The sequence below is a fragment of the Lepisma saccharinum genome, chromosome 8 (assembly GCF_977018435.1).
Source record: "Lepisma saccharinum chromosome 8, izLepSacc3.1, whole genome shotgun sequence".
NCBI lineage: Eukaryota > Metazoa > Arthropoda > Insecta > Zygentoma > Lepismatidae > Lepisma > Lepisma saccharinum.
The window spans coordinates 46,490,057-46,562,145 of record NC_139236.1 but is presented as its reverse complement, the minus strand read 5'-3'; the positions used below and the strand labels follow the sequence as shown (position 1 = coordinate 46,562,145).

Sequence of the window (72,089 nt, the reverse complement as noted above, 5' to 3'; positions counted from 1 at the left end):
AATGATCTAATTGGAAAAAAAAAGTTGTGAAAGAGAGAGAATACCATGGGGAAATTATTGGCAACCTATTAAATCAATATTGTTTTCAATTACAAAAGTTGGATCTAAATATTTTCTTGCTTGCTTCGCTCGCAATGTTATTGTTTTCTCTGATGTATTTAAATAATATATGTTGTGTATATGAATTGAATTTACTTAGAATATGTATATAATGCATGTGTTTTCTAATTTTATGTCGCTCCATGTTGCATGTGTGCAAAGCATATGTTGGGCATGAAAGTTATACATGTTATATGTACAAAAAGAATTATTTTCGGAATGCACTTAGGGTAAATTATGCGAATATGGGCACCTTAACGGAAAAACCGGAATTGCATGCAAAACGTTTATTGAAAATGCAAATTTCGCACTAATGTATCAACTACAAGATCTCACAAGTGTACCACAGTAACCATTATGAAACAAATTGTTATTGTTGTTATGAAAAACTATTATTGAACTAACCATCACAAATGCTCATATTCACCAAACACTATGTGGAAAATGGGCAATGAATATGTGTAAAATGGGCAACACGTACATTTGCTTTGAATGCAAATTATCACCTGCACCGACATTGTGGGCAGTAAAACTGATCACCTGACTTCAAATTGACACACAGCTCGTGGTAACAGGTACTCACCGGTGACACGCAATCCACTCTTCTCCGTGATTTTCAGCATAATAGTTACCTTTGCATGCAAGTGAAGGGGCGGGTGTTTTCTTCGACATAGCCCTAGCTGGAACCTTGTGTCGATGGAGTTTGTAGTCCTTTAGCAACGTCCTTAGATGATCTCGTATTAATTTGAAGTCCGGATTCGTCTGCATTAAAAATGCGGTCTGGTTTTTGAAGCAGTTATATTGTAGATTTGTTATTTTATTTTGCAACAGATGAAAAAGTCATGCACATCTGTTCGATTTATTCCCAAAAGTCTATTGATAGAGAGATTTTCTTCTTTACGAATGGTCAAACCATGATGTCTTTTGAAGAACCCGTTCAACCATTCCCACTCTGCCATCCTTTCTTGTTTGTTAAAAAAGGGAGAAGAGTCTTTCACAAATTCATCTCTGGGAAGGAAACCCGAAATGGATAAGGAGGCAGAAGATGAGTTGGCAGAACATGTTAGTATTCTGCAAGAACATGGATTCGGTGTAACCAGGCAGCGTCCATTTGAATTTATGGAAAAGCTGAGAGTCAACCACAACTTTAAATAGCGCTGCAAGGTTTGGCGAGGCACTGCTGTAGCTTGTGACCGTTTACTTGTAAACAGTCACATTCCTGATTGCATTTATTGCCAATTCCATGTGATTTGTATTCAATGCTTGACCATTTGACGTACGGTTGTACGTACGTGTGAGCCATCTGTGAAACACGAAAACGCAAATTAAAACAGACTATAGCAGTAAATAAAATAGTGCTAAATATTGCAAACTCGACTGGAAAACCAATATGAAATATGTAGTTTCAGACCTAAACTGTATGTTTCATTGTATCCTTGTCCAATAATATGGATAAATAGTCTCGTACGCTTACTGTTTGACTTTACAACTATAAATCGTAACATAGTTTATAGCATAAAATATACAACAGTAGCTTCTACAAATTTATAAGAGCGCAAACAGATTTCCTCATTTTATCCGAAACACCACTGCTCATTTTCCGCATAACGTGAACATTTTATAGTTGGCACCACTGGGCAAACTAAGGACGAGATAGGGGCTGGATAACTGTTTCGTTCTCTCACAACATGTTCAAACTACGATTACAACACTTGACTTACTCTGTGTAATTGTTTGTATGTGCTTTAAATGCTATTATTGTAGAACAAGAATTGACACAGCTGCAATAATATAGTGAAACAAACAGTAGGTTTACCTTTTATTCAACAATTTCACAGCTGATTTTGGACGAGCTCTTTCGACACTCCCAACACCTTTCCGCCATGAAAGAACTAGTCGTATCAACGTTTGGGTGTCACCACATCCGCATTACGTTTTGTGTAATACGGGCAAAAGCTTAATTCTGCCCATATTATCTGACTGCCCATATTTCCCTAATTTACCCTATCATTCATTTTCTGCCATTCAAAAACACAGTTTGTTTGCCTGTTTTCCATTATTAGTTAATGTGAAATTGAACGTGTTGAAAAAATATTTTAAATCGTTTGTCCCAAACAAACGCTTTAGCACCAACTTCTATCCCCTTTTTGCGTAATTTAAAAGGATAATAACGTCTTTGATACTACTACTACCACTACTAGTAGTAGAAATAATAATAATAATGAAATTTATGTTTTTGTTTTGTTATTATTATTTTATAATATTATAACATTATAATACGTATATAAAATGCCATTATTAATGTTTTTGTTATTATTATTTTTATTGGTACGTTTCCTTTACTTGCCTCCCCCCCCCCCCCGACAAAAATTCGTGGTTGCGCCTCTGCATATGGTCCTCCACTCCAGAGGCAAGGGTCTGTACTAAACGCGACGCTCAGTAAGTAAGATCATTTCCTTTCGCGTGCATCCTGCTAAATTAGACAGACTCAGCTCAGTCCAACAGACATACACATTTGGTCCACATTGCCGAACACATTTTGGTACAACAGGGCCGCATACAAAAACAATATAATAGCTGATATGTTTGTTATTGTGTGTCATAGTTGCAGATATGAAGTGAATTTTGTTATTCAAAAAGCTCACATCTCGAAGAAAAATATTGTCATGCACCTCCGTGCTGTGTTTAAAACAAAGATATGTCTACATTTTTTAGCTCTTTCTTGTGAAGTCAGATTTCGCTGATTTCAATACCTGACAAGGTTAATTCTCGCTTCCAACGGTAAAGAGCAATGCGCCATTCAAAAAATATGTATGTATCACTGTGCAAATTTGATTAGGCCACAAGTCAGAAACCTCGTTTTGTATCCTCGCTCGAGATACAAACACAGGAGACCTCTGAACGTTGTTTGGGACAACGATATACCAAGATAATAATACACAAAATAAAATCGACTTGTGGGACCGACAGGAGGCGACCGCCGTCGGGAGTGTTCCTGAACTATGTCCTGTTCCTGGATGGTGCACTTCCGCACATAATGGGAGGGGGGTAGAGCCCCCACAATTCCCAGATTCTAGTGAGATCAGGGTCCCGGCAGTCCCACCTCCCTAGACCCCGCAATTAATTAATCAACTGATTATTTTAATTTAATTCAAATTCAACTCATTAAATTAAACTAAACGCCGATTTATGGATCGAAAGTTGAGGGAGCTTCGGGTGCGAGACATAGCCTGGTATTGACGCGAGCTCTGGATGGTGCACTCTCGCACATGCTGGGAGAAAGGTGACCCCCCCCCCCCCATCTCCAGGTGACCTGGAGCACCCGGTGACCCGATAGCTGAAAGCCAATTGATCCACGTCACATTCCCCATTCGGGCACAGGCCCTACGCATACTCTTCGTTCCACAGTGTTTAACCATTTTTGTGGTCCTTAGAAGGGCCGTTTTGCCTCTTTTTCAGATCCACAAGAAGGAACTAGGTATGCATGAGTAGGTCCTACAGTAGTGGGGTTTGTGGTATTATAAACCCAAGAAAGGAAGAGCCCCCCCAAGCAGATTTGCTTACACTTAAAACTAGCTCAACATGCCCATATGAGCTTTTTGCTCAAGTGTAGAACCTTGCCTAATCCAAGATTTTTGTAAAAAAGCCCTCATGGATTCCATGAGAAAGGAAGAGCCCCCTCAGATTGATGTGCCTATACTTACAAAAGGCACTTCTGTGAGATTGTTGTCCATAAACTTGTCAAAAATATGCCCCTCTTGATATTTTTTTTGACCACACTTAAAACTATGCCAAGACACACCCACACCCACCCACACACACACATATTTACTTCTGGTTTAAGTTCAATTGGACCCCAGCCTCAACTTGCTTATCTAATATTAAAATATTATATGCAGAGCTTCTCTAGAATTGCTCCGTGACTCTCTCATTTCTTACATCATAAACATATGATTTTTCACCTATGAGAATAACACTACATATAGTGTCATCAGGTAATGCCTCATGGAATTCACAGATAATTTTAATATTTGTTCTGTCATTCACCACAACTTGTTTTCTTTTTGAAGTGTTGATTACAAACATGGGTCTCTGTGTTTTGAATTCATCTGGTGTGTAATACATTTCAGTATTGCCTGTAGTGACTCTTTTGAAAGCCGAAAAAGCCTCATATAATTTCAGGAAATCATCCTTGGACATGTCTAAATTGTAATTTTCTCTAGGAAATACCTCATTTCTGCCATTTTTAAGATATATGTTCTTGATGTTGCAGTTATCAAATTTACTTGAATTTTTTTCCTGATTGTTGTGTCTTCCAGTCTGAAACAATACCACTACAAAATCGGGCATGTCATATTGTATGCTGGAGAATGAATTTGTAGCATCAAACTCATAATATGTACCAGATGCGGGCTTCTGTACACATTGATATGTATAAAATTGCAGAGGAATCTGTGAATTTTTTATTATATCAGCTTTGTATTTAAGAGCATAACTGGCCTCGTATTCAACAACAGGGATTCTTAATTCCATAGTCTGAATAATGCATTTGCCTGCATCTGGTAGGGTATTGGGCAGAACTTCTCCTGTAGGGTTTATTGCACTGTACCTCATCAAGGCATTGTTATCATTGGCGGCTCTTCTAAATGTGATTCTTAACCCACCCTTCCTCATAATATCTTTGAAATCTGAGAAGAATCCTGGCAAAAGGCGCATCGGGAACAGCACAGTGTGGTTCTTAGATAATATCTTATCACCAGCCTCAAATCCCCCGATTTTGTAGTATGAAGCCTCGGTTTTGGATAATTTTAATGTGGCCAAAGCTGTGGAGGTAATGCCGGGATAATCCACTCTGTTTATAACAACGCCACGCTTTCTGATCTCAATTTCAGAGAATAGATGTGGCACAAAATTATCAACCAATCTTATATTTGAATTTGCCGGATAATCTGTTCCATCGAGCTTTACAACATCAAATTTGATGTATAAATCTGCTCTGTGGGGGTGTATAAATCCATCCCCTACATCAAGATCAACCTCAATCTCTGTGTTGGGTTGATTTAAATTTGCAAATGTCCTCCTGTTTGGGGGGAATGATTGTAGCTCATAACTCTCAATATTTTCCATTTTCTTCTTGTATGTATTTTTATTTAAACGTTAATCTCTATGATAGCAGTTGTTGTGGCTCCAGCAAAATCAACTAATTCTTCTTTTTCATTAGTGACCATCAATTCAATATAATCTATTCTATTATGGCACACAGGAAAATATAATGTTGGGGATGGATTGTAGATGATGGGCTCCATGAATTCAGAATTAGGTTTGAATGTTGCAATGATCCCAGTTTGTTTGTGAGAGCCTATGCCATTTGATTTGGTGATCATACCCTCAGCCACATTACAGTGAATATTCAGAGTCTCTATGGCCAAGAATTTAGGTATATTCATAGCAGTGTGTTTGATGCCTGGTTCAAGTTTTGTGTTGTTCTCAAATCCCAACAGCTCTCCTATAGTACCCAGATCCACTGTTTCTGTAGCAGATACAATCTCTACTCTGTGAGTGACAGAATTTTGACTTAACACTACACCTCTGGGTAATTGAGCATTTAGAGTGGAGAGATTATATTGCCCTGGAGTGATGACAATTTTTTCATCCCCTACTGCAATTGTGTTGTTGTGGTGTGTAATATTAGGGATCAGGTACATGCCATAAAATGCCCTGAGAGCTATTGTTTTGGGATACACTATGTCCTCATGTAATTTGAGTTTCAATATTGAATTTTGGCTGGTGAGATGGAATACCCCCATGATGTTTTAAATACCACAAGGCTTTTTGAAAATTTTCAATTGATGGTTTATTTATTTGAGACATATATCTAAGAACAGATAAACACAAATGTCCGCAATTAACATCTTTGAAGTTTTGGACACGGGCATTATTGTAATAAAGATTAGGTGATTTTAGATATTTTATTAAATTTTCAGGTGGAACACCTCCAAATGAATCAAACACAAATGCCTCATCTTTTAAATAATTAAGATAACAGATCCAGTGAGTGCCTTGATTTTTGTACTTATCCAAATTAACAATGCCACACTCTTTGTTGAGTGGTTGTTCTGGTAAAGAATCAGACATGTACACACCTCTAAAATGTTTGATGCCCAGTGGCTTGATTAAAGCTTCAATATCTTGGTTTGTAAGCGGCTCTTGTTTTTTTTAAACTTATTCATGGCTCTCTTAACACCTTTGCCTTGTTTCTCCATTGCCAGGTTATGGCGCTTCTGCTCATCTAATTCTGCCCTATTTTTCTTGGCATCTATTACTGTTTTTGCTATGGCAGCTGAACCCACAGCCAAGCTCCCCACAGCCCCGAGAGCAGCTAAGATGGCAGGGATGGTAAATATAAATCCCCCCACATGTGATTTTTTTCTTGATTGCTGTAATTTTTTTAATTGGGGGGTACTAAGCAACAATTTCATACCATGCCCCTTTGCAATACAAGAATTTTTTTAATTGCGCTGCTTTTTGGTCAAAAGACTGTCAATAGTTTTAAGAGATTTGAGACCTGCATAAGGTATTTGATACATAACACCCTTGGCCTTCATTGTAGGTTTATTATATATATATTCACAACCCCCACCCCAGTTTTTGTTTGGTGCTCATAGCTATGGTGGTTCCCAATGCTGCTATTTTTTCACTTAAAGAAGCATCTTTGCTTACAAATCTGCCAAATGCAGCCTCTTCTAATTTCTTATCTGCAACATGTCTCTTGTCAAGATCAGAATGTGTGTTATATGCAATGTCATGGTCTCTACAAGCAGCATCTAAAGGATTAACACCAGGATCACCTCTGTTTAATCTATGATCCAATTTTGTGCCTGGACCACAATATTGATAGCCTGGAATATGTAATTCAAATGGCAGCTTGTTTATAATGTCATTAACAAGGCCCCGACCCTCAGAAATATTCCAAAATTTGGGAGGTAGAGTATTAATAATTTTTATAAGATATCCAATCCCCTTAGTGTCATTCACTATAAAATTTGACAATTTTGTGCTTATCATGTCCATAATTCCAACCTTTTCATTGTAAAAATTGTGGTTGCCAGCATTTTCCTCCCCAGCTATCACCAATAACCTATCTACAAGTTTCCTGACATCATCAACCCACACAAATTCTTTGGGCAGGGTGTTGTATTGTTTGATTCCACTGCCAGTCTTGATTTGAGACCATATGGGCTTGATTAAATTGTTATATTTTGCCCCACTGCTAGACTTGACTCTTTTTTGTGTGGGATCATTGTTCTGGTATAGAGCATCTGATTTTATTAATATTTCTTTGTAATCCTCATAATCCTGATCTGTATAGCTGCCAGGTCTCTTCCTGGTCATGAGTTCCCACAATCCAGGTGTGCCGGTGTACTTAACAAAAGCACCTTTTTCTCCAAGTCGAGATTCTGAATATATAATTATATCATCTCCCATAAATGTTACTCTGAAATTGCCAATTCTATGTATGATGCTACCATCACGCTCTGTGTCAGCATATAAGCCAAAAACCTCATCTTTATTGTCTTTAGGTGTGGTTAAATATTTTTGAGCAAGAAGACCCAATTCAATAGGATCCTGACTAGCCTCAATTCTTCTAGGAGCAATAGGACTAGGTGTATGAATACTTGAAAGTGGGGTGAATGGATAATCTAATATGTTCCTTGCAGCTACAGGTACAAGCTCTGTGAGCAAATTTTGATTTTGCTCTGTAACAGTTTTGATATTCTTACCTAAATTATTAATAGCATCAATTACAGGCTGTTCTGTTTGTTTGTGTTTTTCATAAATTCCTCGGTTCTCTGATTTCCATCCCTTAAATCTTTTTACAAGATAATCTCTTAACTTAAGATCATCAATAATTGGCCTTTTCATGGTTATTTATATATGTTTCAATGTCTAAAAAATTGTTGATTTTATTTCTGTATTTGCCACTATTGGGTGTTCTTGTCATATCAATTGTGACAAACCCATAACTGTCCTGGTTCCAGCACTTGCTGCAAAACTTGGAAAAATCATTGTAGCTCAGGTCCCCACCTACATATTCATCATGTATGTGTTTGAGGTTGGTATGGTCTTGATGAAATACACATATAAAATTGCTATTGTCCCGGATCAGCTGCTTGGGTATTTTTGAAAAAGTCTGTGTCAGGTAGAAGCAATCAATGTTTTTGTGCCGGCCCTGTGTAAAGAAATTTCTAACCTTGTTTTGATTATCCAATATAATATCATCAAACACAACAACAGAATTATCGAGACATTCATGAAGTGGCTTAACATCTGGTTCAAAAGTGGCAATATCCAATCCATCATATAGCTTCATCAGCTGCTGATATTTTAATTGTTCCAAGCTCTTAGAGAAGATATACAAGTGCCTGTTTTTCCAGTCTAACCAGTTGGGAGCCAATAAAAAATTATCAACCATTAGTGTAGTTTTACCACAAGCAGATGGCCCAACAATAAGACACCTAATATTATCAGGTAGCAATTTGCCATTTCTCTTATTCTGTTGTTCAGGTTCTGGCAGCCTTTTTATAACATCCCAGGTGTTCATATTATTATTTTGTTTGCATCGATCCAGCTGTGTTCTGGAAGTCCTAGCCATTTGACAAATAACTTGTTGCCTTTTCTGCGGATGATTTTTTCTATGAGATAAGTGTCAGGCTGTTTAGTTTTGCTGAGCTCTTGTTCATAGAACCTGCCTTTGAGAATTTCTCCTCGGTGATCCTTTATTATATATGTGTTAAGAGTCCCGGGTTTAACCTGAACCACTGTAAATAATTCAGTGCTCCAGTTTCTTGTAAAGCCTCTCTTGAATAAGTGCTTATATTTGCTTATTCTTACTTGATCACCTACCCTGTATTTGGCCTTTCTTGTTGTTGGCTGATATCTAGGATAATAAACAGTGCTGATCAATTTTTGCTCATCAGATGAAGTTACTTCAGAGGGTTTCATGTTGATTGTGGAATGGACAGAATTGTTATATTTATGTAGAAGTTCTGGAAGAATATTAATCCATTTATAATTACCTTGGAGGGTAAATTGTTTATACATAAGATTTTTTAAGGTTCTGTTGAATCTCTCTACAATTGAGGCTTTGAGGTCACTGTAACTCGAGTAATGTTTTATTGCCTGGCTTTTAATAAATTGTTGAAACACTGAATTATAAAATTCTTTGCCATTATCTGTTTGCAAATAGCGCGGGGATCTTCCACTCTGATTGATAATTGTTCTAAAAGCTTCTGTAACACATGCCCCAGTCTTGGATTTGAGTGGCACAGCCCAGGCAAATTTTGAAAATGTGTCTATAACAGTGAGTAGATACTTGTAGCCCTTGTTGATTTTGTCTAAGTTTTTCAACTGTCCACTTGCCATTTCAATCAAGTCGCTCTGCCATAAATCATCTATGCCCTTTGTGACTACTGGGAGTCTCTTAAAATTATGTCTGGCCTGTCTGTGTAATTCATCAACAATAATTTTTCTAGACATAATATGTAAACAAGAATATTGCAACTATGGGGTGTTCAGCAGCTGATACTGCAGGATTTTCTAAATATAATTTGTCCCCTATTTGTATTTTAAATTCCAAAGAGCCATCATCTTCAGCATAGGATGTTTCTAATGTATTGGGGTCTGTAAAATCCTCTAATTCTACACTGGTGATTTTCACTTTGTTATCAGCATTTGTTATTGATAAGGTGGGGTAGTGGTGTGCCTGTGGTTGAAGCCAATATTTGATCTTGATTGGTCTCAATGTGCCCCCAACAAAAAATTGGTAATAAAATTGTGCAGGGGACAGCATATATATTTTGCCACCTGGTGTAAATGGAGAATCATATTCTTTGTTGGGGATGCTGTACAATTCAAGAATTACTGAATGTTTTGGATTTTCAATTATGCCTGTTATTTCCTTTTCTGCTGTGAGCAATCTGCTTGTTACAGATTCAAGGTGCTCATTGATGGTCCTAACAACATCATCATGGCCTGGCTTTATTTTTATGTCCACAGCAAGTTTTTTGTATTGTTGCACAATTTCTTGTAGCTGGGTGGCAAAAACAGACAGGGCATTTGCTTGATTGGATTCCATGGTCCCTAGCTGTTGCTTGATATTAGCTACAATTTGTTGCAAATTTTCAACAATTGCCAATTTTGAATTTTGAGCTGTAAGATCATGGACCTGTCTTCTGATATCCTCAAACAGGGCATGCAGTTCATTAATATGTTGATTGGTTGGTAGAGTGGCCACTGTCTGAGTGAGATGTTTGATCTCTGCCTGGATATTCTTGATATCTTCTGATTTCAATATCCTATTCACTGCTCTCTTAATATTTTTAAGTTCCTGTGATGTGGGCAGATTTGATACTGTATTTTGCAAAGATTCAAGTGCCAATTTTACAGTGTTTAATTCAGATGCATCGGCCACATTTTGCATAGCATTTTGGAGCAGGGCTATATCTGCCTGAGAGGGTGTGGATTGTTGTAAAATTTCAAGTTTTGTTTGGATATCATCAATCAAGTGATGAAAATGAGACAGTTCAGATTCAGTGTTGAGGTTTTCAAGCTTTGTGATTTGTTGCTGGACACTGACAAGTGTATCTACAATCCCAGGCAATCTGGATTCTAGTACATTTGCCAAATCACTTTGCACTGCTGCTATTGTACCTTCAAGATGGGTTATGGAACTTTGAATTTTTCCAAAATCTTCATATGTTTCAAGTTGCAGCTTAATATTTGCTACACTCCGAGTTATTGCATTCAAAGCATCAGAAGATGGCAAATTGTTCATAAAATTTTCAACTGTCTCAATTTTTTCTTTAACCTCGGCTATGGCATTGTTCAGAGGATCCAGATTAGGTATTTGGAGTGACTGAATCTGTTCCTTTAGAGTGGAAATCACTAGATCAAAATCTTCTTGTGATTTTATGCTTTTGACAATTGTTTGGAGCTGTGCCTGGACATTATTTATTTGCTCTTCCAATTGTTGTTTCAATTGCTCAGAGTTGTTAGCTTGGGTCTTAAATTTGGCTTGAAGAGCTGCTACAGCTTCTTCTAAACTTTGAAAATTATCCAATGTGGCCAAATCAGTATATTTCTGAAGCAACAATTTGAGTTCAGAATCAATTTTAAGAAGAGGGTCCATGCATTGTGATTGTAAATTTCTAATTTCTAATTGAAGACTGGCATTGAGTGTAGTTTGTAAAGCTTGTAAATCACTTCTTAATTTCTTGACTCTGACATCAAGCATCAGAATCTCATCACTGTGATCTTCATGTCTTGTGTGGCCAAAAATATCATTAGGCATTTTGTTTAGTAGTTATTTATTATAGAGTATCTGATTCTTAATTCTATAAAAAAGGGTATAAGCTTATCATAAGATCCAGGGACTTCAATATATAAGCAGTCACCAGCAGAAACAGTATAAACAGTGCCAGAAACCATGTTTGAGTTCTTAATTCTGTAAATATTTCTCCCTACTGAAATTTTAACATCACCCTCACGGGTTGTAATAAATTGTAATTGCCCACCTACAGGTAATTGGTAATGATTTAAATTATTGTTAAATATGTACAATATTTTGCCTGTTTTATCATCAACATCTGTAAGTATGCTGTTCAGATGAATAATTAAGAAACCACTTAGTTTAGACAGCATATCAGAAGAGGGTTGTGGTGTTGGCAGCTCCATAATAGCCTGTTTTTTGAACCCAAATAAGTTCATAGGCATGTTTATTTATTTCAAATCATGCTCTGTGCTTGTGCATTGATTGCCATTTTTCAAATCACAATGACCCCATGGTAAAGTATGTATGCCACATGATAAAATGCATCTCTTATCATCATGTGGGTCCAGAGCCACTTTTCTTACAATATTGCTAGTCAATAAGTGATCCACACTCTGGATTCTGGATTCTGATGTTCTTTTTGTGCTACATGATTTGAGGCAATTTTTGTAATCCTCAAAGCCAAGCTCTTTGTCAACAGTCACTTTGCCAATGCCCTTGGCTTTTTTGACAACAGCATTACATGTTTTAAAACTGTACATCTTGGCACTTAACCCAGCAAATTCCACAATAACATCACCAAGTGTCTCATCTTTTAACTTGCCAGGCACTTTTTTGTTGTGGGGTTGAATCCTTGTATGTTCACTGGTATCAAAATATTCAAGCAATGCAGGCTGTGACATATCTTGATAAACATCTTCTGTTTTAATATCAAGAATAAAACTATCCGTGTCCATGTACATCAATTTTATATTATCACCATAAAAAGGTTTCAACACATCATAATACAATGTCAACATATGTAATTTGGCCAATTCCAATATTGCAGCCCCTACATAAATAGGTTTATCAAACTTAATCTTTGTTTTTTTCATGTTGAAAAGTGCCATATTTTCATCATAAATTCTTCTATAATTGAAATTAGGCTTTGCAACCAATTTTTTGCTCCGGCTGGGGTCAGTAATTATTTTAACATCGGTATGTTTTCTGACATTTTCAATTGTTTTGCCATATACAGAATTAACCATCAATTTAAACAAGGCCTTATCAAATTGGCTCTTTGCAGATGTTCGAAGCTCTGTGTTTGTATCAATGTATGATTTCAACCATTCTGAGTGCCTGAACCTCAAAACTTTGCCAAGTTTGGTCACTTGAACACCATGTTTTATCAGGAACTGGAGGTTTTTGTAATATATAACATAGCCCTGTTTTGCCTCCAGTGTCATCATCAGTTTCTTCTGTTTAGAGCCAGGTGAGCACTGAACCTCAGGAATTGGGGGCAGATCAGAAAATTTGTTATGTAAATCATCTGGAATTGTCAAATCAACCTCTAAGAATAAGCCATAATTACTGTCATCAAAGTCCTGAAGATCCTCAATATTGAAATCTTCAACCCATTCAAGCCCTGCATATGGCAGTTTTTGCATCATGGCATGACCATAGAGGCTGTTTGCATCCACATACAATATATAATTTGATGGCCGTGCTGGATCATAATCAGGCATATATTTGTTATTTGCTCTGGCATATCTCTGGGAACATTGCACCATACCTCCTTTTATACTTTCCTCCATAAACAGATACATATCTTGATCTTGGATCAGATCCAATGGCTTTTTGGTGTTTAAAAACATTGCAGACCATGCTAGGCCCGGGGCACTGTAAAAATACACTGGGTCCAGTCCATAATTTTGCATGCAAGATTTTCTGAATGCCTGCATTATATCTGCAAAGATGGTCACATCAAGTTTCAAATATGCCATGTGATAATTACCAAATGTCTGGCATTTTAAATTGTTCCACACCAATTGGGCATGGTGATAATCCTCATCAGTGATTCCAGAACCTCTGATTTTGCTGTAAAACTCATGTTGTGGAGGCAAAGAACATTCATCAAATTTAGAAAAATCTGTGACATAATCATATGGATATACACCCTTCCGCCTAATTAATTTCAGGTCCTGATTTGGAAACAATGCACGTGTGATTTTGAATTGATTATCAGATAATTGACTGGCCAGTGTAGCCAGGCTAGCAGATAAAAATCTGTAAGAATCAAGAAATCTTATGTGAATAGGAACACCATTAACTTTAATTATTTTGCTAATAGATATATATTTCTCATCATTTTCAGCTAAAATATTTAAATTCTGCTTGTCAAACCCCTCGTACCTGATCAGATGATGGAAATCATAATTGGATGCTCCATGGCAAAATATGGGGACAAATCTTGGTCTCTTGATCTTAATATTACAGCTATTACACAGGGCCATTAAGAATTTACCATCTGTATGAGAATGGTGTTTCACCTTGATATTTGTATCTGAAAATTCAGAATCACATACCGGGCATTTTTCTGCATTGTTGAAATCTTCAATCTGATCCTCTGTTAAAGGCAACATGGGTTTTGATTTTAATAAAATATTAGACGCTATGTCACGGCACTCATTTTCTATTTTATGTGCAAATATTTTAATGGCATCTGCTCCCATGTATGAATATTCTTTACTAACAACACCATCCTGTACAACCACATAACAAAAACTAGAAGGTTCATGTAGCTGGTATGGTGTAATTGAAGATTCTTCAGGATCTGGATTGCAGGATGCAAGAGATTTGAGGATTGATTCAAAATCACAGACAATATATGCTGGGTGTTCCAACAAGGCCTCAAACTTTTTGAATTTGCAATTTTCACTTGGCATTGGCATCACCATATGAACAGGTTTATGGTTGCCACAATATTTCAGATGCTCAATTAACTTGTTTCTAGCAATTTCTGCATTCTCTTCAGGAACCCTCTTCACTGTTTTTCTACCATCAAATACAGTTAAACATCTTCTGCACAACTTGAATATTGTATTGGATTTGTCTAGTTGTGTTCTCACTAAAGCCTCAAGATTATGTATCAGAGTGTAATGATATTTGCCATCCCCTTCAATTAAGAGCAAATCAATTGGAATAGCAGATTCATCATCAATTGTACTGATTCTGAGAGGTTCTATCGGGCAATTGCCAGTGGAGCAAATAAATACATTAATAGATAATTGTTTGCCATTGATATGCCTGGCCCTTTTTTCAAATTTATCAATATTCTGAACAGACATTGGATATTCTAAACCCTCCATTGCATCGTCAAAAAAGTGTTCATGTTGTTTATAACAACTTATTCTCTCAGGATGCCTTGAAACTAGAAACAAAGCAGCTAATATACACCACAAAAAGCATTTCTGGTCGGTATTTTCTATATTAACCACGGCTCTTCTGTTTTTAATATTATCAGGTAATGGCAGATATGTAGATCCTTGTAATGGGCTGAATTCAGAAATATTAACATAGAGCCTGTGTGGAGAGCCGCATAGGCTCCATCCAGACTCTTTTGCCGCAAATTCAGAGTGTTTAATATTCAATTGATCTATCAACCTGCTTATTATTGTATCTGAATTTGCATTTGAATATACCGGTACAGTTTCTGTTATGTGGGGCTGTGTAAATTTTGTGCCATTTGGTTTCTTATATTGTGTAAATAATTTGAGGGACAGCTTATAAGAGCCATTTTGTGCATTTAGAATTGCCTGCAGATCAGGATTTACACTGCTCAAAAAATTCTGAATACCACATCTTGGCTCTGATACAAACCGATAATCCCTAAGTTGGGCATTAAAACTGCTATGGATGGGTTCATAGCGTGGCTGCTTTGCTGCTCTGGCATTAAGAGGTGCTTCATTCTTTCTTTTCAGACCAGATGTAGATGGTTGTGAGGGCAATGTTGATGACTGTGCAGAACAAGTATTTTTATGTGTATATGTGAAGTATTGCATGTTATATTTTCTATTGCATTTGGGGCATATTTTTGTGGGAGTTCTGTATTTGTCTGGGTCACAAATCTTTTGGTGTCTAGCCCAATTAGAGCTAAATATATTTTTATTGCACTGATTGCAATATTTTTGATTCGGCATTTTTGCTGTTGTTTATTATATACAATTTCCTGGGATACAAATCAAAACTTTATACTGAATAAAAAATATCAGTTGGGTTCAGCACTGTGCTTTATGTGTGTGTGTATGTGTGTATGTGTGTGTGTGTGTGTGTTAATATTTTTGGCCTTGGTATTTATATAAAATTTCCTGGGTTTTAAATCTAATCTCTATGCTTAATCAGTTGGGTTCAGTACAGACAAAAAAACTGCATAGCTCTATGTCAATTAGTTCTTGAGATTTTGTATTTAGGAACCACTTTGACCCCTCTGCCAAAAATTGGCTTTTATTGTATCAGTGTATATTGTTTCTATGATCAAAATTCTATGCTTAATCAGTTGGGTTCAGTACAGACAAAAAAACTGCATAGCTCTATGTCAATTAGTTCTTGAGATATTAATTATTTTGTATTTAGGAACCACTTTGGCCCCCCTGCCAAAAATTGGCTTTTATTGTATCAATATATATTGTTTCTATGACCTTACTTGGGTTATTCCGCCAAATTATATGCTTCAAGTCTCCTATACTTTGGTGGAGCCTGTTCAGGTTCTGCCCCCCACTTGTGGGTTCCACTGCCGATCCAGCAATGGTGAAGAATCTGCACTGTGCCCTGGCTTATATAGATTTACAGAGCCAATAGAAACACTGCTTATTTAAACCAATCAGGAAACACCACATCATCACATTATGTCATAACTATTTAATCAATTAATATTGCACAACATGATGCAATAGAACTGGACTGGGAAGTAAATATGTATGGATGTGGGTATGGGTGGGGGTAGGTATGGCTGGGGGTGGGTGTGGGTGGGGGTGGGTGGGGGTGGGGGTGCATCTTGGCTTAGTTTTAAGTGCTGTGTTCAAAATAAAAATATAATAGCTAGTAGCTATATCCAAGCCCTATTATAATTTTTGTTTCTCTATTCTGTCACTAATTTTGATCATAGGATAATTATATTTACGGGGGTGATTCTGCATGGCTGGAGTATTTTCTCCTGTGCGTACCTCCCATTTTTCTGCTAGGTGTACATGCAATCAACACGCAGCGCCATGCCCCCGGGACTCTCAGGAACTAATCCATCAAGGCAATAAAACTGCAGGAGCTGCTAATAAGAATTGCTGGAAGTCAATAGAACTGCACAATTCATTGATCGGCTTTACTGCGCAGGAAGCTCCAAGTATTGATCCGATGCTCCATCCCACAGCTCCACGCCTCGGGAATCTGAGGAACTAATGTATTGATCCGATGCTCACAGCTCCATGTCGCAGGAATCTGAGGAACTACTCCTCCGACTGGCAATAAAACTGCTAATAAGACTGCAGGAGCTGCTAATAGAATTGCTGAAGGCAATAGAACAGAATCAATATATTGATTTCCAGAAGCTTGAGAACTGGGTCAGTTGAGAATCAATATATTGATTCCCAGGCCGGTTGAGAACTGCCCGGCTTGGATTAATATGAGCCGAAGCTAAGTTTTTCCCATATGCATGACAACTGCTTGGCCCCCTGAGCAACATACTCAAATTTTGGAAAAAATCAATAATTTTGTTTCTCTGATATCTTCGGAACCATGAACCCTAGAGACATGGGGTTTGTTGCTTTGGCCTGGGCATGAAGAGATGCAACTTTTTGATCTCTATAATTTTTTCAAAATATCTTGTTGTTCTCTAGATCTTGAATAACTTGCCTATTTTTCAAGATAGAAGCATGGGGGTTGCATATTTGAAATCTAGAGGCTGTTTAGAAGTTTTGTTAAAAAATCGATATTTTTTTTTAATTTGAGATTTTTCAAAAACTATCAGTGCTGGAGACTTGAAATTTTGTAGACATATTCTAGGCATAATTCTCTATATTTTATGTCTCTATAATTTTCCTGATATATGCAATATTTAAGCTGCAAATCTCTGATTTATGTCTGTTCTATAAATAGAATTTTCTGAAAAATGCAATATTAACAAAGTTGTTAATATCTTCGGAACCATGAATGCTAGAGACATGGGGCTTGGTGATTTCTCATGGGCATTTCAAGATGCAACTTTTTGATCTCTATAATTTTTCAAAAATCTCTTGCCATTCTCTAGATCTTGAATAACTTGCCTATTTTTCTTGAATAACTTGCCTATATCATACAATATCAAAAGGGGCGTATTTTTGACAAATTTATGGACAACAATCTCACAGAAGTGCCTTTTATAAGTGTAGCCTCATCAATCTGAGGGGGCTCTTCCTTTCTCATGGAATCCATGAGGGCTTTTTTACAAAAATCTTGGATTAGGCAAGGTTCTACACTTGAGCAAAAAGCTCATATGGGCATGTTGAGCCTGTTTTAAGTGTAGCCAATTCTGCTTGAGGGGAGCTCTTCCTTTCTTGGGTTTATAATACCACAAACCCCACTACTTCCTACTAACAATAGAATTGACGGGCCGCAAGGCCAAAATACACAAAAACCTTCCTTTCCTTATCCTCCCCGCCGTTTGCGGCATGTTAAGGCTAGGAACCTTTAGGGTGTGTGTTTTTTCCTTCCCCTTCAACATGTGGGTTTTTCACACATCTGAATCTAGATGAAGCTAATGCAATTCAGACGCAGCCGAGGTTTTTTGCTGGCTCACCAGCTTTTATCCTCGGAGCTTCCTTTCTCTTTCTCTTCTAGTTTTTTTCAACATCTTTTGTAATTTCGACATTTGGTAAAAGTTTTCTTTAACAAGACTGTAAACCAGGAAGCATGATATCCGACATCATGTAGGTAGTTAGCTACTAGTGCATGCTTGCATGAATGGAAGTCTCCTCAAAGGGGCCACATCCAGCTAAACCTGGATTTGACTCTCAGAGGAGGGCTATCCTCTGGCTGCAACCAAACTCGGCCGCCTCAATCAGCCTTACGAGGCAAAGTTGAGGCACTAGGCGAGGTTAAAAGCTGGAGGGGGATAGTTGCCGGTTGAGTAGGTCGGGCACCACTTATCCCCGCGAGCTCCTTTGGGGGCGGGTTTCTTTATTTATTTATTTATTTATTTTCATTCCTTCACCTTTGCAGTACCTGGAATGTTGCCCCTGGTGGGGAATATTCACGTGTTTCTCCTCTACTTTATGAAGTATGGTTCCTGAAGAGATATGTTTGATGCATTTGTGAAGAAGTGTGGTCCTGTGATGGCCATCAAAACAGCAAATTTTCTGCAGGTGGGCGTCAATGGAAAACTTGCAGTGGAGGAAGTCCTAGCGAACAAGAAAGCTGGAGGGCGTTCCAGGGTCCTTGTCCATCAGTACATACGAAAAACTGGAGAAGGTAGGCATCTTCTTTTTACTGTAATTACTTGGGTGATTAAACGTAAAATCAAGCAATTATTGACCTGAGACTTCTTGGATTTTCACCATATTCAGCGAGCTGGTGTGAATTCTATTTTTGTAAAACACCAAACAAGGATTTCGGATGAAAAAAAAAATTGCCCGCTTTATATGAATTTTGAAATATATCTTTTATACAAAACACTGCGTTTTCAAGTGCATATCTCTGGGACGATTGAAGCTAAGAAAGTTAAACTGGTCAAACTTTGAAGATAAGGAGTTAATATTACAACACACATGATCTGGAAAATTAATATTTCAAACACTTTTTCATCAAAGGTTTGATGCATTCAGTGTTCAAATTTGGAAAAGTGGTTTGTGTTTAATAACAATTTAGAAGTAACTTCTGAGTGTATTCAACGCAACACATCTCAGCCTTTTATCTATGCCTTCTTTCCAGGATTCAATCTAGAACTAACAAATTGCATTTGTGTGAGATTCCTGCTTGGACGTTATTAGAAAAACCAGTACTTTCATGTGGACAGGGAAAGTCATATTTCAAACGGATCTATTCGTCATGTTGATTCATATTTATCACCCTTGTCTCTTTCCAGGCCTCATATTCGTTGACGAACAGAAAGTGGCCGAAAGAAGAAGGTTGTGCACGAAGATTCTCAAAGAACTTGGGTTTGGTGAAAGTGTCATGGAAAGGAGCATAGCAGAAGAGGCGCTCCATTTCGTATCTCACCTTGAAGAAAGATCGAAAACAGTGGAAGGAGGGAGAATTACAATGAAGAACATATTCTTCACCCCCGTCATCAACACCTTGTGGCAGATTGTTACCGGTTTTAGGTTCAGTTATGGAGACCCCTTCATAGAGAGATTCATTGAGCTGTTCAGAGTTCACGACCACGCGGTGTACAACTCTGCCTTTCTGCTGAACGCTGTTCCTGCTCTGAGGCACGTAGCACCAAGATTCACAGGTTACGAGTCTGCGCTTGAACTGAGGGATTTCTTCTGGGATTACATGCAGGTAATGTGTTGTTGTTCTTTCATACTGGCACAAGCAAGAATATGTGCTTCAATGCAGTCAAGTGACTGCTAGAAGTTTCCCAAGTTTCATAAGTTGAAAGTCGACCAACTTTAAACTCGTTCAACGATTTTCATCGAAGTCGATGGATAATATTCATAAAACAGCTTCACCCATAATTCATTTCGTTTATGCGAAGACCTACAGAAACCATGAAAAGTGTGTAAAATGGTAAAAATAGAAATTTCTTCTGTCCTTAACACACGCGAATCTTTTGGGCCAATTTCTTCCCAGAGTACACTGTGTGATGACGTCAAGTTGAATATCATCCAATAACGATCAAACCTCTGAAGTAACTAGATACTATGAGAATGTCAACTCGAGAGTTCTGAATTTACAGTAGTTATCGTGATGAGAATATTTGCGTCGGGCTTCAACTTAACCACCCAACTTTTCATTGTGTTTATTTCCACATTATAGTACACTTGAATGTATCATTATGTTGTAAAAAGAAAAGATGTAGATTTATTTTATCCAAAATCTTGAAATTAGTTGACAAACTTTACTAAACTTCACAAAATATATAAAACATATGCAAGAATTTTAATTACAAAGCTATAGGTTTACGTCAACCGCCTTATCAGATAGTTTCCAGTGGTTTCCACTCTACTGAACTTCTTCTTCGTCTTTTTATTCCTCTTTCGGGCCTGGGTAACCAAAGGCCGTTCTGCGATAATTATTATTGTTATTATTCCATCGTCGATATGGTCTTCTTCCTTTTTTTTTTTTTTTTTTACTTTGGCTGTAATTTAATAATTTTCTAGCCAAACGTCTAACTGGCATTCTCAGAATATGTTGATTCCACTTTAACTGATATTTTTAATTTGTTCCACCATTGCTTCGGCCTTCCATTTATTTCAGATTTATTCACTTCTAATTTTGTCTCGTAAGGTTGCTTTACTAAACAGAGCAAAAATCACATTTGTAACAATTTATTCTAGTCTTGCCATGTTGACGAAGAGTCCAACATTCGCTAGCATATAGGAAATCCGGTTTTGAAATTATGTTATGGTATCTAATTTGAATTTCTTTTCTCATATATTTTCCAAAATTTATTTTCAAATTTCTATTTAATCTATTATATTTTATTAATTTTTTCTCGACATCTTTTAGTGTTCACACTGTGAAATAAGACTTCCAAAATATACGAAGTCTGTTACCTACTCAATTATTTTATAGTTTATCATTATTTTACTCGAGGATGCTTTTTTACCATTTGGATTTGTTTTATCCTCTGAAATGTTTGTTATAATTGATTGTAGTTTGAAAACCTACATCTTTGTTCTATCTTCACTTGCTGCTATCAATATCTGTCGTCTCAAATATTATTGTTTGTAGAATTGTATTTTCGTCAATATATATTCCTGAGGGCTTTGAAGATTTCCATTCTTGAATTATTTTATCAATGTAAAGAAAAAATAATAATGGAGAAATACCATATAGTTGATTTATTTCAAAGGCTTCTGTTGGTTTTTCATGATCTATTTTCATTTTCACTAATGCAGCATCATAAAGGTTCTTTATTGAATTTACTAACTTTTTGCGACTTGGACTTGATGTTCTAAGACTTTCCACAATGTATATATTTTTGCTGAGTCATATTCCTTTTCAAAAACTAAAAATAATACATAACCTTTTGACATAACTAATATTAAAATCTCATCCAGTGATTTATAATTAAGATTTCTAAGGCCACTGAACTAAGCAATATAAAAACGAACAAAATATGATAATGTCTGTCCGGGACCCCCGAGATACTTATGCACGGGCCTCACACCAGCTTCGGTGACGTCACAGGATTAGTCAAGTATAGTCCATTTACAACATTTAACAAAGTGCATTGTAAGAGTACAATATATATATATTTTTCTGACTGAATCGTCCTTTCTTATTCGTTCAGAACGTTGCTTTCACCACAAGAACATTTTAAATGTTATTTGGCATTAAAAAATACGTAAATACTATTGATACAAGTAAAATTCAATCTTTACTGTTCTGCATAATGTACCTTTAATTTTCAAATTACCAAAGGAAGAAAGGTGATATAGATGAAATTTCATCCTACATTTGGAATTTACTGTAAGTTCGTAAAGAATTACCATTGTTAGTATATAATTGATATTAAATTGCTGTGGAATAAAATCTTACGGTCCAAGTTATGTATGCAAGATAATTTTGTAAAAATTTACATACTGAAGGTTAAGGAAAGAGCTTGTAAGACTGGAATTTCGTATTAAATAAGCTTTCCAACTTTGGAAACTTAATTCTCTTGTCTAATTTGAATAAATGTTTCATTTTCTAGAAATCAGGTAAATATTGTATGCACAAGTTCCCGTGGTTTGGTTATAGGTTACATTTTTTTAAAATCATTTTTCGCATTAAAATCTTACATGCAAGCAAAGAGAGAAAGTGAACAAATACTAATGCAACAAACGTACTAGCCTAACCTATTCGCAATACCTAGTTGCTAAGAACAACAATCTTAAATGTAACAGTAATTCAAGCCTATGAAAAGGGATTTATGATCACACGGAAAATGAAACTCGTTGGAATATTAATCCAAGCAACTTACTTTAATTAAGAAGTCCAAAGCAAAAAAGCAAGGGGACACAATAAACCTTATGCTCTATCTGGAGATTATTGTTAAAAAAATGTCGTATTCTAAAGTCCTTGTTGTTATATCCCTTTTCGGTAAACAAGCTAGATAATGGTAGAAACCAAGAGACAAGTTAAGCAAGTTATTTTTCAGGATAAGGCGTAAGTTTTAATATACTTGTGTATCAGCGTGTTTTTCATTCATCCCTAACAACGACAATTTACTGTACCTGGATATGTACTGAAATCGTGTCATGCAATATTCGCTAACATGAAAGTTGTGATATTTAAAACAGGTTGAGATAATATATCACTCTCCTACTTTTCCACAGAGCATAAATGTAAATAAAGGAAATGTTTTACTTGAAATCACAAGTACTGACTATGCAGATGTACTAATCGTTATTCTTTGAATAGTAAATTTTCTCTTTAGAAACTTGTCTACATTTCTAAATATCTTAAATGTTAGTGACACAAGTACGTTTTTATATAGTTCGCTAACTACATCGTAATAATCAAAACGATCTTCCTGTTTTTGACAGAAATAATCGACGAAGGGAAAATAAAACATCCGTTCCTGAGTACAGATATAAAATTATCTACAATATATTTATAAAATAAGCTAATAAAATTCAAAAAAGTCGTAAAATTCTATTGATGTACGATGTACATTATATTTCTTTCACGTCATGTATATCATTCAAGAACATAATTCTGGTAAACTGGAACATAGCATGAAGAAGTTAGTGAATACTGTGACTAGATAGTAAATGTGTTAAAGACGTGACTTTTGCACTTTGAACTGCACAATTTCTGACAACGTATGAGCAATAATACGTACATACATGTAAATAACAATCAAAATTTATTATTGCTAAATAAAGGAATGTAATAGTTATAAGGTCGGTATCCATGTAATTAACATTACCATTCAGCTATGTTCACAAATTCTTAAATGTCGTATACTTCGCACTGGTTGAACATAGACTTGTTAACTACTATATAATTAAATGTTGTACTACATACAAACGCATAAATTTACTTATAACTTATCAGGATGAAACTATGTTTACTTTTCGATAACAATTATTATTCTTACACTGAAACAAATAGATTTTCAGGAACTCTTTATCGCACAAATCGCTTTCACATACATATATTTCCCTACTACTCACTTTTGACCAATCGTTTACATCAAAAGAGATTTTTTTTCTATTCAGTTTTGACGAACTCATATTGAATGTTTCGTTCTAGAAAATTGGTAGAATTTTAGTTTTTCTGTTGTTCAACAAGTATGATAGTGTCTGGTTCTCTTCCACTGAACCGAATTTGACGACTAGGTTATCAGTTTTGGTGTCTACGTTTGTGTATTGATTGCAAATGGCAGCATAAAATAAGTAAGTGTAATTTCGAATCTGGTCAGCATTCTTTAATCACTTGTTATAATTATTGTAAAGTTATGAGATACCTTGCCGATCAATCATCTATGAAGTCAATGTATATTTCAAATTTTAGACATAATTTTCGAAATTATGTCATTAAAGAAGAAACGATACTGTAATGAAATTCTAAGCATAAACCTTAACTAGGGACTGTTGTTAATTGTTTTCGCTTACTTTCTAAAATTTATTAATTCATTATGCTTTTCTTTGCAGAAGATACTGGAAGAATATAGAAAAGAGAATAAAGAAAAGATTGGATTCCAAAATTTCATAGAAGGCCTACTCGAGGCTAGAGAACAAAACAAAGATGTTAATCTATCTGGTATTGTTTGTTAAAATCAATATTTAACATTTTTCTAATTTATTATTGTATTCGTTAAGCACTGTGGTGGAATATACACTCTCGGACGTGGCAACTCAATATGTTGCCAGGTGCACTTTTGTGTGTGCGTGTTTGTGTGTAGTTGCGTGTGTGTGTGAGAGAGAGAGAGAGAAGATATCTCACGATACATTTCCCTTATCTTATTTAGCCTTTTATTGTTATTGCTATTCCTTGTAGAGCAATCAATTACCTACCTGATGCTCCTCCAGTCGAAAGAATGAAGACACTGAAAGACCTGGAGTGAAGTATTCTCATGGTAGGGCTGACGAAGGCTCGAATAAAGTAGAAGTCCGTTTGAAACACTTTATTGCTTTAATGTTTAGGAAAACCCACAGATAAACGAATTATAATACGTTTTTCTGTGGTAAAACGACGTGACTGTACAAGATATGCTGAAAGCAAAATACAAGTCATATTTGAGTCGTTGGGACGTCCAGTAAATTCATCACGGTATCATCTTTCAAAGTCGTACAAGATTTAATATTCCACCATGAAACAAATAAAAATAAATTATTAGAATCAGGATAATGTTTGTTGCATTTAACTAATTTGTGTGTACAGAGAAAAAAATATTTTTAACAGACTTCCATTAGTGTATTATACACAGGTGAACACATTATTATTATTATTATGATGTCACCTGGCACATAAAAAATTCTTGAATATTAAAATTTCCAAATAATATTATAGAATTATAAATTTCTTTAAACGTTCACGCAAATGTAAAGAGAGTAAATATGTATAAAACTAACAATCTAAAATCAGTGACTATAGAAAATAATTAATAATTCCCAAATGATATTATATTTTATTTGTATAATTCCAGATGAAGATATTAACAATATCACTTACGATTTATTCGAGGCCGGTGTCTTTACAACTAGCACAACATTGAGCTTTGCGTTCTTGTACATGATTGTTCACCCTGAAGTACAGAGAAAGGTTCAGGAAGAGATAGACCGAGAGTTGGGGATGGATACTCTTCCATCAGCTTCTGATATGATAAGGGAATAAGAAAAATGTTTTTATATTTATGTTATGAGTTTTCAGTGCCCTATTTGCAGAGAAGATTCTCAGTGGTGGAAGTCGTTTTCACACACATACATACACTCACACGTACATGCATTCATAATTTCATATGCGACCTTAACTTGAAAACTTGTAACGTGGGAGAAAAGCTAACTGTCGCAACTCTGTTCCCAATTATTACTCTTATCTTCTTTTGGTCCTAAGATAAACCTAAGATAAACCTAAGATAAACCTTCTTACCGACAATCATGAGAAGTGGAAGCGATTAGTGGCGAATAGGAGGGCCTATTAATGCTAAACCTTGTATATGAAAAAAATATCAGCTGTCCTTGCCACAACCTCCACAGAGATCTTGGGCAAGCAATTCCATCTACTTAGCATGGGCATGCGAATCCGTACCGTAGTGTTCGAAATTTGAGTACGGAACCTTGAATCCGATACTGCGATCTTCATAATTCGAATCTTTTAAGATTCGGTGTCCGTTGAAATTGTGTCATGATTAGGGCCCGGATAATTATGAACTTAGAATAACTAAAATATGAATGCATATATGCATTAAAAGCGCAAAATATGCAAATAAATATGCGCTTTGAAAAACAGCAAGGCTTTGTCTTAATTGTTTTCTTCTTTCAGTTACTGCAAAAACCCTTCATGTAAGCAGATATTTATTCTTTCTTCGGCTTACACGATTTAGCACTTAATACAAATGAAATTCTGAATTCTTACAAACACTCTTTTTTACTTCACACTGCTGTTTTTTTTAATTAAAGAACAATTACATTCTGATTGCACTTGATTACAATTTGACATTTCAAATTTTCAAACCTTGAAACTCCTGTTTTCGGCAATAATATTTTACTGGAAATGAAGACAATGGTCCAAAAAATCAGACTTGAAAGTCCCTAGTCCCTAGTGCAGTTCGAAAGAGCCAATTAAACAAGCAATCGAGCAGGCAGCATGCTGTACGCGACATTGCAGACTGCAGACTCATTTGCTACACTTGTTCGCTCGTTGTTTACTTGTTTGAAATCATGGAAGTCAGCCAGGCAATGGTGGTGGTTGGGGGAAGGGAGAGAGGGGGCAGTTGCTCCCCACTTTTTGCCACTTTTGCTCCCGCACTATGCTAAACCTTATGTATCAAGGGAAAGTAAAGTGTTCTTGCCCCCTCCCCCAGTTTTGCTACCCAATCGTTGCCACTGCAGCCAGGTGTTTGTTGTAGTTCTTCTATTGTGTAGAAATGTAAGTATAAGAACATGTTAAAATACTATGTTATTTCTTTTGTGAGATGTATGTGTTTATAACGCGGAGAAAACAATGTGTCCATAGTTTTAACTACTGATCTATTAGACACTGCAGACAAAGTGTAATTCAAAAGGTTTTGATCCTAGTCCAAGGCTTAAAGACTGAACTGTGAGACCATTTGCTAAGTATGCTTCCTTCAAGCATGGTCTTGCACATTTCGGACACGGCAAGTGTCTGTCATAATCTCATTCATAGAAAACAAAGATAGACTTGTGTTGAAGACTTTCCCGCTCCCGTTAACAATCAGGTCTCGAAAGCCAGATAACAGATTTGATGGGACTCCATAAGCTGGTCACGCTTCAGGCTTCATCCAATAAAACATCGTCCTTGGTAGGCCTTCACTGTCCCATTGCTTCTACAGAGTTTATTTTTCGTGCATGTCAGTTATTAACCATTTACATTTATGTATAACCCATTCATTTCGTTTTTCATGTGATTCTAATGCACAATATTAATAATAGTCTTCACTGTTGCATTTTAGATTACCTTACACAGTGGCAACCCTTCTGGAGGTGCAAAGAATTAAACCAGCTATTTGGATACTGCCAAGATTATCTGTCGAGGACTTAGAAATTATGAACTACACAATACCAAAAGTAAGTTCCTTCTTGTTCTTCTTTTGTTGGCTCACACCGTCTTTATGCGATTTCTAGCCACAGTTGACGAGCACTTTTCTTATTGTCTTTGATCTTTATCCCAACAGAGTAATCTGTACGCTATTCATATTCCTCAAGAAATTATATGCTCCATTGTAACGTTCTCAGAATTATAAACCTTTCTGTTTCTAAGATATAGTGAGATATTGTGGTTTATCTTTGTATCGTTTATTCTGAGGGTTGTGAATATATTTATATTGTGAAGTTATGTTTCCGGGCAAATCTATACAACATCCACATTTCCGTAGTTCTAGGTTCAGAAATGAGTGTGTTGATGTCGATATTGGATATGGGATTTTTGCACGTTACAAATTTTTACATAAAGTATCACGATGGTGTTACCGTAAATGGCATTGAAAGAATAAATGGACTTCGGAATTCATCATATATAATTCAATTTTTCTTGTAACTTGACCAATCATGCCTAATTGTATTGAAATAGTTTTTTCATGGAATCAAGAAAGCAATCTTCCGTGTTTCACATTTATTTTATACATTTATAGCATATAGGGGACGGAAAGGTAAAGTGGCCAGTGCAGGCAAAGTGGCCACGTGAGTTTTCTTCGTTGTAAAGCGCTTCCGCTACGCGGGAGCCGGGCGAAACAGTCAGTGTTGTCTGTGACTTTGAAGCGGGAGGCTGCACTTTTCTAGATGTGAACTCATTTTATTGTTTTCTCGCAAGTCTGATTTTAGCTAAGTGGTACAAATTGTTGATTATAGCTAGATAATAGTAAATGTCATTGCGGGCAAAGTGGCCACGAAAGAGACAGACTCGAAAGGCAATGATGGTTGGATTAGATGTTTAAAATGTAAGAAGTTCCCACATGAAGTGTGCGCCAGTTGTGACGAAGAAGATGATGAGTTTGAGTACGAATTTTGGTCTACGCCTAATCCTTTATTAATAGGCTATTGATTACGAATTACTATTTATTTTATCTTGTAAAGATTTCCTACTTAAAATAATACCGTAACGTACTCTGAGTACGTGGGATCGAACCAAGAACCTTAACCATTGAGGGGGGTGATGTAACTCGCTTAATCATTCATCCTCCTTACCTATTTGAGCACTCGCCCTTGAAGGTAAGCCTAATGGTAATGGGCGAGAGGTACTAACTACACACTTGGAAATGACAAAACACAAGCTTTCGGATTTATACCTTCAAGTCTAGATCAACATGGTTGGAAGTAACAATACCTGTCTGTCTCTGATGATACAATTCCCCGCTGATAGCTGTTCATATCGAAACGTGTTTGATCGCTCAATGTCCTCAGTTCCTTCTTGTTCGGCGATTCCAGGCAAAAGACCCCACACCACACGTTGCTCTCTGATTTGTTCTCTTTCCTCCTTCCCTGGTCGTTGCCCTGAAATACCAGCTGATCAGCACCTTAACTCCAATAGACCGGGAAGGATCTGAAAATTACTGATGTGACATTCTTTGAATGCCTGAGAGATCAACGGCTGGCGACAGGGGTTATGAATTCAGGCTAGCTATAAATCTCAATTTAGAGGAGATTGATACGATTACCCCCTCTGGGAAAAAAATCCAGAATTGAAATTTATATTTAACGTATCCATGTTGATCTATCCTTATAAATCGAAGTTTTATTAAAAATATAGAAAAATAAAAATGAAATAAAACCATATTTTCCCGCCAAAACCGAAAAGAAAAAAATTAAGATAACAGAATAGTAATTGTGTAAATACTTGGCGATACTTCAGACGCGAGAACTGGCCATAGGCATAAATTTACTGTCTGGTGTAACTGGCCGTAAGAAAAACAAATAACAAGCTCGCATCTTTGCTTAGTAAAAAAAAAATAATAGCACAGTACTTAACTTGCACTTTGATACTCGCTCACATGATCATGCATGGAATGAGCGTACCGTCAATTTTGTAATGGCTGCGGAAGATTGACATGTGATGATCACTGACATAACTGACGCAACATGTTAAAGGTGTGACCAAGCAACAATGATGTCTGCTTATGACCTGAGGTGGCCAAAAGGGGGCGTGAACACACGTGTGCGTTAGTAGTCAACACAAGTGGACTCACATGACACATATTTTAACTTGAGTTAAAAAGTACCGTAAATTCGTGGATACACTACGTAGTGTTTGTGTGTGTGTGTATAATAAATATATTTCCACTTTGGTTCTTGTTGTTTTATATTGCGATGCACACGCATTCACTGGAAGTGTTTGGAGTTGTGTCACGATTCAGTGGATTGTTATGACTCTCGGCACTACTGGAATTATGGATGTAAGTATGAATTAATATTTGGAATCCATGAAGCACACATGTACACTTGTGGGTAAACATGCCGTCGAGTTACTGTGAGACTTCTCTTTGGAGGTTGATGCACTTAGCAATTTTGCTTCGATGTTTTCTTTAAAGCTGATAAGAAAACGATCGACAAGGGCATGTGTTAAAAGCACTGTTGATCAGTATTGTTCGGTGTACTTAATGATGAATAAACGACTTTTAAAGATTTTCACATGGTACACTCCCGTGCAAAAGTTGCACAACTGGTTGCACACAGATTTTCATTTCAACGTTTCTTTCAAGATACTAAGTAAGAAACTGTCGACAAAATTGTAGACACTGGCGAAACACGATTTTGTCATGCAGCATATTCACTTAAACCATGTTGAAACTCACTGAGTACACTCCTGTGCATGGCGTTAAAAGACAGGTTGCACACACTTCTTTGTGGGTGTAAAAATGCTTTACATGAAAGTTGTAGAGTTGAATGTGATTCATTACATGTCACATAAAAATGCACTTTCGTAAACACTACGGAATGACCTTTTAGGAGGGGACATGTACATTCTGTAATGCAAGTGTACAGAGGTGAAGTGTAAACACTATTATACTTCCTTGTTGAATTTCTGCTTCTTCATTGGGTATAAAATCTACAAAAACTGGCAGATTTTTGGGGAACGTTTACACCCAGTGATGACTTGGAGTATGTAAGCTGCACTTTTGATTGAAGTAGCGTGATATTTGTTATTGATTGATACGATATTTAAAAAACATAATACTTATTTTTAATGTGTATTACTTCAGCTTGTGTTGATTAAATACACACTCTGAATCAATGTGATTTTTCATTTGCCTATGCAGGTAAAATGGGAAGGGGCTGGCCACTTTGTCCAACCTAGGCGGGAAAAGTGACCACTTCGTACTTTTTTTAAAAAAAGTAACGTGTACATTTCTAAACAACAAGAACTAAAAAAAATAGAAATTGGAAGCAAAGTCATTATACTTACTATTGGTCTATGTTTCTATAAATTTGCTGAATTCATCAAACCTTAGAGTGGCCATTTTACCCTTCCTTGCCCCACTTGTTAATATTTCCCCAAGAACAAAGAACATTGGCATAAGCAGTTGTTTTCGAAATGGATACACAATAAGAGTGGCATATGCCCGATGGGTGTTTGGTGGACGTCATACCCCATCTTTGACCCAGTATTCGTAAAAAGAAAAAAAACATGAAAGTCAGGAAAAGATGACAAAGTGAGGGCTTACTATTAAAAACAATATGTACGTTCTTATGCACCCTCCCCTTTCCAAACATCCTGGGTAGGACACTGCACCATAACATATTTCTTAATTACCATTTTGAACCTTCATTTTGAAAGCTATTATGAAACGGAATTGGTATGGAACTTTGTATTTACCACCTTTTCTTTTCCCTGACTTATTTACTGCGTTCATTTGAAAATGTTGTTTTTTCCCAATTTTGGAGGGGCTGTGGCCTCATCAACCCGCCCTTCCCGCCTACCACAGTGACTAAGAATAAAGTAAACTTGTACGTTGTGCTCATTTAAGCTAATTATTTATTTACAGCGATGACGCCAACCCTAGCATGCAGAATATAATGCTGATTTGACATTTCTTCTACAATGGTCATAACGTGCAACTGTTTCAATTCTTTAGTACATTATTCAAAATATTTTCTTGGCAATCGACAGGGTGTCACCGAACAACGTCAGCAATCTTTCACACTGTATAGAGAATAAAGACCAACAAATTTTTCCAGTAACGTTTTGCTTTTTAACACGTCGTATCAACGCTACAAGCCTACGTGAGAAATTAGAATAAGTCAGATGGTGTTTACTGTTTACTGGACAAACAAATATGAGTAGGAGAAGAAGGATAGGTGGCTGAGGTATGCACCAGCACTTACCTCTGCTTCCTGGCAGCGGCACTAACTGCCAGTACCAATGATTCAACAACTAATTCGTAACTAAAAAGGAGACCTTCCATAGGGCACGCTTCGCATATGCAGGGTGTTTCAGAGCGACCCAGACACTACCTTTTGATCGAGAACGGGAGATCGTATCAAGTTAAAACAAAAAAAATGCAGTACTAAGTTGGGCCCAAAGAATCCGTAGAAAGTATTTGCAACAACCCAAAAGCCACCCTTTGTGGTTTTAGTGGGGGGGGGGCACAATCCCCGTTCGTGCAATTTTCAAATGGGAAGGGTATTTTTGGAATGCAGATTCGGAAAGGCGGGGAAAAATATGATTGACATATGAAACATTTGTCTGTACCACCTACCGTTTTTCGTGTAGAAAATGGTTTTGCAAAAAAAGGAAGGTGAGATAAATCGAGTATACCGAGCTTAACAATTAAGATAAGTGCAGCACCATAACAGTTTCGGAAAGTGCAGGACACAAGCTTTCCAACGATATGCCACATGATGACTGCGGGACTAAAAAATGATGAAACCGCGTGACCCAAAAAAGGGGGTCTAAAGTTAGGGAAGAACTCGAAAATTTCAAATGGCAAGGGGAGTCGAGTAATACCTCGTTTTAAAGGTCACAGAAAACGTGAAAAGGATATCGAACATGATTTTGTAATCCACTGACCGGTTTCAAAATGGCGACCAAAACAATTCCGACCCCTGAAGTTGGTTTTCCAAAGTGAGGAATATCGTACGTAAGTAGCAAGACACAAACACTGGACAGAGTACATAAGATCCTGTACAAAGAATTATGGTAATGGGTCCGCTCTTGAAACACCGTACTACTGTAAGCTTTGTTTGAGCTGAAACTTTGACCGCCCTTCACACTTTCTCCAGGCTTATGATTGGCAACGAATGGTTTACTGTCACGCAGAATAAAGAATTCGTTGGCGTGTTTAACGGCTGCTTCGCCAACGGAAAAGGTCCTTTTCTCACAATTGATTGCCAAATCATTGTTTGACAAGAGAAATAGGCCTATCTGAATTGTTGATAAGGAAAACGAAACAGTAATATGAAACAAATGAACAACGAAAACGAGAATAATACGTAACGCACCCAGTGTGATGTACATTTACCAACTTACAGTAGATGTTCGAAATGTCTTCCCTAGGTCTCAATGTATTTCTGCACACAGACACTGAAATCACATTGTGCTGCAATAACTTCTGCCTCACTAATCTGCCTGCATGCAGCAACTATGCGCTCGATAATGTCGTCCCTCCTTGTAGAGAGAATTTGGTAAACGATTTCTTTCAGTCGTCCCCAGAGGTAATAATCTAAACATGTTAAGTCTGGTGACCTAGGAAGCCAGGGAACAGGCCCACCTGTACCTACCCAGCGACCACGAAACATTGCATTCACCTGATTCCTCGCTGTGAGCTCAAAATGTGCTGGGCAGCCATCTTGTTGTAGCCACTTGTGTGTTCTGATGTGTAAGGGGACGTCTTCGAGAAGACTGGGCAATTGTTCTTGAAGCAATGTGCGGTACACAACACCCGTAAGCCTCGCTTGAAAGAAATTAGGTCCAATTATTCGTGCGCCGATGATTCCATACCACACATTCACAGACCATCTACATTTATGATCAACCTCTTACATCCACCGTGGGTTTTCGGGGGCCCAGTAATGCATGTTGTGCCGATTTATCTGACCATCACTTTTAAATGTAGCCTCGTCAGACCACAACATTTCGTCAAAGAATCGAACATATGCATTCACTTGAGCTTGAGACCACATGCAAAAGTCTAGCCTGCTTTGAAAATCAGTACCATTTAGCTTCTGATGCAAGGACACGTGATACGGATGAAATCTGTGATCCTTTAAAATCCTTCTCACTCTACTTGCGCTGACACCAGAATCACGAACAACTTGCCTGATGCTCACGTGAGGATTGAGATGGAAGGCTGCAAGTACACCAGCAGACCTCTCATCTCGAACAGGCCGAGCAATGCGTTCATGTTTGTGACTGCTAGAAGGCTGAACATTGCCCCTTGTGCGTACACGATCGGCAAGGGTGCGAAAAACATGTCTTGAAACGATTCGGATACCTTGCAGCATACACACGAGCAGCAGCAGAACTATCTCGTTGGCATTCACCCAACACCATGAGCATATCAAATGCTTCTTCGCTCGTGAAAGGCATTATTAGTTCACATTCAACAATTTGCCACTGCGAATTCAGTACAGGAATGCACACTACCCGCGAGGAATGCACCAAAGAACGTCCTGAGGTACCACACAATGCCTTCAGGCCTCCCCGATGGCGCAGTGGTAGCGTCGTCCCCTTGTAATCAAGGGGTCACGGGTTCGATACCTGGTGGAGGCACATAGTGGTTCGGATCCCACTTTACACTGTAGGTCCAGTCTCGATTAGCCTTACTGTGCATAAAGTGGACTTAAAACACCAAATCAATCAATCACACAATGCCTTCGACGATGAAACCACTTGTAACAGACAACGGTGAATGAGACCAAGATTGAAAGGGGCGTATTCGCTTTATCAGTGGAAGCACAATGGAACCGACTGCTATGCAGGAGAGCTCGTCACACCTCGACCCGTGGTACTTTCCGATTGCCTTTGTTGAACCGGGAAGTGGGAACAGTGTACGTGCAGTCAAATGGAACTGGACGTACCGGCAATTGGCGTACTTTGTAATTTGTCTACTGGGCCAGCATGCTGTGTTGTGTACTGCAGCCTACCCAACACGTGAGCTTATGCTTATTCCTACTCGTACACAATGGACCTGAAGTTCTACTCACTGCATGTTGTACACTCACAGAGGCATGTACTAATACGAAACCACAAACCTCTCACCCGGACGTTCAGTACACTGACGTTACATGTGCCGGGTGGCATGGTCTGACAATGGTAGCGAACCAGTAACCATTTAGAAACCTTGTCACGAATAAACAGCTATTCCGCTGGCATTCTTTGTACAGGATCTCATGTACTCTGTCCAGTGTTTGTGTTTTGCTATTTACGTACGTAATTCCTCACTTTGGAACACCAACTTCAGGGGTCGGAATTGTTTTGGTCGCCATTTTGAAACCGGTCAGTGGATTACAAAATCATGTTCACATCCTTTTCACGTTTTCTGTGACCTTTAAAACGAGGTATTACTCGACCCTACTTGTCATTTGAAATTTTCGAGTCCTACCTTAACTTAAGACCCCCTTTTTTGGGTCATGCGGTTTCATCCTTTTTTAGTCCCACAGTCATCATGTGGCATATCGTTGGAAAGCTTGTGTCCTGTACTTTCCGAAACTCTTATGGTGCTGCACTTACCTTAATTGTTAAGCTCGGTATACTCGATTTGGCTCACCTTTTTTCTATTTTTTTTAATTTTTTTTTTCCAAAACCATTATATATACGGAAAACGGTAGATGGTACAGACAAATGTTTCATATGATAATCGTATTTTTTCTCCGCCTTTCCGAATCTGCATTCCAAACATACCCTTCCCATTTGAAAATTGCACGAACTTGGCATATGCCCCTCACTAAAACCACAAAGGGTGGCTTTCGGGCTGTTGCAAATACTTTCTACGGATTCTTTGGGCCCAACTTAGTGGTGCTATTTTTTGTTTCAACTTGACACGATCTCTGGGTCGCTCTGAAACACCCTGTAAAGCAGCCAGTTCCGCTGTACATTGCAACCTCCGTTTCCTGTGGAATTGTTTATGCAAGTCGAAGCATTCCATTAGACGGAGGAAACCGGATGTGAAGTACAGCAGTGAGTAAACGTTCTGCACTCGTATGCCTAGCCATCTACACTATGTATCCTGCGTGTATGCAGCCATGTGGTACCGTGTTTCAACATCGCGTAGCGTCGAAACGAAAAACGTTACTAAGAAATATTGTTCAACGTGATGCCCTATACACGCTATGAAAGTTTGCCGGCGCTATATGGCAACACAAACTTGTAACTAGTTGAATCTGAAATAAATTGTGAACAGTCACCGACGCTTCTGGGCTGTAACGATCCCATGGAAAGTCAATGAGAAGTCAGAAGTGTCAGTAACTGAATATACTACTTATACTAAAGACACCTAAGTGTAGTAAATGTTTCTTGAATGCAAATATTTTTCTTTCAGGGAACATTCATCTGGCTGAATATATTCAGCACCCATATGGATGAGGAAATTTGGAAGGATCCAGGAACATTCAATCCTGAGCGCTTCCTGCAGGATGGACGAGTAATAAACGAGAATAAACTGTTCGGTTTTGGAGGAGGTAAATATATCCGTGCGGATATCTAGGCTGAATATATATTGGTAGCCATAAAAATAATATAAATGAATTGTTGGGTTAAATACAACAGGAACTGGTATTTATCAGTTGTATATTTGAGTTAAATATATTCCCAACTCAGGAAGACCAATTCCCTCGGAGGAGGATAAATTGGCGTTTGAGATAGTTAACATTACGCACATTTACCTAACCTACAAACAAAAGTTCTGCAATATACTGAAAATATAGTACCTAGAGGAGAGGAGAAATTCCCCACAAAGCACAATATTTTTTTTCTGAAAATCGATATATGAACGTGGTATTTCATGCTAATCGACAGTAACGATGAGAACCCAGTGATGGATTAAGGTGGGTGCTATTAATGCTGAAGCATTAGGCCCATTCCTGAAATAGGCCCAGATGAAAACAGACGAGAATTTTGCGAAAGGTGAACAGTTTTCTTTTGCTATATTAATCTGAAAATAAATCTTAGAATGAAATTTGGAGCCCCAATTTCGGACGCCTAGACACAGCGTTACTTATTATACAGTTACTATTATTCCTTGCGCTGTGACGTAACTATAACGTCGTTGTGTTTATTGTTCACCGAAGATTTCAAGTTAATGCTGTCAATTTTACGTTAAACAGTTTACTTAGTAATTTAGTTGCGTTTTTTGCAATATCTTGGCGATTGTTGCCACTTTATTATTGTTCGGTAAGTGCGACGTAGTAAATTTTTCACCTTGAAAGTTAAGTGTACAGAAAAAAATCGACGGTATTTCGTTGTTTCAGCATCAAGCCCAATTTCGTCTTAATCCGGTCCTGTGAGAACCTCTCGAAAACCGGTACTTACCTCTCCTCGCACCTCCCCTCATGGTTCAATTAGAAGCGGTTCCTGATTTGGGAATGTTCATCTACAAGCATTCCACGTGAAAATCAGTTCCTGAATTGGGACGTTCTGATTTGCGACGTCACTGATAGGGAAGAGTGCAAGCAGAAACTGTGTGATGTAGAAATATTTGATTGACAGATTTGCTTTATTTTACTTCGCTTTTTGTGCAACTTTTGGCTAATTTACGAAGATGGGCATGAGTGATGATATGATGAAATTGATGAATGGACACTCACGAGCATTCACGACCAGGTCGGGATTCGAACCCGGGACCCCTGGCGTCGTATCGCGATGTGCTAACCACTCCGAATACTGGACCCTGTAGTTCGTCCCTGCTCGTTGGCTGGTGGAGAAAAATGCCGTGGTGTTTTGAATATCACTCGCCGCTAAGTTTTAATACAAGCATGGAACATACAATTCACTCTGACATCAATGAGAAGTGTAAATACATTTTCTTTCAGATTGAAGTTCGCATCATTATTTGGAGGAACCTGATTTGTTCACAGCGTGCCAATTATCTAAACAACATAACACCATTTTCTTAAAAAAAGAACCAGTAGTACTGCTGTTATTTTTCAATTAAGTCTTCCCTTTTATTTCCATTCTAGGCCGAAGGAGGTGTCTGGGAGAAAATGTTGCGAAGATGTCGCTCTTCCTGTTCTTCATAATCCTGCTCCAACGATTTACCTTCAGCGTTCCTCCGTCGGAGGCGCCACCATCGACTGAACCCACAGAGGGAGCCTTGTTGCGACCGAAAACTTTTCATGCTCTGGTCAGGAGGAGAAGTTAATGGTGTGAAATCTGTGCGGATAATATGGATTAATACAATTTGTAAAAGAGAATTCTTTGTTTTGTATGAATATACTGCTAATGTTTCGCAATATGATTGAAGAAGTAAATTGAATTGACCGTCCAATCTGCAGAATACTTGACTGAATCTTGAACAACTTGTTCAAATATAAGTATCGCTTAGAGTAACTATACCATTACAATTAAAAATAGTAAGAAGTTTTCCTAGAATATTCAGGCCAATCTATGTCTACTTTAGCGGATTCACATATCTCAAATTAACTGACTCTTTGTAAAAGTCAAACATATTCCTAAGAATAAATTATTTCCTCTCCTATAAATTTGTTAAAATGGAGTTACGTCCCTCTGGTTCTCACACGACGAATTGCGAGTGCATGGGTGACTTTACAAGACGCATGGTTTATTTTTATATATTCAATTGTATATATTATTGTGGGTAAATATTCACCACAGGCAGGCCCAGTGAAAAAGACATGCGTTCTTGTTCTACTGCTGACTGTATTATATGCGTCTGTGCGTGCCTGTTTGTGTGTGTGTGAGAGAGAGAGAGAGAGAGAAATAAGGGGGAGAGAAGAGAGAACATTAGGAAAGATTTCTGCTTCGGAGCTAAGAATGAAATATGTCCCTTCCTGCTTGGAACAAATACAGTATTATTATCTTATTTGAATGCTCTTTTTTATATATCGTATAAAACCCCACACTGTTTTTTTTTTTTTGCTATCGTTGGCTGTGCCAGCCAACTCGCCTCTACTATATTAGCACTTTAGAAAATCAACTATGCAAGCCCGTAAGGAATCCTTTATACAAAAATATAATATTTATGTCAAGTGAGCGGACCTCTCTTCAACACACTTCTTTTGTCTCTTAACTATTGTAAAGTTCATCTAAACGAAAATTATCTTGCAACAAGAAGTTCAAAATAAACAATTGACATTGTTTATTTCTCTGTTCTATGGGAAACTTAGAGTGTATTACTATGTAGTATATTTAGTATTACAAATATAACATTATGCCATTCAGAGACTCGATAGTAGTATTAATAAAATAATAACAATACGTACTATGCGTAATATATCATCAAAACGAAATGTTATTTTATATCTTGAATTTTTAATCACTTTTTATACCTCAGTATAGTACAGCCTATACCGTGATAATGACAATGAAAACACCAAAACCAGTGTTCAGATTTCGGCCATCATGAATTTTCAATGCCCGTGCAAATTTCATGATGGCGTAGTGGTAACGTCATCGCCTTGTAATCAAGTGGTCCCGGGCTCGATACTCGGTGGAGAGGTTCGTGGGTCGGATCCCACCTTAAACTGTAGGTCCAGTCTCAATTAGCCTACCCGTACATTAAGTGGAGTTAAATAAAAGATCCATGCGAATTCTCAAACTCGGAGACAAATGATTTTGACAGTTCAATAAACTATTGTTATGCAACCAGAATTTTCGTCGCGTATTTTTTGCTTGTTTGTCGTTTATGGTTGCAAAAAGAGGGGGGTAGCAAATCTGCTTTCTCCTTTGCACTACATACCAGAGCAAAATCAACATTATCATTCAGGTCTTCAAACGTGCTTTCACTTGATACGATGGAGCAGATATGTGATCCGTATGGTTTTAAAGAGTGAAAGAGAGATAACAAAAAAATATTACATTTCTTGAATTGGGTTTCATTTCTCAAATTCAATCACGATTCAGGAAAAGGCGTTGAGAACCGGTTCCCCTCCTCCCCCACCGATCTGAACCGACTTCTGATTTATGTAACTGGTTGGAATCCTGCTGCTCCCCCCTCCCCTTACCGAATCGCTCTACTTGCTTTGTTCATTCTGGATTGACGAGTGGGTTCATAGACTCCTGTGTAGCTTTGATAGCGCCACCGAAGCCTTGCTGGTCGTCTAAATACCTGTACAGCGAGGTGAGTACTCAATTATTGTCACCTTCTAACTGAGCAGTAGAGAAGGATAAACCATGGTCTGAAGCCACATCACAATTTCGGAAGGTTTTAAAACAATGGTAGTTAAAATGTACAGTCATCGGCATAAAAATGGGACACTTGAATACTCGCTTCCTGTAAGGCGTCATGTGTGTTGCCTAGCTCCACTACAATACCTGGATTTTAATAGGAAATGTTCAATGGCATCTACTACAACCGCCACAACACACGCAACGCCTTGCAGGAAGCGAGTATCTAGGTGTCCGATTTCTATTGACGGTGACTGTACAAATCTCTAACAGGTACTCCCTCTACCCGAGGTTTATTTCTATAACCGTAGGCTGGAGAATTTTACCACGTTTACTATGAGAGCAAGAAAGAATGAGTGTGCTTATCACACGAATTATTCCTTTCCAAAATGGCAGTTATGAGCAATACATAGTTATTCAGAATGTTTATATTCTAAGCCACTTATGAATTAGAACCGCAAAGACCCAGTTGGTAGGTGTCTGATTGCCACACGGGAGTAATGGCTTATTTTAATCGGGAATTTTTGCAGTATGGAGCGGCTCTGGGGTACAGCCTCTAATGAACGGGTACCACGGGTAAACACAGGCAGAGAGAACATTTCAATGTACCTGGGCAGGAGGGAGGCTTCTCTTACCTTTATACCTGACTTACATTCATTTAAGTAAATAACATGTCTTATTTTCTCATATCATACTGTCATCCCAAAATCACGTGTGTGTGGATATTTAGTTATTATCATTACGGCTTTGATTCATTAAACTGTCCAAGATGATCCGTTTCATTCATCTTGACAGCCAACCTCCGTGGCGGAGTGGTTAGTAAAGCGAGCTCTAACGCCATAGGTCCTAGGTTCGAATCCCGCCTGGGCATGGGTGTTTTTTGATTATTCCCTCATCAATTTCAACAATTCATCATTCATCATCCTCGCGATTAGCCAAAAGTTGGAAAAAGGCGAAGTAAACCAAATCAATCAATCATTCTTCTTCATATTCTATTTATGGACTCCTCCGTTACGATGTAAGACTGTACACGATACAATTACTACTATATAACATTGTAACTTGTGTTATGAGTCTGTTGGTGTGAGTGGTACCAGTAGTGCTATTAATATCATCGTTATCAACTTTGTTGGTTTATTGATTTGTTGTTTTAAGTCCACTTTATGCACGGTAAGGCTAGTCGGGACTGGACCTACATTTTAAAGTGGGATCCGAACCACTACGTGCCTCCACCGGGTATCGAACCAGGGACCCCTTGATTACAAGGCGACGACGCTACCACTGTGCCATATGGGGAGCCTCATTTTCAACTTGATTTAACTGATTTAGATTCCATCATTTCACAAAGTGATAAAGAAATATTTAGTTACCCTCTTTAGTAAGTTGTACATATGAAAGAACAATCTTTAAAGTATATATTCGAAAATCAAAACGTCGTAATGGTATGACGTATTTGCGATTGCACTCAACTCTCAAAGTTGAGGCAAGTATTTCAGTTCTGGTTCACGAGAGAACTTGGTTCTATTTCCTGATCGTGCCCGAAGATGCCACACCTACCCTGACCACGTGCGAGAACGAGTGGTCCTAAGAGCTCTTGTATATGGTATCTTCCCAAACTTTAAGCCACCTGGAAATGGTGAGCAATATAATGAAAATGATAGATATGATAATAATATCAATAATAATAAAACAAATGCATGGAAATATTTCCTCCGCTCACGCAGAGAACAAAATTAGATAAGGTGACCTATCCATTTAGTCTCCAATTCCTGAGAAAACACTGATTTTATATAATTAAATAAGTAATCAAAAGAAATCCGATGGGCAGGCTACGTTAAATCTGGACGTTTGTTTAGTCACTTTGAACTTTTAGAAAAAAATATAATGTCGCATCCTCCACTCTGGAATCTGATTCACATTTGCTGCATCAAAGAAAACTACCTTTGACATTCCACGTCCAACTTCTGACACGTGACGAATATAATTTAGTCCTAAACTGTAAACTGAGGTGAAAGAGCATTGTATTAACGATGAGAAAATATTTAAGATATACTTTATGAGAATTCATTGGAAATACTCAACATGATTTAAGTTGAATATGAAAATCTTACAATATCCTACTAAAAAGGATATCAATTAAATTCTCACTAGTAGCTTAAGTACAATAGATATTTAAAACTTCACTTTTATTTGATTCCTATCGCGTCAGTAATTTGAAAAGATTGAGGTAAAGTTGATTTTGTGAATTTTACTTTATGCCACTCTGTACTGTGTGTATAACGTAGTAGTGAAGGATAAACACTTTCGATTACAAGAAAAGCCTAGGCTATAGCTTAATCCGAACAGTCCCGTAGGTGGCAAGTTATAATATAATTTCTGTCATACACAGTTCGGGAGATCTGAATTTGTATCAAACAAATAAAAAAAAATAAAAGATAGTCTATCTTAATAATTTTTACAGTGTTAGTTAAGTATCCATATCCCCAAAGAACAATTCTTGTATTGCAAATATTGTGCTTTTGTGATACAAACACCAACATTATTCAGTATTTGCCAACATATTAAGAAAAATACATAAAAGAAATAACTGTAATGATAAAAGAAATATATAAGATTTATATTCTGTAATCCCAAAATGATTTTGATACATAATACTTCAAGTTAAAAATACGTAACATAATTGTATTAGTCTCTAATACAATTAATCTGAATAGATAGGAGATGTATGTCAATATTCTATTAAAAATCATTATGAACTATTATTATTATTATTATTATTATTATTATTAAATTTCTCAACTAATACATGATAATAGGAATAACATGAACAATAGTAACGCAGAAAAATTTATTATGAGGTCATTACAAACACAATAATCGTGACATAAATATTGCTTATTGTTTACTTTTTGCTTAATTATACAAAACACACGAACAATGTGAAAGGAAAAATGAAAGTATGGTATAATAGACCCTACAGCTAGTTGCTGACAGTAGAAAGGATATCATTCTATTTGTTCCAATTATGGTAAACTCACTGTCCTCATTTCTGAAAAACTACTCTTTTTGTATCCTGCGTTCGATTTCAATGTTCACCTGTAACTTATTTTAGCAGCAAATGCAGGTCAATGCCATTTGTTAGATCTTAAGGAGGTAATACCTTCATGATAATTGGAATACATACCATGATTATATGCAATTATATTGCACGTGTTATGTGAAAATTAGCATTCAAGTACAGCTTCTGTTCGATCGCCCGAGGTAAGAGTAACAATTCATCAATTTTCACCTAGATCAGGGGGCGTGATTCTTAACTATAGCGTTCATCGATATTTTCCAGAAACCGCATTCCATTAAAGCATGCCTCTGTTTACGTAACATGTTCATATAAAGATAAATATTGGCCATTAAATTAAATATCTTGCGTGCCACAGTGAACTTCTGAGCAGACTGTTTTTGTGTACTACATATTAAAAGGTTCAGCGACGCATATCATTGCCGGTTTCTGAACTAATGTTGTTCGATTTTCTGATGGTCCCCAAATATGTACACACATGGTACAGAAATCGGCTGTGCTACAGAAATAACAGTCTCCACACGGTTTAAATCACCAGGTAGGGTAGATCAGTGCATTATGGATCGCAGGGCATTTCGGATCAATCTAAGGTTATCGGGGTGTAACTAGAAAATTATTGCAGTCATGGATGTCCGCAGGACTTTTTTCCATGGAGGGGCAAACAGGGTATTTTTTTCCAGGGGGTCAAAGGAGGCATATTTTTCTCCATAATAGTAATGCCACCTTCAAAAAACACTGCTTCAGTCTGAAATTATCATGTTCCTTCAACACCCTTATGATAATTAACATAAATTACGGTAACTGAAATAACATTATGTGTGAAATATATACTTTTTAGATGGTCCTTCGTTTTCCAGGGGGAAGTAGCTACCCTTTGTCCCCCCCCCCCCCGTCCGGACGTCCATAATTGCAGTTAAGAATGTGCAAAAACAACAAATCACACTGTCATCTTTCCTCTTACATGCAAACTGCCTTTCTTCGTTGTGGCAGTTGGCGTGTGTTTGTGAGAAGTGGTTGTTGCTAAGCATGTTGATGAAGACTGTGCGAAAAATGTAGGAATTGTAAGAGGTTTATGACATTTGGTAACGTTTCATTTTAGAATGTAGAATTGGTTCCATTATTTCACATGTCCAAAGGTAAGATATGTCATTGTGTTGTGTTAGTATTTGATATTGCTAACTCAACTTGTTCCTAATTAATTTTGCATATTTCAAAAGTAAAGAAAGCGGGGCATTACGGATCACCCTCTTTTAGTGCGTTTAACGTAGTGCTACTTAAAATTATCTCTTCTGACTTGACACTTTCAACATTGCATATGTATGAGAAGAGAATAACATTGAATTATTATCGCTTCCTCCTCACATCACCCACATAATGCAACCTCTTGATGTCTTGTTTTCAAGCCACTGATATATTATCACAAGTTTGCAACGCAGTGGCAACATCAACATCATACTCGTTTCGTACGTACATACGTAACTAAGTTTGTGTTTGGACAGATTTTCAACAGAGCGTGGAATGCTGTCAATTTATTTGAGACCCCTCCGCACATACTATAAAGATAATTGCTAGTGATTGATTGATTGATTGATTTAGTTTATTTTACTTCGCGTTTTGTGCCTCTTGGCTAATTTGCGAATATGGGAATGAGTGATGAAGTGATGAAATTGATGAATGACATTCACAAACAACCAAGCCCGAACGGGATTCGAACCCGGGACCCTTGGCGTCGTAGAATTGCTAGTGATGACAATACAGATAGAACAGTAGATGTAGTATCAACTGAGATGTAGGTTAACTAACATCTTACCGATAAGCACCTACCTCATCGAATCAAAAATCTGCTCCAAGTTGCAGTAGAGAAAGCGGCGAAGAAGCAGCAAAACAAATTCGACAATTATTGCCATCACCATAAAAAGCTATGTCTAATAGAGCACAAAGAAAGCGCTCAACAACAATGCACGTCACTTCGCCACAACACATCTTAGCAATAAAGGCAAAACAGAACGCAACAATGGAATCTACTCCCAAAAGCAAGAAGAAAGCAGTAAATTTCAAAATGCAGGGCAGAAGAAATCTGATAGATATCTAGTGTAGACGTGGTTGCTTGCAATCCTTGCAGATTTGTCACATTTCGTACGATGACCCAAGAAGTACACAGATGGGAGACTGGATTCAGTGTCAGTCCTTGTAGTAAAAGGTATCACGAGCGTTGTGTAAATGGTGTTCAGACAAATAAATGTGTATGTGGCATATGTCACCACTTTATTCCAACATTTGCATTATTATCATATTTTGTAGTCTTTTATATTATTCTTATTCATTGCACTGATCCCTATAGCCCCCGTTAGTGATCCGTTCTACCCAAGCTTTCGGGGCAAAACGGATCAACTGCAATGTCTTACAAAATATTTCTTTAATAAATTGTATTATGAACTTCTGGCTTATGCGATGCTGTGAACATGTAGTATCAACTACAATTATTTTTCTGGTGTATTTTTGTATGACTAACATTATTCGAGAGGCATTAGAAACGATTGTAAAGAAAAATTGATCCGTAATGCCCTTTTCTACCAAATATATCCATATCAAGCATCCAACCGCAATCGTAATCATAACAATCTCGAAAATAAAGTAGGGTCCGCCCATTTTTTGATCATTCTGTATTACATGGATGTGAAGGTAGGGGTCCCCAGTACCGGACATATATGGAAATGATGTGATCAGCACCACGCTGCCTACTTGTGATTAAATGTGGAAGTAGTTTCTTGTCTTTGAAGTGCATCTCACGTTCAGCCGCAGAGAAAGTGTATATCAATGTACTGTCAGGGCAAGATTAAAAAACGTCATCCAGGTCACCCGAGCGGAACTTATGCAATTTTGACAACGCAAAACTGGACGAGGAAGATATATTGCTTGTATGAGCAGCCTGCTCAAGACTTGCATCCAGATAATGCCAGTTGCCAATTAAAAGACATGATCTTGTCAAACTTTCCAGCCAACTTGTTTTGAATGGGGAAAGGAGGAATGAGGTTATTGTACTTTAAGATGCATGGTGAGGTCTGCAAGTGAACGTTTGTGTAATTCTCAGGAAATAAAAACTCAGCTGTTGGTTGGATTAAGAAGTACTCGGAATATTTAAAGTAAAAGTGAATTAACCTTAATTTTTCGTAAGTAAACTGGTCCTCAGCAGGGTCTAAGATGCGTATTGTTTCATTGAAAAAAGGTTCCTGAACCGTATTTAAATTAATCCGGAAAAAAGGTTCCTGGACCTGTCATAATAACAAGTAATTTGCTGCAGAACGAAGTGAGATAGTCCAATTACATAGGAAATAAACTCGCGGTAGTTGCTGGGAACTTTCGTCGTTTTGAAAACACTTTTTTAAAAGTAAAATAAAATTGTTTAATAACCGCAATAAGATTTCTCTACACTAAATTTCCAAGTGAGAGTGTACGATGTTTACCTCATTCTTGCATAACATTATGTCATTTCTTTTATTGAAGCAGAATTGCGAATCATTGTGCATTTCCCCGTATAGACCTTCCACGTTCTATTTAAGCGGCGTAAAATTTTGATCATGGGATTTAGTACGTATTCCAAGCCTCGTTTCTATGTCACTTTCTACAATTAAACAATAAAATTACCAGTACTGCAGTTCTTGACCTCGCTAAACTCTAAATATTTACAAAGAATGTTCCTCAAAACCTCCACCTACCTAGTTAGAACTCTTTTGGGTCATCGCTCCAGGTTGTTCATGTTTCCTGCTCTCAATAATAACTGCTTTCACTCATCTTTATGGCCCTATTTACCCAGATGGTGTGTCAAGGAGGGTCATTTACCCCCATTCTCCTATTGAGGAAAAAAATACTTCCATTTTTTTTCCATTCTTCCTTTTATTTGTATCCCTATTTTGTTATTTTTCTTGTTGTTTTATCATTCTAGTCTATTGAATCTTCTTGCTTATTTCTTGTGTTTTCTTTGTACATTTTCCTTATTCCTTTTTTAATCTTACAATCAGGGGCGACCCTTCCACGTAGTACACCCAAATGTCAACCTCACTTTCACGTGGACTGCAATTTGCAGACTAACGTGGCTCTGGCGTCTGAACCTGCGGCCAGTATAATGCTCGTAGGGCTGTGTGTGTGTTGTCCTTATTTGTGCTGAGTGCCCCTTCACAGCCTCAGCTTTTAACCGAAGTAAGGATATTTTAATCCTCCGACATTACAGTTGTGTTATAATAGTTATAATATTTAGTTATGGTAAGGGACTAGATGCTGTTTAGTGCGTTGAAGAACTTGATCACCGAACGAACCTCGCACGCGGCGGGAGATGTTTCATCGCTGCCGCGACGCTACTGAGGACTTTCGGGACATCGTCTAGGACATTCACTAGCCAGGTCATGTGCATCTCACGCATGCTCAAAACCGGTTTCAATACGCATGGCCTGTCACCTTTGGGCGAGTGGGAAACGTACTTTCTGGATGCGCCTAATATATTCTCAGTATATTGTAGATTAATATTTTAATATTATTTCACAATATATGAATGTTTTATGATAAGAAATTAAGGAAACAAAAAAGCAGTAAGAGCGAGAAAGATAGGAAGATCAATCTGTAAAATTAAAAAAAATAATCAAAAGAGGAACGAAGAAGGGAAAAATAAATAGGGAAAGGAGGACCTCCGTGGCGGAGTTGTTGAACACTAGGACGCCAGGAGTCCTGGGGTCGAATCCTGGCTTGGGCATGGATGTTCTTTATGAGTTTCCTTTCACCATATCATCACTCATATTCATCGTTGCAATTAGCCAAAAGTGATAGAAAGGCGACGTTAAATAATAAAAATCAAATCAAGAAGATAGCAGATTAAAGAGATTGTGTATTAATATTTCAGGAGACATGTAAGCAGTATGACATTTTCTTTGCCAAAGAGGGGGAGGGGGGAACTTGACCCTGTACTGTTTTAGTTGTAGCTGCAATCCCCCCTCGTACGCATCCATGGATGTCCTGCTTTTCGTTTCAGAAAATCTAGTCACTCAACTCAGGGATACAAATTGCCTTGCCTTTCAAAGTAAGTGCATAGCATTATGTCATTTCTTTTATTGAGGCAGAATTACGAATAATTGTGCACTTCCCGGTCGTATAGACCTTCCACCTTTTCCACCGCCCCAGTTCTTACGTGCAAACAAACTGTTATTCTTGCAGAGCAAAGCAAATCTGGAAGTGTGTATTTCACTATTGACATAACTTCGTTGAATGTGAAAGTTCAACTGTTTCTTTATGTTGTGGAGTAGACATTCGCTTGATTGAATTTGTTATTTTTGCTTCACTTGTCTACCTTCCCAGGTGAGTTGCGAACACACTAAAAAGATCACGTGATGTGTTTGTTGTTTGGGTTGGGTTATCGAGTAAGGTACACACGTTCTGTTACGTCACTGGTAGCTACTATTACGTAGCGTTTAGTGCCATGAAACTGGGGCTCCTAGGCTAGATTTCTATGTTTATCTCATCAACTTTCATTACGAGACATCAGCGTCCCCTCGCAATCAAGGGGTACCTGGTTTAACGGTGGAGGCACATTGCACAGTGGATCGGATCCCACTTTAAACTGTACGCCCAGACCCAATTAGCCTATCTGTTCATAAAGTGGACTTAAATCAACATTCGTACTTCCCTTAGCCACCGTTAACTCAACTACCAACAATAGTCAATACATTTTTCTGGTTACGTGATCTAGTAAATGCATCTTGTTTGCACTATATGATCGCTGTACGCACCGTGAATGTCCACTGTATGCACTATGCATTTTTCATTATTTGTATTTTATTGTATTGTGCTGCATTATAAAATAAAAGTGAAAAGGAAAACGGGAGAACCTTAAAATTTCGCTGTTATGACGCCCTGGTTTATTTTAAAGACACCAGGGCACTAAGCGCATACCCCTGAATGTATGGGGGTGGAGGTTGGACTACTTCGGGGGTTCCCCCCTTTTCATATCTTCATCTATGCTCTCTTTACCTACTTATTTTCTTCTCTATTTAGTTCTCTTCTCTTTCTACATGTCAATCGCTAACCTATCTGTCTACTATTCTACATCTATCTCTCTTTCTATCGATCTTCCAATTTCTCTACTCCCCTTTCCTCAACTTCTCTATCTCCTTATGGGGTGTGATTTGTGACCCTTCCATGTACTACACCGTGGACTGCATTTTGTAGACTAACGAGGCTCTAGCGTCTGGACATACAGCCAGTTTTATCCTTGTTTGAGCTGAGTGTCCCTTTGCAGTCTCAGCTTTTACCCCCAAGTAAGAATATTTTAGTCCTTCGACACTGGCGGCGATTGGGTTCCAAAACTGGAAGGAGGGCAAGGACAGTTTATTTTCTTTTGGTACATAAGGTTTAGCATAGTGCAGGGGCAAAAGTGGCAAGAAGTGGGGGGGAGGGGGCAATTGGCCCCCCTAATCGTCGCCACTGCTTCGACATTAAAGTTAATTATATTCGTTATATTTTAGTTATGGTAAGGTGCTTGACCCTGTACAATGTGACGGATGCAAAATAGCAGCTTAAGTGCTGACGCACACAAAATTTCTAATTTAATCAATCAATCTATATTTTTATAAGTATTTTCTTTATGTGTGCTATTTATTGATCCACTGCAAATTTCACATGTAGGCATTTTGAGTAGGCAAAAGGGTGAGCCATACAATTTCACGTGGGCTGATGCCCACTCTCTCCCACACTTTAGGCCTCTCAGGCCTCCAACCCTGAGCCCACGTTGACCAGACCGTGAATCGACCACTCGAAGCGGCTTCATATGCAACGTAGCAGCTTGTGTAATGGGATTCGCGTTCTTTCAGTGTGCAAGACGGGTCTCATAGCACACCGTATTGAACACCTTCGTCTACTAACGTCACCGCGAATTGCTCTCGTTGTTAGGTTAAGAATGTTACATTTAATTATTTTATTTAATCTCTTAGTATAAGTACAAGGGGGTGCTGAAAAGTTCGTAGCCCAACCCAGAAGGAGTGCACGTGGAATGATGAAACTTTACAGTTTTAAGGAGCATATCTTGACATGTACACATGCAAATTTTCGTATTAATAACTGAATTGTTATTGTGCTTTTCGGACCCCTGAAATGATCATGTGTGCCCAGCCAGCGAATTTCACAAACATCGAGATCAGAGCTGTCATCAAATTTTTGTTCCACCAAGGAAAGTTGCCGAAGCATATTCATGAGGAAATCAGTGGAACACTACGGGACTCTCCTCCATCATATGCAGTGGTAAAGAAGTGGGTGGCACAGTTTAAACGTGGCGATTTTTCAACAGATGATGCTCCACGTGCAGGAAGACCAAAAACAGTGACTGTCCCCAAAATCGTGGATGAAATTCATGACCTTATTCTTGAAAATCGCAGAATCTCAGCAAAACGTGTGGCAGAGATTATGGGCATTTCTCGGAAACGCGTTGGTACCATAATTCATAATGACTTGGACATGCGCAAGCTCTCGGCAAAATGGGTTCCCAAAAATCTGTCAGCAGATCAAAGGCGTGAAAGAGTGAGGACATCAAGGGAAGTCATTGCCCATTTTGAACGAAATGCCGACCAATTTCTGTCACGAATATTAACCATGGATGAAACATGGTTGTACCACTACGATCCTGAAACGAAACAACAGTCAATGGAGTGGCGGCACTCAGGTTCCCCTCGCCCCAAGAAGTTCAAGATGCAGAAGTCGGCTGGGAAAGTGTTTGCAACATTCTTCTGGGATAAGGATGGAGTCGTACTCATAGACTACCTGCCCAAGGGTCAGACATTTAATGCAGAGTATTACTCTGCATTACTCACAAAATTGAAAGACAAACTGAAAGTGCAACGCCGCAGAAAAATGAAAAAAAGGAATTCTGTTCCTGCAGGACAATTCCCCTGTCCATCGAGCACTGCAAACACAACTGACATTGCATGATCTAGGGTTTCAATGTCTAGATCACACTTTTATTTCCCAGATCTAGCTCCGTCAGACTATTTCCTATTCCCCAAACTCAAATAACACTTGAAAGGACGCCATTTTGGATCTGATAAGGAGGTGATTAGTGCTACGGAACAGTGGTGTGTAGAACAACCTTCAGAATTTTTTTCACAGGTCTGAAAAAATTGGAGCATCGTGCAAGGAAGTGTATTGAACTTCGGGGGGAGTATGTAGAATAACTGTAAAATTTCATCATTCCACGTGCACTCCTTCTTGGTTGGGCTACGAACTTTTCAGCACCCCCTCGTACACTGCAATTGTTCGGCGCTTGACCAAAGAGAGCTGTGAACGAGGCATGCCTAATGGTGGCCATAATATTTTGACTCCAAAACGGGACATCCCAAGGAAGTCCGTTTACCCCTAGAAAGTCTGTTAGGCCTAATTACACAATTATTTTTATTATTAACATATTATTACTATTCATTAAAGTATAAATCACATAAATGAAGGGGTCTGGTGTAAAACATGGAAAGTGACATTTTGGTAATTTTTGTGTTACAAAGTAAGTACCATCCTTGAATTCTCGAGTGAAATTTCCATGTCAAACAATTTGCATTGGACTCAATGAAGCCTTGTGAAATTGATAAACACAACACGAAAACAATTAATCTACAGTGCAGCTTCTAGTAACCTTTTTTTCTTAATCAACTCAGAAATAACCAAAATGTCACCGTGTTTTGCTCCCAAGCCTTTCAAATGATACATTATAAACAATAAATCAAATATGATCACTCGTTGTCAAAATGTATTAATTATTACAATCTCAGTATGCTCGAATGTTCATAATAACAAAGAAATATTTTGATTGTCATGAAGTGCTTGAAACTCAGTCAAGCTTTTTGACACAGTGTTGCCATTCAACATTTATTTAGCATGAAATGTCTCTGAAATTTAGACGTATTTTACAAGCCAACTCCTGGGCTTTTATAAAACAGGACAAATAGTGTTTTGTTTTTTCATAATATCGACGGGACGACAGGTACACGCCTCTTAAAGGGGACGTATGGTCACTAACAACGAGAACATTTATCGTGAATCAGAAGACGACGCTGTTCAATACGATGTCCGATAGGTAGACCCTTGTAAGACTGGCTAGCTATCTAAGAAACTAGGTCTTAACTTCGCTCTCCTTTCACTGGCGTATGCTAGCAGCATGTTAAATGTGACAGTACGACAAGAACATGCTCTGGACTCGTAACTGGAAGCTGAATTATGACTTTAGAATGTTGCAGAGGCCTTTTTTTTTAAAAAAATAGCAACTCTCGTTGTTTTAAGAAGGAGAAAGTTTAGTGTATCCTACTGACTACTACACAGTGGAAGAAGCGAACACGTACGAAAAAACAGCAGATCCAAAACTGGTATAGTTGTATCCGGAAATAGTCGCTTGGTGAAAATTATTAAGCATGGGTGCGCCGGAAAAAAACATAGCGAAATAGCAATCTGCACAGTAGAGTATTTACAATATATTTCTATTTCAAGCATAGGCGTGAGCGGACTAATTAGCTATCTGGAAAATTATTTGTCGTAATTTAATGTTCTCTTTTCTCAGAAACTATTATGCATATGAAGATGAAATTGTAACATTATAGTCCCTATGTATTCGTTAACACTTTAGAACTGGTTTTTCCTATCATTGTGGTGATATTTATATTATTTAAATAATGAAAGTAAACAAATGAAAATTAATATTGGTACGGGCTAACCAAATCTAACAAATGTAATACAGTACAACGCTATATCTCTACAGGTAATACCATCTGAATCCCTCTCATAAAATAAAATAAATAACAACAAGTTCTCAAAAAATACTCTTTCCCGCTATTAAACAACTATTACTATCTCTTCATAAATTTTACAATAAACAAATGAACCTTATTAGTTGAGGAAGGTTACATTAACAATCGAGGCTATGTTCGGGAGAGGAACAAATGCGGCGGATTTGTGGAGGGGCTCTGTGCGAAAAATATCTTCTTCATTACGTGATTATTGATTATTATAATAAACAATATCATATTGTTTTGGACATAGAAAGATGGGACATTTCAGCTGAAACGAAATTCATTACTTTTCTTAACATGGATATGATTTTCATTGTTTTTAATGGTAGTTTTTAATATGTTTTCTTTTTGAGTATACATTAGGAGGTGCCCAGGCACCCCCGTGAGCAGGCCTATGGTTTCAAATGTGTCCAATCCTACTTGCATTCGTGGCGGAGTGGTCAGTGCGACTCCTACGAAGATAAAGGCACCTAGGTTCGAACCCTTGGTGTACAATTACGTATGTTTTCCCCATCATCCACTATATCATATCATTATTTATGCTTATATTCACATTAACCTGAAGCGTACACAAGTGTCGTAAATTACGTAAATTATCCGAAGTGGAAAGAAAGAAAGATACTATCCAGCTCTCGCACTACCAGAAATAAAAAAATGATATCTTTATTTCTTGTCTTTACTCTCATTACTTCTTCTTATTATTCTCTCTCTCACTCTCTAAATTGTTCTTCTTCTGTTCCCCTTTCTTTTCTTGTTTCTGTCTTTCTTCTCTTTTGTTTCTTTCTTTTCTGTCTCGTACCGATGACGTGGTGGTAACGTCGTCGTCTTGTAATCTAGGCGACACGGATTCGATTCCCTGTCGAGGTACGTACAGTCACGGACAATAAAAATGGGACACCTAGATCTTGAAATGCTGGCTTACCTGCAAGGTGTTATGTGTGTTGCATAACTCTTCGGCTATGGTAGAAGTCGTCATTGAAAATTTGGTATTGAAATTCACTCATCGCCTTAGAGTTATGCAACACACATAACGCCTTGAAGAGAAGCCAGTATTTCAGAATCTACTATCCGATTAAAAATTGTAGATACTTGAGTTTAGACTGCAATTAAAAATTATCCAGTAGACATACAAAGAAATAATTTACATCAACATTTAGCTTATTCAATTCTCCATTAATCTATGCTAACCAATTTTTCATAGTATGCTTTATAATTTTTATCGTCGTGAGAACAAAAAAGGGGCCTGTTTTCTGGAGGTTTGCAAACGATCGCTCTCTTTGATATTATATAAATCAAAAACAGGTCGTCCGATCGTGGTGAAATTTTAGTATGGTGCAGACCGAAATGTTTTAAACACAACTCTTAATTTTCAGATTTTAAAAATTTGCACACAGCGATGTCCGTTGAAACGTAGAGACTACGGGCTGGCACAGCCAGTCAATGCTTGAGGTTTTGCCACGTTCCACGTATAGCTTTACTCCGCTGAATAAAAATCTGTATAAAATAGGTTTCGCAATGTGAATTGAAATGGATTTTAAAAACAGATGCAAACAGCTTCGAAACAAGACTAATATTATATTTGTACTCAAGTATGTATAATTTTTAATTGGACAGAAGGTGTCTTATTTTTATTGCAAGTGGGGCCTCCCCGATGGCGCAGTGGTTGCGTCGTCGCCTTGTAATCAAGGGGTCCCGGGTTCGATACACGGTGGAGGCACAAGTGGTTCGGATACCACCTTAAACTGTAGGTCCAGTCCCGATTAGCCTTACTGTGCATAAAGTGGACTTATAACAACAAATCAATCAATCAATCAATCAATCAATTTATTGCAAGTGATTGTACGTAGTGGCTTGGATCTCACGCTAAACTGTCCGTCCATAGCAAATAGTCTAGTGAACGTATAAACAAATTCAAACCCTCCTTTATTATATCGCTGTCATATTATAAATGTTCCTACATAAGCTGTTGTGATGGGCAGCAGGTTGAGCTAAAGTGTTCACATTGAAAAGGTCGAAATGAACTATTGTATTCTTACAATATCTTGGAGAAAAATACATGTTCAGTGGAAACTGGTGGACCCAAGGTCATTGCAATATTCATCCTGTCTGTTGCTTCTTCAGTGCGTTGTGCAAACCTCAGGAATTACGGCATCCGAGCAAAACATTATATTTTTCTTCGCTCTTTTTCTTATTATTCTTACTTTGAAGCGACCTTCAGTTGTAGGCTAGCTCTACCGGTTTCGTGCACAAGTCTTGTAAATAAAATGGTTTTGGTTCATCGTTACAGCATGCAAGTTGAAAAACAGCTATTTGCAATGCCAGAAAACCGTTTGAACATTACTGTTTGTTCTTCATAATTCCTTTTAGCAGGTGGTATTTACGGAACAAAACACAAAGTGTACAGAATTGAGTACAGTTTTCTGCCTAAACAATATCGTTGCATACAAATGCGTAAATAGATTAGAAAGAAACATTACAACAACAAAAGAAACATGGTATGACCTGGAATGAATTGATGATGCATTCTAAGAAGGCTGCTCACACATCTCTTTTCCACGTAATCGCCAAGGCGATTGGGACATTTATCAGACCGATGGAAACTTGTTGATGCCGTCTTTGTAGAAATCATGTCCCTGCTCATTGAACCAGCTGCGTGGGCGTCATCGTTGAACGAGAACCGTGTTCCAGACAAGTGCACTTTCAGCTGGGGAAAAAGGTCACTGGGGGCAAGTCCGGAATGTACGGTGGATGCTTCCACACTTCCCACCTGAAACGTTACAGCAACTGTTGAGTCTGGCGGGTGGTGTGGGCTCTTGCATTGTCATGAATGAAGATGACACCCTCAATCAACATGCCTGGCCGTTAATACGTCGCAACGTGTTGTTTACTGATAACACTCTCACCATACACTCTCACGAGTTGACGATGAATATCCGCTGCCGGAGCATTCCTCGCACACAAGAAACGTATGACACTTTGCACTTCCACGGCAGACCAATGGGCTCGACTCGTTCTTATGAAGTCTCCTGTCCATTGGTTGAACTAGGTGAGGTCGATGTTTATCGCTCATGATCAGGGTAAGACTGGTCCACAAGGACAACGGGAAAAATCCTGGTGTGTCTCTGGCCATTGCGTTCTGCCTCCGTTTTATACACCCTTGCCATAAGATCAGCAAAGTTCATAATATTAACTGCTTCCACTGAAATATGTTAACTTTTAGAGCGGGCTTGGACAACTCGCTTGCACTTGTGGAGGCAAGCGAGCGAAGTGTGCGGTGCATGCTCCTTCCCTCCTTTCTGCCCTACTTTCAAAGCTCCAGCACCGTTCCTCTCTTTGCAGTGCATACAAGAGCGCTCTTACACAATCACAACTGACAACTGGTTGCCCAGTCATGTTTAAATGCTTCATCCCTGCATTAATTCACTCTTGATTGACAATGAAAGTTATCGCTACAATATCAAGCTTGTGTTCTTTGTTAATAGATGGCAGAACAAAATCTATATTTTTATTAATTATAATATTACGTAAAGTGAGAAAACTGATCAATACTCTTCAAGATATTTGTACTCGGTAATTAAATTCTAAAAGATGTGAAAAATATTCAGTGTATTCTTGATTTGATAATAATAGTATTTACAGTTGAACAAAACTCTTCTGAATCAGTAACATCTCCATGATTCCATAAATAAAGATGTAAAGCTTTGAACTCAATTAAAGTCATTACGATATATTAGCAGGTACGTACCTGACATATGCAAAGTTAATGGCCAACACAAGAAAGGAACAATCGAAAATCAATTTTCATCTTCCATGGCCGTTTTTCTAGCCGAGCTAACTTTATTCCAGTACAGTCTATAATGGCATAATATGCTTTCGATCGGACTTTTTCCTTGTAGGGGAAATGTGTGTTTACTCAATGCATCTGTGTGATGCATTACGTAAAACATAATAATGTATGTTGGTATAAACTTTCCCACAATCTTCATTTTTGTTTTCTGTTTCAGGCTATACTCATCAGCGAACATGATTTGGTGGATAGTGGCGATCGTTGCCTTAGCATTCTATCTCTACCTTGATACTCGGGTTCCAAAAGGTTTCCCACCAGGTAAGTACAAAAATTAGAAATTAGTACCACTATTTTCTTTACTAGTTATTCCATCTGTCATTCTGTTTTCTACCTAGTTTAATAGCCACCTCTGTGGCTTGGGCATGGGTGTTCCTTTGCGGGCTTTATCAATTTGCTCCAATGATCACTCATCATTATCGCCGTGGTTAGACTAAAGAGGCAGAAAAGCGACGTAAAATAATAAAAATAATTACGTAGTCGGGGCGAGATATAGTGACAAGCCACGCTTTTCGCACGCAGACCTGAAAGATTAATAAACATACCGATAAATCTGAATTTACACAGTCAGTCTATCTTGGTAATTCGTGTCCTGACTTTCATGTTATTAATATTTCATTTTGCAAGTGTGGCTTGACAGTATCTCACCCCAACCCTTTCGATTCAAAAGTATCACTCTTATCAAACACAGAATAAGTTTGTATATATATATATTGTATTGACTCCACTTCGTATTTTATATACAACTCGCTCTCCCCTAAAATGTACATTTCTCATTTCTTTACTCAAAATCTCACATTGCTCATGTCTTTACAAAGTTTGTTCAAAATTGAGACTCTGTTCGTGATGCAAATTCACATCGTTTAGGCACTGATTTACAGATTTTGAAATATAAATAACTATCTTTATCGATTTCAAATCATGTGTTCAAATTTTGCATCGCTTGATGTGACTACAGTTGAACACCAGAAAATCTATGCTCAAAGTCTACCATCACCAACGCTGTGTTTTTGTTGTATTTCCACCAACATTGTAGCACAAAAACACTATCATCTTTGGTTAATTTGCGATTCATTGCAAGATACACAGGCAGTTATTACAGACACAACCCGACACACAAAAAACAGTGACAATCCAATATGGGAAAACAAATGAAACCCCTAAAACAAGCAGGGTTGCCAAGTCCCACCACTTACACGGGGTACGTGTTTGTTCAAGTTATGACGTATATATGTGTTTATTCATAAACAAGTGTGAAAACTGAGAACTAATTTTTGGGGAAAGCAACATTTATCCCACCCTGTAGTAATGGTTTCAATTCCTTGGTACTTAATATTCAAATAGGCATATAATATATATACTTTAATGATCGCTAAATATACACTGTTATGCTCATCTAATGCTCTGTAATAATTCCAAATCCCTTTTTTTATTTAATAATTGCTTGCGTAAAACAAAATGCATTTTTCTTTCTTTGAAACAGGCCCACCTGTTTGGCCCATTGTTGGAAACTACTTGTGGTATGGGATTTTGTGGCTGCGATTCCGCTCCATGAAGATCGTGTGCATCTACGCCGCGAAAACATACGGACCAATCATCACACTGAAGCAAGGAAGATTCACGCAGGTCATTGTTTCGGGAAAGAATGCCCTGAAGGCAGTGGCCACCAGCAAGGCGACGGAGGGTCGGACCCACTTGCCGATTTACCAGAAAATTTACGAAGGCGTTGGAGGCAAGTATTTAACGTTTTGAGTTTATTCTGGAATTCAAGACTTGTTGGACAACCATCCTACATGACAGATCTGGCACGTTATATTAATTTCGATAGCATAACCAAAAATGGAATGTATTCATTTAAGATATTAAATTGATTCAGGCATAAAGTTTGCAAAGTGAATGATACATACATTTTCGCATAAATCACGCAGAGCGATACACATCTCCATCTACACATAAGAAAGGTGTGTATAATCTTCAAGAAGTTTGTAGAAACATTTATTTTCAACCTTAATCTTGGCTTCATTGAACATTAACGGCAGAAGGTAGTTAGAACAAATTCGTATTTAAATATGTTTCCAACATGCCATCTGTATTCGAAATAAACAAGTTCTCGATGAAGGATTAGCTATTTTCACTGTATTTTATATTATTCAAATCTCCAGAATTATTTTGAGTATTTATAATATTCGGGGAGTGGGGGTAAACCCCCAGTCCATTCTCTTGACACGCCATTGACTCAAATTATTATAACTGGGCTATTGAAATTCGAAGCCCTCGCATTATTTCTCGGCATGCTGTGGACTTTGTCTGTGTTGTTTCGTGACACCTTGTATAAGTTGTACGTACAGTCACCGGCAATAAAAGTGGGTCACCTAGATCCTGAAAAACATTAGCTTTCCTGCAAGATGCTGTGTGTGTTGCCTAACAGTACGGCGGTAAGTGGATTTTAATAGCAAATTTCCAATGGCACTTCTACCATCGCTGCAGATTTAGGCCACACACATAACGCCTTCAATAAGCAACATCTCATATAATAACATACAACTAACATACCTAATTTGACTAAATTATAATATTTTGCACTTGTTCTTATGCACCTTTTGCACATCCCACACTAAATGAATTAACAGTTAACCAAACTTCCTGAAGCTCCCCAGGACTGCTATCATGAATATTCTAGGAACAATAATCAACAATAACCAATAAAAACCAACAATGACCATCCATTATCCTACTGATGATTATTTCCAGTTAGATTATTTTCATTTATTATTTTGTAAAAAATACTTATTATTATTATTTTATTATTATTTTTCTCTTTTCTCTTCTTCTTTTGCTGGCTTCCAGTAGGTACACTTTCTTACTTCTTACATCAGCTAACTCTCATTTTACTAGATCCCAATACAACATTCTGATGTACCCTAATTTCGTACTTCCTTCTCTTACCCACTATCAACTCAACAGCTAACAATAGTCAATATATTGTTCTGATTAGCCGAACATCGGATCTAGTGTATTGTATTTGTATTATCATTGTATTGTATTGTACTAAATTTTGAAATAAAAATAAAAATAAAATGGGGGAACCGTAATGTTCGGTGAATATGACGCCCTGGTTTATTTTAAAGGCACCAGGACACTACTCGCATACGCCGGCCTCCGTGGCAGAGTGGTTAGCACATTGCGATATGCCGGCCTGTTTATGGATGCTTGTGAGTGTCCATACATCAATTTCATTATATCATTGTTCCAAATTTGCCAAAAGTGGCACAAAAAGCGAAGTAAAATAAAGCAAATAAAAAAAGCAAATCACTAAGCGCATACCCCCCGCCCTTTTAAAAAAACGTCATGCAGGGAAGCAAATATTTCAGGATTTACGTGTCCCTTTTTCATTGTCGGTGACTATACATATAATTGTCTCCGTTGTGCTTGGCAGGTATCCTATTCGCAAACGGCCAACCGTGGGTACAGAACAAGAAAGTTGCAGTGAAGATCTTGAAAGAGCTGGGTTTCGGCACCATGGTGATGGAGTCCATGATCAGCGAGGAGACCCTCTGCTTGGCCTCCAACCTTAAGGAGCAGAGCAGGTTGGCCGGGAGCAAAGGGGTCCAGATGGAACACGCCTTCCACCCTCCCGTCCTCAACATCATCTGGCACTTCATCGGAGGACACAAGTTCAAGTACGACGATCCTGTCATGAAGCAGATCTTCGCCTACCTCAACGAGTACGAGCTGACCATGATCAACTCTGGTCTGATCCTCAACGCTCTTCCCTCGCTAAGGTTCATAGCTCCTGACTTCACCGGGTACACCGTGCTGAGAAGGGGGACAAAGTACATCAGGAATTACCTCAGGGTAAGATATGTTCCTTTGCAATTACGACAAAAATTGATTTGCAAATTTCGTAACATATCTGCTCGATATCGTGCATAATTTTGCACAACCTTGTCCTGACCTGTAGCTGGTTTTTGGAAAGGGTTTTTGTTTTCAGAGGAAGTGAGGAGATTCTTACCTTGAGAGGAGGTGAGCGAAGGTCAGGCAAAACGAGCAAAACCAGGAGTATCTGAAGGCAAGAGGATCGCTACCAGGTGAAGACAGAGGGAGGCAAGATTATGCACGATATCAGTAGAGATGTTACAATTTTATGCTCACTGTAATAGAAGTAATGCTGAATTGTAAGCAGTGGCGATGATTGGGTTCGGAAATTGGGGAGCAAGAACAGTTTACTTTCCCTTGATAGATAAGGTTTAGTATAGTGCGGGGGCAAAAGTGGAGGAGGCAACTACTCCCCACGCTCTCCCTAATCACCGCCACTGATTTTAAGTAAAGGCATGCTCTTACATTAACCATTAAGTATTAAGAACGTTGATAATCACACAACTACCATGGAGGGGTCTGTCAGACCGCTGTTTTAATTTGAACTCTGAAGCAGCTGTTTTACTATTTTCAATTTCTGACGCGTTTCAATGGAATTAACATGGTTGCAGAAGACTATTGTTTTCACTTTTCAATCATTATTGTTTAGTTCAGGAAAGGTAACGTGATTTATGCAAAGAGGAAGAAAATCGGTTGCTTCTTTACTTTTTTGGAAATTCCAAATTCTTAAAATGTCTTAATTTGTATGTTGTCTAATCTTTCGCTGAAATTGAAACTGAGTTATGAGCCATTGGAAGAAAAACGTAACAAAAAACGCACGTAATTACTGTGGTACATCTGCCAAACCGCTTACCGAAAATACGTAGAGTTCAATAACATTTCGACAAAAACGGGCAAGACGTCGTGACCTTGACAGCGTGTAGCCAGCACCCCAACTGATGGGTGTTCACTTGTAGTTGGAGGGGGCGAGATATAAGTAAAAGAGAAATTCAGAGAGGTCTGACAGGTGGTCCGTAGTAGTTAAGGGTTAAATTTGCCTCCAAAGGGGGGTGATATAACAGTAAACATTAATTGAATAAAATATGGTTGGACAGTGATGTCGATGGACGAGTTTTAATGAGCAGTCATTATCAGGTAATCCCTGCTTCAGTGATCATGTTCCACAACTCTTGCTATAGAACACTAAACGAAGTTCTTGAAGTATTTACAATCTCCCAAATTTCATCACGTGGCATTTTTGAGTGGACAAGGGTAGGGCAGGATTTAGAGAGATCTAGGAAGGGTGAGAGTTCAACTCCAGACATCTATCTCTAAAGGGTAGAAGAGAAGAAGAAGAGGCCATGAAGAGGGTGACAATATGAAAAATGAAATCTTGGAATGAAATATGGGAATCAACTCAACATGTGATAAATCCTGAATTATCAGTTTAAAACTTGAAACCTGTCTGCTGTCTGTGTGTATCCATATAAACACATTCAACACAAAATATTTCATAAATAATAATTGTGTTCAAAGAGTTGCCACAATGAAGGAGGACCTCGGTGTCATCTGTGATGAGAAACTTTCCTTTTCTGAACACATCTTCGCAGTCACGAAGGGTTCCATGCGTATGCTGGGTCTACTCTATCGTTTCACCGAAATGAACAACCTGTCTCCTCTCAACATTTTTTTTTACAAATCTTTCGTTTCTCCTAAAATTGAATACTGTTCTCCGGTCTGGTCTATGGCATGCCCTTCAAATTTAGATAGGCTAAATTCTGTTCTAATTTTTTTCCTGGCCATTGTTCGTTTCCTAATTACATCCACTAAACACCTACAAAAGCCTATTCTTCTGAAAATTTTAAATATCCATCCACCTCACGAGAGACATAAATTGGCAGACCATGTATTCCTTCATAAAATTGTTAATGGTACCATCAGAAAATGACCGCCTTCTTCAGGAAATTAACTTTCTAGTGCCATTTCGCAAACAAGAAGCACTCAACTTTTCGCTTCTCAGAAGCCAAGGTTAAGCCTCATCTAACGTTCCTTGCTCTACAGACTACCCAGGCATTTCAACGTGTTAACAGAGCAAATAGACAATTTTGATAAATCAGGGACGTTTTAAAAGGCTATTGTACAAAAACATGTAAGGGTCTTTATATGATGTAATTTTTGTTTATGCTATTATTTTGTCGTTATTTTTATTGTTCTCTTCTACCGTTATACATTCCAATGTAAAATAGTTAACGCTGTATTTGGAATTCTTGTTAAATAAATAAATAGATAAAAAAACATAACTGTAGGGTACCACCATAGGTGTCATATATGTGTGTGTGTGTGTGTGTTCACATAAAATACCTTCATGATACCACTGAGATATATATACGTCCGACATAAAAATACCTTTAGAATACCGCTGGCACATATAGAGGGTGGGCGTGGGAGGCGCTTTCAAAATTGAGAGGGGCTTAATTTTTCGTTACAATAATGTAAAATTCAACATGTATTTTACTAAAACATATGTAAAGAAAAGTTTATATCTCAGCACCATGCTGCAATATGTGCGAGGGGTGGGGGTTATTAGGTGCACCATATTTAATCCGTTATGAAGAAAAGGAAGAATTTAAGTGGGGACGGATCAAGTAAAGTGTTCAGTAAAGCTAAAAAAAGTGACTCTCATTAATAGAATAGTAGACAACCTGTTGTAATTAAATACTTTATGGGGATTATGATATGATCTGGGGGGGATGGGCACCCATTTATATATATGTCCCCATTATCAACCCTTTTTTCCAAATGAAACAGAAGAAGCCCAATGTGCTAAATATTGTCCAATTCATTATGGAAATATAAATTTGTAGCACAAGGGTTAAGTGAAAATCTTCATTAAACTTGTTACATTGTAAATGGTTTCTTTTAAAAAAAAAATCCAAGAGAGAAAGTACATATACTGATAAGAATGCTCTTGTTTATAGGATCTCCTGAGACAGCACAGGAAAACATTTGATCCTGACAATGTAAGAGATCTGATTGATGGCTTGCTTAAAGAAATAGAAGAAAATAAGAACTTTAACATATCAGGTAAGGTGGTATACTGTTTTGTCTTTCTTGCTGTTGTATTTATTGTATGCAATGCAGTGAGATGAAGCCGGCTCAATTTCGTTGATTTCCATAGTTTAGGAATAGGCATAGAATAATGGATGTCGAATATTATTGTGGATAATTGTGTCAACGAAAGTGAATATTTGATAATTTGTGTTTAATCTACTTAGGTAAACTAGATAAATCGGCGAATACTTTTTGATATGAAATACTTCATATTGGCTGCAGATGTACAGGTTTAAGAGTAACGGAATCTTCCCTTCCCTCATTATGTTTCTCTTCCCCTCCCCCCCCCCCCCGGCTCGTTGTACGTCTCTCTTTCTATCCCACTCTCCTTCTATCCTAATCTCTATTTCTTCGTTTATCTCTCTCTCTCTTTCTCTCTCCTTCGCTGCTAGACTTTCTTTTTCTCCTTTTGTCCTCACCTCTCTATCTCTCATTCATTCGCTCCATGTTTGTTTCTTTCTCTCTCTCTCTCTCTCTCTCTCTCTCTCTCTCTTCTCGTCTCACTTTTTCTCTATTTTGTTGTGGCTTTCTTTCTCTCTCTCTCTCTCTCTCTCTCACACACACACACACACACTGTTTTTCTGTCTTTCCTTCGACGTCTCTACCTTTCTTCCCTCTCTCTCTCCTTCTCTCTTTCGCTCTCTCTTTCTCTCTCTATTTCTCTCTCTCTCCTCCTGTCCCACTATATCATTCACCCTCAATTCCTGCCTTATTATTCTTCTCCCCGACCTCCGTCGCAGTGTGGCTAGCTCTATGACGCCAGAGGTCCCGGCTCGGGTTCGAATCCCGGTCTAGGCATGGGTGTCCTTTGTGGGTGTCACTACATTACTTTCATCATATCACTACTCATCCTCATCGTCGCGATTAGCCAAAAGTGGAAGAAAAACTAAACTAAATAACAAAAGTGAAAATTCATATCAAATTACACCCTCCTCGTCGCTAGTGCTCTGTTTTTCCTGCTTGTGCCTTGTGTGTGATCTGATTTTTATCTCATCCTGAAGTCAAATGCGATATAAAGAATGAGGAAAATCATAGAAACGTTAGGATGAGAATGTCTGAAATTACGTTACTGGTCGTCGGATATGACAGGCATAAAAGTGTTTTAAAATGCGTTCTACACGTACACATTGTATTTTTATTCCTTCATATATACGTATATTTTGAGGTCAAGTTCGCGCCTTTCATGAGAGGCACAAGGCCGTGAGATATCCGCCCAAAAAAAATCACTATAAAAAGTTGTTGGAACACTTCGTTACGGTTGTTTTCCTACGAGAGCTATGTTTATTAAGCCTTATACAAAACAAGTCTCATACGATGTTGGTATAATTTTGCAGCGTCGAAGCAACACTCCAACGCCAGCCTAATCGTAGAGGGCGCCATTCAAAGCTTTTCTTGTTTTAAGATCTTGTTTTTCAACTTTGGGTTAGTGCCTGTATACCTTAAGAAAAATAAGTCTTTGGGGTTCACGTGCAGTCACTTATGAGCCACTGCGAGAGCCTTTCCGGCCATCTACCTGCGAACTGAGGATATTGTCGAACTTTCTCCTCCATTACTAAACTTGCTGATGTGGTAAGCACAGAGATATTGAAGTTTCATTTGCCGATAAATTTCTGTAAGGTTTAGGCTGACAGAGGGCAATAAACCACTCCTCTTCATTCGTGCAAGCGTGCATTGAAGGCGCCATCTTTGAAATAACAAAAATGGCGTTTTGAAACTCACTTTATTAAGCCTTGAGGTCGTTTTGTAAATAACAGTTGATACCTCATGTAAATCTGAGCTGTTTACAGTCTGCCCAAGGACGTATTTAAGGGGGTCCAGGGGGTCCGGCCCCCCCGAAAGACTTACTAAGTACAAAAATTAAATAATGAAAATGATGAAATAACAAAATAACAAAATTAAATAATGAAAATATACTTGTTGTTAAATGGAGGATTATTTATTTATTTACGCCAAACTTATTGGAAGACAAGGATTATATTGGGATCATTCGAGTTTGAATGACAGTAACAAGAAAGATTTAGGCAAGAATTATTACTACTCTTAAAGTAACATTCTTAAAATAATCACCAGGATATTTGCTTTTCTTCAACTGGATCTAATATCCATTTTCTATAGTCAATAAATATTCAATTCTTTATCTATTTGGCATTAATTTCCTTGCCAGGGCAGTTGTTTTTCTTTTTAAAAATTTTGCAGATCTTTACTACACGTAAGCTAGATAATGAATACGTGCTGTTATATCAATATTCTTATACCGTCCATTTACCCATTCATGTAATAAAAATATATTAATTAATTTGAATATTCTAATTAATACTATTTTAATTAATTTAACACAATTATTTTAGTTTAAACACTAATAATAATGATAATAATAATAATATTTTGAGACACTTTGTTCGGACCCCCCCTCCGAAACATATTTCTAGATCCGTGCCTGAGTCTGCCCTAAAATTTTTATTGGACTTTTAAAGTTTTATGTGACTCTTGTAATATTAAAATGAGTTCTTACCACTTCCTTCACCTGTAGTGGCGACACAAAGCAACTATTCCAGGGACGAACTGGAGACGCCTCGGTCTTCTGCCAAATAGGTCAATCACTCTAGAATGAAGGTTTGATTCACTTTGCACTTTTGGTCTGTGAACACTTAACATACACAATCCTATTCTGATTTTATTATACATGTGATACATAAAACACAATATTATTAAAAAAAACATACACTATTCGTTACTTTCCCCTGCAGGAAAGCACGTATTTGAGGCTCTAGGTGACCCATTTTTATTGTCGGTGACGGTACATGGATGTGAGTGTATATAAGCTTGATAGGTTTGTCAACTTAAAGAATAAAATTCCAGGAGATTTCTTTACAGCATTCAAACCCTTTAGATTAAAATGTTCCGGAAGACTGATGTCCTGAATATCAGCTGTTATCTGTTTGTGGTCTTGTTACTGTGAATACAAAATTGACTCAACTTGATCGAAATAAGCTAGCAACCACAATACACAGACTCTTGTGAAACGCAGTTCCCCACAATAACATAATTATGAACTAAATCTACATAATGAAGTAAAATTTGGAACTAAAGAAATCTCGAGACTTTGACGCAAAAAATATGCCTTTGTCTTCGTTTTCTTCAGCTCTTGCTTAGGCGCTTGGTGTAACAATGTCTTTAAAGTTTCTAATTCTTCCCCCTCCCACTTACTTAACCAATGACTCATTTTCCAGTAGTATGTAAATTAATACTCGTATAGAGAAGTTTAATTCTTTGATTTGCAATAACACATTTCTTCCCTTGGCAAATGCATATCAAAAGAAAAGAAAAAGATAATAACGAAACATACGGGATGGGCAAGAAATAATTAGACGATTTAAATTTAGCACCATACCGGCATCTTTGTAGGTGGCGTGGTGAAACACACATCCTTGAGTAGAGCCTTCAGTCGTCATGCAGCTTTGGTCGGAAGAGCATCGAGCGTTTTCTATGGAAAGGTTCTTTAGAAATTGGAATTGGTGTTTTTTTTAAGTCCACTTTATGCACACTAAGGCTAATCGGGACTGGACCTACAGTTTAAAGTGGGATCCGAACCACTATCTGAAATCTGAATAAAGAGATATTGTTTAACAGTAATCACACGTTTTGTTAGTTTCATTGGAAAATTAGCAGATATCACTTCGCCCATAATACTAAATTAATTACTCTTCGATTCTCTTATTTTATATACTCATTTTAATAGCTTTGTATATCATCCATAACTTCCAGATGAAACTATTGTGGATATTTGCTTCGACATGTTGCTCGGAGGGTTGGACACGGCTGGCAATACCATGAGCTTTGTGATCATGTATCTGATTCTTTACCCTGAAATCCAGAAGAAGGTTCAAGAGGAATTGGACCTTGTGGTGGGACGTACCACCCTCCCATCTGTGAGCTATATGACTAGGTAAGCTATTTGACTCCTGGAGTTTTAGATATTATCTTTATTGAGATGGTGTGTTTTTTGCTTCATCAGAGCGAAATTTTCTTACGGCCGAACTTTATCGCGATCATGTTCAAATAGTTTCATGCAGCTATACCGAAAGTATAGTTACAGCAGACACACACGTGTACGTAAGTTTAAATACATTTCAGAAAAGAATCACTAACATTTTACATTAAGCATAACATAGATAGTTGGCATGTAAATCTCATATACTGCATCATAAGAGATAAACTATTCTTAATGTAATGAGCATACATTCAAAGATTAATTCCAGCACATGACCATATTAACATTGTCAGTATCTAATATACTATTAATAGGAGGCAGACGACCTTATCCTCAGAAATGAGAAATAAAACGGATATTCTTTTAGTTTTGGTACAAAACAAGTTTTATTATTTCACTCACCTTTATATTGTTAGTAGCTGAATAGTTTGAGTTAACAGTAATGTTTTCTTATTTTTGTCTGTCTAATTACACATACAGAGACATTATATATATATATATATATATATATATATATATATATATATATATATAGTTCTTGAACGTTCTTCATGCAAGTTACATTAATGATATAACAAACTGCTTCCCAGGTAATCCTATACGATACTGTCTAACTGCATGAAACAAGTCCATTCAATAATATCGCCAAAGTTGTACCTTACAGAAAATAGGTCTAAATCCTCTGATATTCGGCACCAAATGATTGAATTCCATTATTCTAGATAAATTATATAGTTGCCTAGAGTTTGCTTAGCTTTATTTCACTATCCGATAATGTTTACATATAAAATTCATTATCTGCAATTGCATCCATGCCGAAAAATCTGTTTCTACTTTAGTATATATGGAACTTTGGCAGTCACCATTACTGAAAGCACATAAAAAATATATATATTGGTTAGCAAACAGAATTCACGTGATAGTCTAATCCTTGGTTTTCTACCATAACCTAATTTGGAAATGAATATTCACAATAATTAGGAAACTACGTAAAATAATACACAAAGAAACAGCAACGTATACTTAACTGTTATTTTGCTAATGAATTATCAAAATGTTAACGAATATTACATTTGAGCGTTTGATTGTGCGATGTTATTAATTAAAAATAGTAACATTCTTAATTTATAGCACAGTCTTATAAATATTTATAACATTCAAATTGTGTATTGCTACTATCTCTAACTTATAAACAATTCATATAATCAAGAATAATCATTCTGTATACACAACTTGAAAACTAGTTACTGGTTCTTCATCAGCTGTTTTTATAGTAAGCTGTGTAAAATAAACTGTAAGCTTAAGTTTAACCCTACTTCAAATAATAATAAATAAATAAATATATATTCCAGGATGCCATTCACCACAGCAACCATCCTTGAAATTCAGAGGATGATCACCATACTCCCAGTGGTTCCCCGGATGGTAATCGAAGATACCGAGATATTAGGATACCAGATTCCGAAGGTAAAACATGGATATTAAACAATATTTCAATTTATCTTTTACTTTATTTCTGGCTCCCTTCAAGCACAAGTGGACCCTTTTCCATACCTTTAAGTTAGGTTGCTGGCTACACGCATTCAAGGTCGCGAGGTGTTGTATTTTTTTTTTCAAATCTTATTGAATTTTATTTTCAACGAGCGTTCTCACAGACGTACCACTAGTTACGTTTGTTATTGATACGTTGTGTTTCAAATGGCTCATAACTCATTTCAATTTCAGCAAAATATTACTTTGAACCACCTCTTTCTGACAACATAAAAATGTAGAAATTTTAAGAATTTGGAATTTCAAAACAATAAAGGACCCATCGTTGCAATGTCTGACTGATTTTTTTTCCTCTTTGCACAAATTACGTTATGTTTCTTTAACTAAACCAATGAAAATTGAGTATCCTTCTATAACCATGTCAATTATCCAAGTCCATAGATACTAGTTAGGGGTTAACATTTAGTCGATTAAATCGAAAATAGTTCTGGATGTACAGTACACCATGAGAACAGAATCATTTTGTTAGCTCCAGCACTATATATATATATATATATATATATATAAAAATCAACACCGAATTAACATCAAGGGTGTGGACCTCCTGGGACTTATTTCTATGTCGTTTTGACACCAACTTCTTTTTTTAACTCAACTTTTCTTTCAGGTGGATTGGTTGAATCATAGTGTATTCGTATATCAACTGATGAATTTCTATGAGGGATGAATAAATCGCACTTACGTAAGAAAATAAGGAACTTTGTCAATTGTGTCAAAATATTCTGTTGGACTTAAGCATATATTTTCCATAATATCTCTAAACCGAAGTTGGATTAAAGTTGATATTTTCTCTGATTCCAGGGCACAACCATTTGGATGAATTTCTACGGGGTCCATATGGATGAAGACCATTGGAAAGATTCACGAGTGTTCAGACCTGAACGTTTCCTTAACGACGGCCAAGTAATTAATGACGATTGGATGTTTCTTTATGGAGGAGGTCGGTATAACGTGCATGAGTGTTGAGTCACATGCCTAAACCTGTGTGTTTTATTTATAGAAATGTCTGTGGACTTCTGAAATGACTTTACCTTGGAGTTATATGCCTACTTTCAATTTTATACGTTTGATATTTAGCGTTGCTTTTCTGCCACTTTTGGCAAATCGTGACGATGGGGATGGACAATGATATGATGAAACTGATTCGTTCTATCCATGGGAGTTTCGTCCCTCGGTCCGACGTGTTGGACTTCTGTGTAGTAAGATCTGTCGCACATATGTACAAAATAATCTATAATACTAGATCTACACCACAGATCTAGGGAAGAAACGCTTGCGGTTAGAAAGAAATTAATGTTCAGTTAGTGGTATGGAGCATTAAACACAAGTTGTTAACCGAAAATTGCTGCATGTTAGCCAACTTAACATGAAAAACAAATCCTTTCACCTTACAATATTTCTGTAGTATTTCCTTGATTGCTCTGCTGTGCTAGACAAATTACTATTTTTGTTGTTTCACATACACATATTTGAGTATGTAAAAGGCAAGCCTCCCTAAAGACTTGCTCATCCTGTCCCGCCCCCGCACTGCGGGGTTTCGCGGTTTATAGATCCGGAACTGCATGCACTATGTTCCTACGCGCAAGATTCCTTCACAGCTGGATCAACCAATAGGATTTCTCAGAAGCTTCATGTACTTGTTTACATTCGCTTCGTTTTTACAGTGGACAGAGAATATGTCCCATTGGAGACAGGAAGTTTCGGATCCCACTTTAAACTATATCTTCAGTTCTGATTAGCGCAGAGTGGACTTGCAAAAACCTTTCCTAAACCTTTTTCAGCGTGCTCAATATGTATTTCGTCTTTCAGGCAAGAGGCGTTGTCCAGGCGAACACCTCTCTAGAATCACTCTGTTCCTCGTGACGACGACACTTTTGCAGAAATTTTCGTTCAGCGTCCCACCGCAAACGGAGCCACCTTCGCCAAAGACTTTGGATGGAATAGCAATGAGGGCGAAGCCATTCCGTGCAGTAATTACAGAAAGGAGCTAATTATTTATTTTTATAAGTGACGGTAATTATATGTTAATTAAAAGTATGTATTTCTTTGGGAAACTGATATGTTGTGTGCGCATTTGTCTGTGATAGTAAAAAATATTAATAACTATAAAAATGTAGTTTTATTTTGCCTAGTATAGTTTCGAAATAAAGTTAACTTATTCACAAGTGTGTTCTTTTTTCTTAGAGTAATATTTCCTTCTTTCAATAAACCAAATAATATAAATTCTAGTGGCGTGCTCAAGAATTTCAGTGTAGGGGTTTTAGCCATAAGGTTGCTACGGCGCCTTTTTAACATACTTCCCTGCATTTGATGTTTCATTTCTATTATATCTTTTGCTACATAAGTCAAACGTGCAAGTATTGTGACTTTGTTCCTTGTGCATTGCACTTACTTTCACTTTATTTAGTAAATAAGTTGTTACTTCATTGGACTTGCAGTTTAGCTGTGTGACTGCTGGGGAGGGTGTTGGGGGAAGAAGCCTCTTGTTTCGTTCTTACTGTACTGAAGTACCAGGTAAGAGTCCTTGTACTAAGTTGATTCCTTCCCGAAAACTGAGGGCTGTTCGAAAAAAGGTTTATTGAAATGCGAGTGTTAGGAGCTCCCAGACCGAAGCGACAAGCGACATGGGGGTTTCAAGCAGAAGAAACAAGCGACACGGACCTCATTTAATCCGTAGAAAAGCATTCCCTGCGCATGCGCAACCAACTGAAGCGAGGTAACACAATACACGATATTCAGAAAACAATACAACCTTAATATTAGCGTTACCCATTTTGGAAAATCTATTTCCAGTAGATTCAGGTTTAATTGAAGGCTAATGCTTATTTAACACGTGTGTCTGCAATTTAATTATGTATTACGACTCATTTTTACGTAGTTAGGTAAAAGGAAATGAGGAATGTTTTGTTTTCGTAAGAATTTATTTGTATACAATTCCAATTAAGATGTGGCCTAATAAACAGATGGCAAAAGGTTTTGAAAAAACTATTACGATTTTCTATCTAGTATTCAAAGATAACTCTTTACGAGATTGTCAGCTTAAATGTTATTCGGTATCTGAAGTAATTTCGTCATTAGTGCACTGTATAGCACCGTTTTGAAAGGACGCATTACCATAGAAGTTGCATCTTCTAACGAATCTTTTCTCCGTGTGGTTTGGAAACTTATTCCCCAATATAAACTAGCCAGGCAGACTTCACAACATTATTCAAAATACGAGAGTTCATGTTCAAAATAGCTTCATCACATTTACGTTAAATACACATCTGTTTGGTCATAAAATACTTATTGTGACTTCGAAAGCCATG

General features: G+C 37.5%; 2 protein-coding genes across 2 annotated transcripts; both read left to right on the top strand.

Annotated features, from left to right (window-relative positions):
• The first annotated feature begins 18,732 nt into the window (after positions 1-18,732).
• LOC145991757 (methyl farnesoate epoxidase-like) lies at positions 18,733-37,662 on the top strand. Its single transcript, XM_083127810.1, has 7 exons — positions 18,733-18,904; positions 19,518-19,936; positions 24,244-24,352; positions 25,239-25,419; positions 27,225-27,339; positions 35,745-35,883; positions 37,381-37,662. Exons 1-7 carry the CDS (start codon positions 18,733-18,735, stop codon positions 37,560-37,562), a joined length of 1,317 nt encoding a protein of 438 aa, XP_082983936.1. The 3' UTR covers positions 37,563-37,662.
• A 1,750-nt stretch (positions 37,663-39,412) lies between these two features.
• Positions 39,413-70,901, top strand: LOC145991449 (methyl farnesoate epoxidase-like). The gene is made up of 9 exons (XM_083127454.1): positions 39,413-39,500; positions 56,434-56,534; positions 57,757-58,005; positions 59,710-60,128; positions 63,107-63,212; positions 67,005-67,185; positions 68,583-68,697; positions 69,583-69,721; positions 70,591-70,901. The coding sequence occupies exons 2-9, from the start codon at positions 56,453-56,455 to the stop codon at positions 70,770-70,772; spliced, it is 1,473 nt and encodes a 490-aa protein (XP_082983580.1). The 5' UTR covers positions 39,413-39,500; positions 56,434-56,452; the 3' UTR covers positions 70,773-70,901.
• Positions 70,902-72,089: the final 1,188 nt, after the last annotated feature.

Bases quoted from the DNA above. Each gene is read 5' to 3' on its own strand.
- LOC145991757 (XM_083127810.1), top strand. From the start codon at position 18,733: ATGTTTGATGCATTTGTGAAGAAGTGTGGTCCTGTGATGGCCATCAAA. The intron at 18,905-19,517 runs GTAGGCATCTTC...GTCTCTTTCCAG, and splicing joins CATACGAAAAACTGGAGAAG to GCCTCATATTCGTTGACGAA. The intron at 27,340-35,744 runs GTAAGTTCCTTC...TTTTTCTTTCAG, and splicing joins TGAACTACACAATACCAAAA to GGAACATTCATCTGGCTGAA.
- LOC145991449 (XM_083127454.1), top strand. From the start codon at position 56,453: ATGATTTGGTGGATAGTGGCGATCGTTGCCTTAGCATTCTATCTCTAC. The intron at 60,129-63,106 runs GTAAGATATGTT...TCTTGTTTATAG, and splicing joins ACATCAGGAATTACCTCAGG to GATCTCCTGAGACAGCACAG. The intron at 68,698-69,582 runs GTAAAACATGGA...CTCTGATTCCAG, and splicing joins TAGGATACCAGATTCCGAAG to GGCACAACCATTTGGATGAA.